Genomic DNA, 72089 nt, shown 5'->3' with positions numbered 1-72089 from the left:
GATACACCTCAAGCTCTGAAATAAAGCACCTAGAATAGAGCGACCTAGAATGTTCTGACCCCATTCTTGGCTTTCTTCACAAGGGTAACTTGGATGGGGCCTGGTTGAGTTTCCAACCCTACCCCAGCAGAATCCCAGCAGCTGAAAAACCCTGGAACACAACTGCAACCATGCCCAAGGCCGCTCTCCACAGGCTTTGATGAGCTTCCCCCATGAGGCAATCTGCAGAAAAACCCAGGTATGTGGGACCCTTGACTGCAATCTCCAAGCTCACTCAGAGCGGGAAAGGGCCTCCTCTCCCAAGTTTCCAGTTTTCTAGTAGCTTGGCAATCACGTCCAGAAACTGCCCCCTGGGTTCCATATAACCTCATTCACAGCCAAGAAGAGGTCTTACCCATGAGTGAATCTGCTCAATAATCATATTCTAAATTTCAGAATTCCTGGAATTCTTATACTCTAGCCCACTGATGTACCAAAAGTAGCACACATTGGTTTGGGTTTAACAAACACTCTTGTAATCTCTCATACAAGGGCTTAAATGGCTCCAGGATGAAATACAACAATCCTCACAGACTTTCCTTTTTTGGTCATGGAAAGGTGCATGGTGGTGGAATTGGTGTTTGAACATTAATTGTAATGAATTATTGTGAACAACTTTATAAAAATTCTAAAAAATCATTTTTTTAAAAAAGGAAAAAATAGATACACCCCAGGGATCACGCTCCTAGTGTCTAAGTGACCATCTGACTTGATAGTTGGTCCCCATCACACAGTGAACTCTGCAGACAGGCCTCATAGGTAGAAACCTGTACCGGGCTATACTCGCAATGGCACCAATTTTCTATCGCCAAGTTCATCCCCACAACGCCAAGCAAGCCTCAGACTATAAGCTGGAGTCCTACAGCTCCTGACGCTGAAACTCCCAGAGAAGCATCACCCCCAGGTTCCATCTCATTATGGGAAGCTCCCACAGGCTTCACCCTGCTACTGCACAGGGTCTCACTCTTCATCCTCGGTCAGATTGTTGGGATCGACTTGTTCTCAGATCTTAGAAAGCTTTTTTTTCTGTATGATTCATGATAATTTATTTCCCAAATGAGGGACTTAAAATGAGCAGAAGGAAGAGATGCACAGGGCAAAGGGTGAGGCAAGACCCAGAGCATCGATGCTCTCCCTGAGCCCCACTCTCCTAGCACCCCAGATATGCCACACTCCAGACTGTTGGGAACATCCTTAAACTGAGGCTCTCTACGGAGACTGTTGCATGTGAGTTTCCAAAGGAAAAACACAAGGGCACACGGGACTCGAGCATTCAGTGGCTGAGAACCATTTCCCCAGTTTATGGTGACAGACAGACGAAGGACTGAAGGAGCAGAGAAACAGGTACTGGGCTCACGTAGTCAGTAGAAAATTTCTTTCTTTCTTCTCCCCAGCATAATCCGATCTCTCCCCTTTCTGCACACAGTCATAGATTTGGTAGTAGTCCCAGCCATCATAGTTTCATCATTCTAGTCTCCTCGTAAACCTCAAGGTCCTCCACTTGGTTGTATCTTCCTCGTCTCATCATAGTTGTAGTCCTCTATCTCCAGTCATCATAGACATGTAGTCTATGTCTTTTTCTTTTCTCTTTCCCCTAAGAGCAGAGTTATATAGAAATCATGAAGGGTGGGGATACACAAAGGTGGGGTTGAACATTGTAATAACAACAAATAGAGGTAAAGTCATTCATTCAGAGGAAGCTCTAGGAAAATCACTCAAGGACAAAATCTCATATGAGGGGTAAGCACTCCAGAATACCAGGAGATCTGCTCAAGGGCGGGATTCCACCCAGGATGTATCATTTTCTCCTTCCCTCAGCTAGTAATACATTTAAACAACCATAGTCAATTTACTTCTTATAATATTTCTAGCAATGTCATTTTTGTATGAACACAGATATATTAAACTTAAAGGATGGATCTTCCTGAGGATATCTCGCTATATATTCCAAACTATAGTCCTACAATGTGGTACCATTGGGAAGGACGAGTACAGAGAGGTTGCTAAAATCTCAGGGCTAGGATGAATGGAGACATTACTGGGACCGCTCAAGAAAATCCATGATCAATGGGATGACAGTGATACAGTGATAGTCCTCAGATCTGGTTACTCTTCCCTAACCCCAGCAGGGTTCTTATTCTTTTTGTGTCTTGACATAATTTGCCCATGACCGTGCTCATAAGTTATTATACTTACGTTGCGTAGCTTGTCTCCTTTTGATGCCAAGGTAGTTTACAGCTTGTCCCGGGTCTATTCAGTCCCTTCGTCAGGAGACTATTTTTGGAGTGCTAGGAACTAAGGACAACTGAGACTTAAGTCAAGTAAATATGGATGTCCAGGAGTAAATATTATTTCGGAGTCAATTAAGTCCCACGTTGCAAAGCATAGCATGAACTCACTTCCTGTGTCTATACAAAAAGGGCATTTATAAACCATGCAAATCACATAAAGGAAAGGGAAAAGCAATAGAGTATTTTTAGTGCTTGATGGTATTGGGTGTGCTTCAGGGATACTGTTGTGGTAGTAGCTCAATAAAACTAAGCTCCCTGCAGATGGAGCAGGACAACCCCATATTATCCAACAGTTGCAGGTATGACTCTTAATGAATTCCTCATTGTGGATCAACCTCAATCCCTGCTCACCCCTCCTGAGACTCTGGAACTTGGGGGGATTAGAATCTAAATCCCTCCCCTCTCTCATATGACTCACCCCATGTGATGACCTCTGAAGAAGCCCTCTATTTTGATGGCATTCCAAGCCTCCTGTTCAACATTGCAAATGTACCGTTAAGTTCTCTTCACCTAGAGAACTGAAAGAATTTCATCAATTCAAAGTCAACATTAAAGAGAAATATTGAAGATATATTTTTATTAAAAATCACATGATCAGGCAAGATACAACACGATGAAATTAGGATAAAATTGGCGGATATCTAATCATTATGAAAAACTCATATTGTCCAAATACAGACAATGAAAGTTTTCCTTGGTTTGGGGACAACAACTGGTAGTACTCCATTTTTACTTCCTGTCCGTGTCCTGGTCCTGCATGTAGAGCTCAGGCATCAGGCTAGTGGGATTGGAAAATGAACTTGGAATTCTCACGTGTAAAGCATGTGCCCACTTCATTGGGCTATGCAAATTTCTGTCAAGAAGAAAATTATAAAAGCATTTCTGGCATGCCAGGAGTATCTAACAATGAGAAAATACAGAAAGAATGGTTTAGAGTTTTTCATGTTCCATTCGTTCCTCTCATTGTTTTTACTCAATTATTAATCATGATCCAGGATTATTCATTTAACCTACATTCATAAGGAATGAAACCCAAATAAAAGGAATCAAGGATTGAAAATAGAAACAAATATTCTTTCATGTGCAGAAAATAGAGCAAAGAATGTTAATAAAATCTGTTCACTCCAGGTCCTTCCTGTGCTCTGGGGTCCAGCCTCCCTGGAAACTGCTGGTTTTGGTGGAGGATGGGGAGGCAGCACAGGTGAGGGCAGGGCTGTGAGGAGTCTTGGGTCCTGGGCCTGCAGCTGTGCAGGAACAGGACACCGGGACAGAGAAACAGTGAGTAGTGTGCTTTGTACACTAGACAGTCTATTAATCATCTTAGTGTTACACCTGTTTTGAGGGGATTGCAGTAATATTGAATAGGCAAAGTACTTCAGGCACATACTGCGCACTATTGGGCCAAACAAGGGTTACAAGATTGTCCCCGAGATCAGGAGCACCCCTGTGTGCCCACTTTTTACCTCTGCACTCTCTCTAACTCCTGGGTGGCCCCTGCACTTTTTGAGAACCACCTGGACTGGCTCCCTACAAGGTACTACTGAGCCATATAAAGGAAATTGGTTCCTCCCATTTAATCATAAGACTGCAAACATACCTTGTTCCCTCACCTCTTGTCAGGATGTGAGACAATGTTTTTTTCAGTACAGACAAGAGTCCATCTGTCTGCTCCTAGTCACACACTGGAATGTAGTTTTGAGGTATAAATCTGACAGGAGTCTTGGGGTCCTTGGTGGAGGTTAGAGGCCCTGCCCCACAGTGCAGGGATGGGAAGATAAGTAACACTTCTTGTCCATCCCTCCTATTTCACTCTGAGGACTCTCACTGAGCTCAGGAGAACTCGGGTGCCACATTAGAGCTACAGTTCACATGAGAGGGAGACTCGCAACCCCCACTGCCCCCACTGCCTGACTTTTGGGAACATCTGTGTTAATTTAGTTGATTTTTAGAAATTTTGGGGGGTACATTGATTATTTTTCACCCTTAATGCTGAATATTTTGCTTTTGTAATTTTTCTGCATTTTATTATTTATTATTATTTTATTTATTGAATCACAGTGAGAACAGTTACAAAACTTTCCAGTTTAAGTCTCTGTCAAAGCTTTCCAGTTTAAGTTTCGGTGATACGATGATCGAACACCCACCACTTCACCAGTACACCTTTTCCATCACCAAGAACCCCAGTATAAACCATCCCACCCATCTCACCCCTCCCCCTGCCTGTTTGGCAGATGACTTCCACTTTACTCTCTCTCCACCTTGATCATATTCAATATTTTGACAGAAGAACCACCATTATTATTTGGAATTTTCCCCAACAATCAGACCTACCAAATAGGCATCATTAGATCATTTTTTTCTATTGATGATTCTGAAGAGCATATGATTATTTTGGATTTCTGATATTTTAGTAATAAGTCTGGAGGGATTTCTGCCAAAAGCCGCTGGGTTCCGAGATTGGTTGGTGTGCCTCTGAGATCATTGTCATTCAGGAGCCGGAGGAGCAGTTCATGGGTGCACCTTGGGCCTCCACTGCTGACTATTTTTAAATTAAATTTTGCACCATATTTCTGTTCCCTTGGATTTATACCAACCCTCTGTTGCTTCCTGAAAATAGGAGGAACAATAAGTGACACAGCCTGTGTCTAGGCTCTTCATTTGGGGGCTGAGTTTGGGCCACACCTGGCAGGGCTCAGGGATTGTGTACTTGTACCCTTGTCGTTATGTGAGTCTGAGCACTAAGACCAGGCTCCCTGCCCAATAGATTGTGTGCTGAGGGTCCTCAATGAATTCTTTCTATGCTCCTGATAGGTTCAGGATTCCTCAGCGATGACCCCAGGACAGGGTCCTGAGGCTCATGCTGGTCTATGGACCCTGAGTTATAGACAGGGGAGAGCAGGATCAGGTGCTGTTACCAGGCCAACCACACCAGGCAGGTCACCTGGCAGAGGCTCTTCCTTGTCCCAGTTAAGCTCATCATCAGTGACAATAATCATTCTCAAAACTACTTTGAATAGTTAGGGATAAATCTGCTTTAGGCGAAGGAATTTTTATCTACAATAAGGGTAAGAAGCAAGTACTGTAAAATTTGATTGACTTTGGGTTGAAACCAACTCTATCATATTTCACTGGAACAATAAACCTTGCAGTTCAAACCATAATTTGGCACAAACAGTGGTAAAACTGGAGCCACCAAACAGGGAAAGAGAGGGCAGGGGCGTGTCTACAGGGTAGAGGCCCTGGGGGGCTGTGTTTGGTCATCAGGGACCTGAGACACAGGGACTCTCCTCCCCAGCTGCTGTTTCCCCCTCAGCAATTCCTGTTTCCTGAGAGCTCCTCAGCAAGTTTCCTGTGCTGGAGGAAGAGACCCGGCTCTGACTGGGCCCCAGGGACAGGCCTGAGTGCTCTGAGCCACAGTCAGCACCTCCTCCCAGGAAGCCACACACCAGCCTCCCTCGAGTCCCCTCCTTTCTCTACAGAGGCTCCCCCATGCAAATCTGCACTCGGGACCCAGGGTTAAAACCACGTTCACACTCACCCCAACTCGGGCTCCTTCTCCCCCTGACACGGTGTCTGAGATCATGGACCTCATGGGCAGGAACGTGCATCAGCTCTGGTTCCTCCTCTTTCTGTTGGCAGCTCCCAGATGTGAGTATCTTCTGGAAAGAAGCTCCAAGGTGGGCATGGGGCCTCTTAGCCCGTTACTCACTGTGGGTCTCTGTCTCCAGGTGTGATGTCCCAAGTACAGCTGCAGGAGTCGGGGCCAGGCCTGGTGACGCCCTCGCATACGCTGTCCCTCACCTGCTCAATCTCTGGATTCTCTATAACCAGCAGCAGCTATGCTGTGCACTGGGTCCGCCAGGCCCCTGGAAAGGGGCTGGATTGGATTGGTGTTATAGCATATAATGGAAATACATACTATAACCCAAGTCTTCAGTCCCGACTCAACATCTCCCGGGATACTGCCAAGAACCAAGTTTACCTAAAATTGAGCAACTCAGTAACTGAGGACACAGCCGTGTATTATTGTACAAGAGAAACACAGTGAGGGCAAGTCCCTGTGAGCCCAGACGCAAACCTGCTGAGAGACAGGGGAGCTGCAGGGCTGCGTGTGACCACCAGGGAGCGCTCTGCTGCCGGCTCCAGGGCAGGTGGAGAAGGGCTGGAAGGGGTCACTGTTTCCACTTTTGTTGAAATATATAAAGAGAATTTTATTATACACGTATATAAGTTTTAGTCATTACTTTCTCTTCTAGTTCAAAATTGTTTATTCTCGGTCTCAGAGTCTATTGGAGACTCTTGTGTTTTTCTGTAAGGTATGTTTGATTTTCCTTCTCAAAAAATACCTTTTAACAAATGAGGGTTTCCTCCATTTATCTTTATTATTTTAAGTGAGGAAATAATCTGAGAATTGATGCTAGTGAATCACAAACTCCCCGCCCTTCCCCCAGCACCAAATCCCCACAGACTCCCACACTCTGCTGTGGCCCCTGGGCTTGGCCTCTTCTTCTCAGTGATCTGAGCCCCCATCCGACTCCTCTCAGGAACCCCAAAGTGTGGTTAGGATGCAGGGGCCATTATCATTGGATCCTGTCCATCCTGATGTTCTCTGTGTACCACAGGTGAATGAGATGTCTGAATTTGTCCTTCTCCCTCTGGCAAATTTCACTTAATCTGATATCCCTAGCTCCATTCATGGTGCAGAAAACGTTGATATTTTGTCTTTTCTTATAATTACACAGTATCCCATTATGTATCACTCTATCACTATCATCCCTTTGTTCATTGATTTGCTTGAGCGGGCACCTGTAATGTCTCTATTGCTCCCAGCCCTGAGATTTTAGCAGCCTCTCCTTACTTGTTTTTTCCAACGATTGGAGCCTCTTTCAGGGTCAGGAGAATGAGTCCTATCGTTACTACTTTTGGCATATATAATGCACCACAGGTAGCTTGCCAGGCTCTGCACGTGCGGGCTGGATACTCCTGGTAGATTGCCATGCTTTCTGAGAGGTATCATCATCATCATCTTCATTATCATCCCGTTGATCGTCAATTTTCTCAAGCGGTCTCAGTATTGTCTCCATTCATCCTAGTCCTAAGATTTTAGAAGCTTCTCTTTTCTTGTCCTTCCCAATGGTGCCGCATTGGAGACTCTTTCAGAGTCACGGGAATGAGACCCATCATTGTTACTGGTTTTGGCATATACGCCATGGAGAGCTTGCCAGGCTCTCGCATGTGGGCAGGAAACTCTTGGTAGCTTGCCAGGTTTCTGAGAGGGAGAACTAGGCTATAAGATGTCTTCCTGTCTTCTGAGAGTTAAATATATATATATATGTATATATAAATATATATGTATGCATATATATTACTCTCCATGATTTGTTGCCTACTCTCTGAACTCCATCACATATGGTATAGTAATTATGGAAAATGGGTAGAAAGTGTCTTATAATGTGTCTGCGATCCTTGGGACTTCATTCATGCGTGAGGCTCCACCAGAGAGTCCAGAAACCGGCCTGGAGTGTGGCAGTGGTTGGGTAGTGGAGGTCGGCTGCTGGGACTGGGTCCTTTGGGGCAGGGAGCGTCCTCACCTGTCAACCTCTGCGGCACTCTGAGTGAAAACAGCCTGGAGCAGAGTCTGATGGCATGGCTATGCGAACCTCATTTAATACTCCCTTCTGGGAGGAGCAGCTGTTGAGCTCTGGAGGGTGGCCAATGAGGAGATTATCTGGTGTTGGCAGGGTGTGGCTTATGAGGGTGATCCCTGGGCCACCGGAGATGGGAGATGGGGAATAGCAGGCAGAGGATCTTTGCTTCCGGGTCCCATTGAGTTCAGGGTCCAAGGTCACAAAATTCCACATTATCCGGGTTCCGTGGTACTTCATTCATGTGTGGGGCTTGGCCGGAGCATCAATTTCTTATCCATGAAACTCATTAAGCATTCGGATTGTTCCCATGTCCTGACTACTATTCTAAAAGCTACAACTGACATATGTTTACATGTATTTTCTCAAATGATTGTCTTCATGCTTATTTGAAGGTCCCCAAAATAGAATCATTTGTAACTTGGAGATTCTATTTTCACTTTTTAGAGAAATCCATAGTGTTTTCCATAGATACGTTCCCACAGACATAGAATGTTTCCTTTGATAACATCCCAACACTGGTTGTTTCCAGTATATTGGATGTAAGTAGTTCTCACTGGGGAAAGATGGCCTTCATTGTCCTTTATATTAATATTTCACTCATACTAAGTGTTGAAAAAACACCTTTTCATATGCCTACAGCTTTAGGATTGATGCTTTAGAAAAAATGTATTTTTCACACAACTTAATGGTGGGTGATTTGCTCTGATGTTGATCTTGGTGAGTGCTTTGAGCATCTTAGATATTAGGTTGGATCTGATGTTCGTGGGTACACCTTTTCTCCCAGTCAGTAGGGTACCATGATTTTAATGTCGTTTACATTGCCATTAAAATGAAAACTTTTAATTGATTTAGTTCCATTTAATATTTTAGTTTTCTTTGTCCTTGCCAATGGAGTGAAACTACAGATGAGCTCTCTAAGATCAGTGTCATGGAGAGACTGGCTGAGGTTATATTCCACATATTTTAAGGATTCTGCTGTCAAAGCCGAATCATAAGTCGACTTTTAATTAAATTCTGTATGTGGTGTGAGATATGGATTCAATTCAATTTTTTATTGTTGCTTTTAAACACTATTTGTTGAAGAGATTTTCCTTGCAACATTCCATAGAACGGAATCTTTCACCAAAGATTCACCGTAAAAGATCTAAGGATTTATTCTGGACTCTCAATTCAATACTATTAGACTGGGAGTTTAAATTCCTGAAATCCATGGGTTAATTTCTATACCTTCATGACATTATTATTTGGGGGGGGTTTCAGAGAAACAAAAGTGAAACTTTATTACTGCCTATTCAAGAAAACAAGTGGTTGGACTGCAGCCACAGTACAGTGTGGACAGGGCACTTACCTTGCACCCAGCCGACCTTGGCTCTGTCCCTATCATCCCAGTATGGTCCCCTGAAAACACCAGATTTGATTCCCTGTGGTCAGAGCCAGTAGTAACTCTGAGAAGTGCCAAATGTGACCCCCAAATTAAAATTAGAATAAAAAAACAGCTTCATGATATTATTTAAAGCCTGTTCCCAGGGGATGTCACAGGTCTCAATGAGGCCCAGTTAGCACCAGAACTGACAGTTATTCCTGCCAACTGACCTCTGGCCCTCCCAGGTACCCTGAAAATACGCCACAGGTTTTGTTACTGCCAGAAGTTACTAGGGTCTCAGCCCTAGCTGAATAGAGTGAGGAACTTCACAAAGTCCATGTCCAGACTACAGGGCTCTTACACACTCAGCTCCCACAGAGCACTGGAAACAATGAAAAAATGATTCTGCTGTTTACTGAATGTGGACTGAATCCAGGTAAGAACATCAGAACATTCGATGATCTGTGGGTGTGTGGAGAGCAACAATCCTCTCAGTGCTCTCTGACCTGAAGAAAACACTGACAGGGAGACTCAGGAATCTCAGTGAGAGAAGGAAGGAAACAATGATCACTGTCCTTCAAAAAGAACTGAAGGAGAGAAAGAACGGACTCCATGGCTGAATGACAAAACACAGACAGAACTGAATCCCGCTGATGTGTGTTGTGTGTGCATGTTGGCTACTGTACTCGGTGGTGCAGTGAATACGACTATGATCATCTCTACTAGTTGATGCTTTTGGGTTTCCAGGAGACACAGAAAGTACCCGAGGCTCATCTTAGTCTGAAGGGAAAGTTCTGAGCCCTGATGACTCTGTCAAGGCAGTGGGGAGTGAGTGCAGAGTCGACTTTGTTTCACCTTGTACTTGTGGAAGGAGGAACCACATCCTAGGACCTAGCTGTGTGCACAAAGGCTGAGTGAGGCCCTCTGCTGCGAAGAAATGTGTGGTGTATCCTGACTCTGAACCTGAATGACCCATCCACATTGATCACAATTCCACCTGAGCACTCACTGACTCTCTCGGCTCTTTGTGCACCCCACATTGAAGGTGACTTTGTGTTGTGATTGTGGTCAACCCGGTCAACCCTTGACAAACGTTCTGTTTTGCCAACAGTTACCTCGGCTGAGTTCAAACACACAGTTCTCTGCATTCCTGTTTAATTTCCCTCCCATAAAGTAATTATTTTGGCATCAACGTGGAGCCAAAGTTTTCACCCATTTCATGCTTCAAGTTGTCAGTCTCACTTTTAAATCACCCAATGTCAATAAAATAATGCCAGAATCAACAGACAACGAATAAACTGAGGAAAGTATCTGCCCACCTCATCTGATATAGGATTAATAAAACATATAAAGCACTTGTAGGACTTAACAAGAAAAATTAAACTCAACTTAAAATGGGGATTTTTAACAGATACATTCTTAAAATAGACTTTGATGCAGAGAACAGTATAAACAAATTCTCCCTGTTACTTATCAGTGAAATGCAAACAAAAATAATTATAAGATATTACCTCATACCAGGGAGAAGGGCACAAATACCAAAGAATCAAAACAATGTGTTGGCAAAGATGTGGGGGAAATTCAATCCTCATTCACTGCTGGTGGGAATATCAACGGGATTGACCTCTGAAAAGAAACTCGGAAACTGACCAATATACAAGGACTTGAGCTTCCATATGACTCAGAAATTCCTTCTTCGCACTGACCCCAAAAGACCCAAAACACTAATTTGGAAATATATTTGCATGCCCACGTTTACTGTGTCACAATATTGTATTCACAATAGCCAACCCGGAAACAACCTGAGTGTCTGAGAACAGATGACTGGATGGAATATAGTACATCTACACAATGGAGTACTATGCGGCCACCAGGAAAAATGAAATCATGATATTCGCTTTTAAATGGAGGGACATGGAGAGTATTAGGCGCAGTGAAATGAGTCAAAAAGAGAGAGACAGATATAGAATAATTGCACTGTTCTGTGGGATTTAAACTTTTATATGAGGTTAACATTCTCTGACAGGAAACATGGGGGCCAGAAGGACTGGTCAATGGTTGGAAGCTTGCTTCAAGTGCGTGTGGGGCGAAGGACAGAGAAGGATCAGTATGATAGGAATAGTTAAATTTGATCACTCAAGTCAAGAACTGAGTGTTGATGGAAGTTAAACAACTCACTATGGAACAATGAGTGGGTCACGGAGGAAATCAAGAAAGAAATTAGGAGATACCGCGAAACAAATGAGAATGAAGACACAAGCTATCAGAACCTATGGGACTCAGCTAAAGCTGTGTTAAGGGGAAAATTTATAGCTCTGCAAGCCTTCCTCAGAAAGGAAGAAAGGGCCTATATAGATAGCTTGACTTCGCAGCTCAAGATCTTAGAAGAGGACCAGAAAAAGGAACCCAAACCAGATCGAAGGAAAGAAATAATAAAACTTAGAGCAGAAATTAACGATATGGAAACCCGAAAAACTATCCATAAGATCAATGAAACAAAGAGCTGGTTCTTCGAGAAAATAAATAAGATTGATAAACCGCTAGCAAGACTCACAAAGAAAGAAAAAGAGAAAACCCTAATAAACCGAATCAGAAATGAAAAGGGGGACATCACAACAGAAACCAAGGAGATTCAAAGGATCATCAGAGACTACTTTGAAAGTCTGTATGCCACGAAGCAAGAGAACCTAAAAGAAATGGACGAATTCCTTGACTCCTACAATCTCCCAAGACTGAGCCAAGAAGACGTGAAATACCTCAATAGGCCCATAAATATCAAGGAAATCGAAACTGTAATCAAAAGTCTCCCCCAAAACAAAAGCCCAGGTCCAGACGGATTCACTGACGAATTCTTCCAAACATTTAAAGAAGACTTGTTGCCAGTTCTCCTCAAGCTTTTCCAGGAAATTGAAAAGACAGGAACCCTTCCGAACAGTTTCTACGAGGCACATATCTCCCTAATACCAAAAGCAAACAAAGACACCACTAACAAAGAAAACTATAGACCAATATCCTTGATGAACACCGATGCGAAGATCCTCAAAAAAATACTAGAAAATAGAATCCAAAAACTCATCAAAAAGATCATACACCATGACCAAGTGGGATTCATCCCGGGGATACAAGGATGGTTTAACATTCGGAAATCAATCAACATAATCCATCACATCAACAAAAGTAAAGATAAAAACCATATGATCATATCAATAGATGCAGAGAAAGCATTTGACAAGATCCAACACCCATTCATCATAAAAACTCTCACCAAAATGAGTTTTGGAGGAACTTTTCTCAAAATAGTCAAAGCCATCTACTATGAACCTAGGGCAAGCATTATCATCAATGGAGAAAAACTAAGGGCTTTTCCTCTAAGATCGGGGACAAGACAAGGATGCCCACTCTCACCACTTCTCTTTAATATAGTATTGGAAGTATTAGCAATAGCCATCAGGCAAGAAAAAGATATTAAGGGGATTCAGATCAGAAAGGAAGAAATCAAGCTCTCACTATTCGCAGACGATATGATGCTATACCTAGAGAAACCTAAAAGCTCTAGTAAGAAACTCTTAGAAACAATTGACCTATACAGTAAAGTCGCAGGCTATAAAATCAATACCCAAAAATCCATGGCCTTCCTATATGCAAACAATGAGACAGAGGAAAGGGACATGAAAAAAGCAATCCCATTCACAATTGTGCCCCATAAAATCAAATATCTTGGAATCAGCTTAACTAAAGAAGTAAAGGACCTCTACAAAGAAAACTATATAACTCTACTCCATGAAATCAAAGAGGACATGAGGTAATGGAAACATATCCCCTGCTCACGGATAGGGAGAATAAACATTGTCAAAATGGCAATACTCCCCAAAGCATTATACAGATTTAACGCGATCCCTATAGGGATACCCATGGCATTCTTCAAAGAAGCGGAGCAAGCAATCCTGAAATTTATATGGACCAATAAACGCCCACGGATAGCTAAAACAATTCTTGGGAAAAATATGATGGGAGGCATCACCCTCCCCAACCTTAAACTCTACTACAAAGCGGTAACAATTAAAACAGCATGGTACTGGAACAAAGGCAGAGCTGCAGACCAATGGAACAGGGTGGAATATCGCCACACACAACCTCAAATGTATGATCATCTAATCTTTGATAAAGGAGCAAGAGATGTGAAGTGGAGCAAGGAAAGTCTCTTTAACAAATGGTGCTGGCACAACTGGACAACCACATGCAAAAAAATGGGCTTAGAACTCGACCTGACACCATGCACAAAAGTCAGATCAAAATGGATTAAAGACCTCAACATCAGACCACAAACCATAAGGTACATTGAAGACAAGGTCGGCAAAACCCTCTATGATATTGAAGATAAAGGTATCTTCAAAGATGACACGGAACTAAACAATCTAGTAAAAATAGAAATCAACAAATGGGACTACATTAAACTAAAAATCTTCTGCACCGCAAAAGATACAGTGACCAGAATACAAAGACTATCCACATAATGGGAAAGGATATTTACACAATACCCATCAGATAAGGGGTTAATATCAATGGTATATAAAGCACTGGTTGAACTCTACAAGAAGAAAACATCCAACCCCATCAAAAAATGGGGCGAAGAAATGAACAGAAACTTTACCAAGGAAGAAGATACGAATGGCCAAAAGGCACATGAAAAAGTGCTCTACATCACTAATCATCAGAGAGATGCAGATCAAAACAACCATGAGATACCACCTCACACCACAGAGACTAGCACACATCCAAAAGAACAAAAGCAACCACTGTTGGAGAGGATGTGGGGATAAAGGGACCCTTCTACACTGCTGGTGGGAATGCCGGCTAGTTCAGCCCTTTTGGCAAACAGTATGGACGATTCTCAGATAACTAGAGGTTGAGCTCCCATTTGACCCAGCAATACCACTGCTGGGAATATATCCCAGAAAAGCCAAAAAGTATAGTCGAAGTGACATATGCACTTATATGTTCACCGCAGCACTGTTTACAATAGCCAGAATCTGGAAAAAACCCGAGTGCCCTAGAACAGATGACTGGTTGAAGAAACTCTGGTACATCTATACAATGGAATACTATACAGCTGTTAGAAAAAATGAGGTCATGACGTTTGCATATAAGTGGATCAACATGGAAAGTATCATGCTAAGTGAAATGAGTCAGAAAGAGAGAGACAGACATAGAAAGATTGCACTCATCTGTGGAATATAGAATAATAGACTATAAGACTAACGCCCAAGAATAGTAGAAATAAGTACCAGGAGATTGTTTCCATGGCTTGGAGGCTGGTCTCTCATTCTGGGTAACTCAGGGAAGGGACCACCAAGTAAAATGTGGTTGGAGGTCATGTGGGGGAAGGGTGATGTAGGCCGAATACAGACTAGAGACTGAACACAATGGCCACTCAACACCTTTATTGCAAACCACAACACCTAATCAGAGAGAGAGAACAAAAGGGAATTCCCTGCCATAGTGGCAGGGTGGGGTGGGTGGAGACGGGACTGAGGAGAGGGGGAGGGATGTTGGGTTTACTGGTGGTGGAGAATGGGCACTGGTGAAGGGATGGGTTATCGAACTTTGTATGGGGGAAACATGAGCACAAAGATGTATGGATCTGTAACTGTACCCTCACGATGACTCTCTAATTAAAAATAAACTAATAATAAAAAAAAAGAACTGAGTGTTGAAAGTAGGAAAAGGGACATACTTAATAAACTTTCAGTGTCTGTATTGCAAGCCATAGACTCAAAAGAGTGAGTGAGTGTGAGAGAGTGAGAGAGAGAGAGAAACCGTATAAGATCCTAGGGATTTATAAAGGAGAAGGATGGCTCATGTGATTGTTGGACACAGAGAGGGGCAGGAGCAACTCCATCATGCCTGGTTCCTGCTTCAGGTTTTGTTTTACTTAAACCTTTTTGCCTTTTTGTTTTTCTTAAAATCCCACTTCTCCCCCCTGGCCATCTGTGAGGGAAGGACAACTGGGCTGGAAACTCTGACTTGACAAATAGTTTCATAGCTGCTAGCCACTATCTATAGAAGCCACCTAGACTCGGGCAGGACAAACAACTGCTAGAGTGGTCTGAAGCATGTCATAGTGATCCATCTGTAACTGTCTGTTTGCACTATTTGACAAGTGACAAGTGACATTTCTGACTTACTTATATTTACCCTACTTGTACAGTTATATAATACACCTGTTGGCAGTTGTGTTAGAATCATGCCTAGTTTTTAAAAACTCTTTATTTATTTCGCTGTCATGTCACTGTCATCCCATTGATCATCTATTTGCTTGAGCAGGCCCAGTAAAGTCTCCATTCATCCTAGCCCTGAGATTTTAGCAACCTCTCTTTATTCGTCCTTCCCAAAGGTGCCACATTAGAGGCTCTTCAGGAGAATGAGACTCATCATTGATACTGTATTTGGCATATGAATATGCCATGGGGAGCTTGCCAGGCTCTCCCGTGCAGGCAGTAGACACTCGGTATCTAGTCAGGTTCTCCGAGAGGGGGTACTAGGCTATACAATGTCAAGCAGCCACGAATGCTTGGTTTTATAGTCTCTGAATGTTGCTGTTGATGGGATTACATGACAGCGCAAGGGGCAGTTTCTGGGTGCGACTGCCTAGCTACTAGAAAATGGGGGATCTGGGTGGAAAATGCCTAGTCCCAATCAGTTGTTCCTTGTGAGTAAACATTTCAGAGAGAAAGGGCTGGCTATGCATTTAATGCTTCCCCTTATCTACCCTTTGCTGTCTACCTGGCTTCAGAGTGACACCCAGAGTGTCCTGTGTCAGGCTAGAGCAGTCCACCAGGGAGAGTGAGTGTGGCCAAGACCCCCTTTATGTTCATTACGGGGCCAGCATGTAGCTCAGGCATTGGACACTTGCCTTGCACACAGCTGAACTAGATTTGATCACCGCAGGGCCCACCTGAAGTGGCCCCTGAACACAAAGATAGAAGTGAGCCCTGGGGACTGCCAGGTGTGGCCCCCAAACCAAAAACAAACAGATAAAAAGAATTGGCTGTGCTTCCAGGCTGGTTGACTGCAGTTGGGGACTGGACCCGTTCTCAGAAACGCACGTGGGCATCGTGGAGTCAGGCTGCTCTCAGCTCGCCCACAGACTCACCCTGCTAATGCTTCCCACAGCCCGCTGCCCCTCGTCCCGCTGCTCCTGGCTGAGCAGAGAACTGGGGAAAATTAATTAAATAAATGAATAAATAAATAAATTATTCAGTACCTGCCATCAGGGCAGGCTCGAATGGAGGTGGGGAAATTTTAAATAATTGTGGTGGGAAGGTGATGGTGTGGGATTGGTGTTGGAATATTGAATGAGCACTGTGTGGTGTGACACTAAAAATAAAAATAAAAATCTAAAGTCTTTTTTATTTTTATTTATTTATTTTTTGCATCACACCCAGCGATGCACAGGGTTTACTTCCGGCTTTGCACTCAGGAATTACTCCTGGCGGTGCTCAGGGGACCATATGTGTTCCTGGGAATCAAACCCGGGTCGGCTGCGTGCAAGGCAAACGCCCTACCCACATTGCACAGCCCCTACAGTCTTTTTTATTCTTTTTAGGTAAATAGTTTTGTTTAAGGAAATCTGAAAGAGAAAAATTAAACTCTTTCCAGCTGGAATATGGGCAACTCCAGTGAGCAATCCTCCGATTTATTTATTTATTTATTTATTTATTTTTAATTTTTTATTGAGTCACCATGTGGAAAGTTACAAAGTTTTAAAGTTTTCAGGTTTAAATCTCAGTTATACAATGCTTGAATAACCATCCCTTCACCAGTGCTCATATTCCACCACCAAGAATCCCAGTATAGATCCACCCCGCCCCCCCACACCCCTAACCCCCCCACGCCCCTAGCCCCCCCACCCTTAGCCCCCCCCCCCCGCCTGTGTAACTAATAAATTTCACTTTACTTTCACTTTGATTGCATACAATATTTCAACAAAACTCACTATTATTGTTTGGAGAGTCTCTCCCCTAAAGTCAGACCTGCTGAAAAGGAAGCATTAGATAATTTGTTTTCCATTGCTGGTCCTCCGATTCATTTAATTTTGCTTTAGTTTGGTCACACTTTTTGGTATGCAGGGTCTATTCCTAGCCCTATGGTCAGGAGTGAACCTTAGTAATATTCCTGAGGCGATTTGTGGTGCCAGGGATTCAAACTGTGGTTTGCGTGATGCAAGGCAAGTGCCTTAGCTCCTGTACTGTTTCTGCCCAGGACTATTTCAGTGCTAGGACAGTTTAATAAATCTACATTGGTTTGAGGAAGAAGGGGTTCGAGAATAAAGCTCAGAGGCACCTTTGAATCAAACCGATCTGGACTTAGAAAAAAAAAGATGCCCCAGCCTCCATTTCTTTTAAATAAGTATCTCTGGAAGCATTACATGCAAATTTCAGAGATCCTGTTTGCTACACTGATGTCCTCTTTGACATTGTTGTTGTTGCGTAGTCTTACTCTCCAGCTCACTTCCATCACACCTTCACTCTTCTTTCAGACGCACCTTCCAAATTACTCTCTGCAACTGTTGCGTGAATGTTCTGCAATCGGAGGCGCTGAGATAGGAACGCGGAAGAAATTCACTGATTGGAGGACTAAGGCTCGCTCTGGCTCTTAGCAAAGGCAGAGGGCCTCGTGGACCTCCTTTTATTGATCATGGTACCTCTAAAGGGCGCAATATAGTGACGTCACCAAAGGCATCAAAAAATGTTACAGGGAGAACATTGAGAAAATGGAAACATTGTTTCCTTGTATGGGTAGGCCTATAGCTTGGGGAAAAGAATACAGAACTCAGAAGGGAAAGATACAAAACCGAAACTGAAACCTTCTACAGGCACCTGGATTTACATCCCAAAGACAAAGCTGGGCCTGCACCTGAAATCTACAATTTAAAATATCAAAGGTCAGGCCTGGCTAACACCATCTGCATGTCAAAGACCAGCCAGGCTTCTGTGAGAGAAGGAAAAACTGCTCTTTTCAGTATTCTGAAATTATTTTTCTGAAGGCAGCTTGAAGGGGGAAAATGTTCAGCTTCATCCAAACCAGTCAGGACACACGAGAAGTCTCGCCCATTTTCATGGGTCCCTATGTTCCTGTCCGTAGTACGGTACAGTATACATGGGCTCGCCCTGATAGCTCAGTCCAGCCCCAACATTCAACAAAGTCGTTGTCTCAGAATTTTATGAGATAGGTACTCTAGGTTTTTTAATTGACTTTTAATATGTCAATCCACACCATTTTCTCTTCTATCTACTGCCCTCAATTATTATTCATGGACAGTTTATATGGCTAGACAGACGCACAAATGCTTAAATCAGTAGTTCATAATTTTTGCGGGCTAGAAATTATTTTATTCATCCTTTATTTCCTATGTAGAACTTTCCTATTGCACAGTAGGTAAGTTCAATTAATGTTTGCACAGTGAGTGAATTATTCCATGGTTTTCACCAATGGCTTTTAATTCCACTAATAATAAGCTCTGGTATATTTTTATTGTGAACAATTTTACAAATTTTTAAAAAAAATTTTAAGGAAATCACTTTATTAAAAATTTAATATATTTTATATTACAGATTTAAAGACTTAAATCCTCTTTTAATTTGATGTTTTACTTTTTTTGAGAGAATTAATTATTATATTACTTTTACATTATCTCAGAGAGAACTCTCAGTATCACCTTTTAATTTTTATATATATAACTACTTGATTTGCCAATGTAGGATACACCTACCTAGTGTTTCCTGAACACAGATTCAGGAATAAGCCCTCAGAACTGCTGGGTGTGGATGTAAAACCAAATAAAAATTCCCATAAAAGAATATGACTCCTGAACAAGACTTCTGAAGTGAAGTCTCAGGATTCAGTCCTGTCTTAGAGATGCCAAGAGGTTAAAGCCCCTGAGAACCCAGAGGCTCTCCCTGCAGGGTGGGGACCGGGCTGCAGGGGGCGCCAAGTCCCAAGAGCATGCAGATACCAGCTAAAAAGGGTGTAGAGATGGGAGAAAAATGTGCAGAGAGGCAGAAATTTCCTCAGAATGGATTTCCTTCTTCAATAAAACTAATTTTTTCTTTCTCAAGAAAACCAACATTAAAATAAGTACAGGACACAAAAGGTAAAATTGAGCACACTTATCACTTAGAGAGGAATACTTATTATTTGATAAGCCGTAAAACCTGTGTGCAGAGGGTGTTTCTGGACTTCTTAATATCTACAATTGAAACCACTGGGGCATTAGGATGGTTCTGTAGTTCTCATTGTAGTATTCCTTAATGGGTTACAGGATCCCAGAAATAACCTCAGAGCCCAGGTGTGTCCAGATGTGCCCAGGCCATACAAATGTTGGGGGTCTCTAGGGGAAGGTCCTTAAAATGCTTGGTCCTCAGGAGAGGGAGCTCTGTGTGCAAAGAATCTTGGGACAGGGCAGGTCTCATCTCCTCAAACAAGGATCAGAACATAGACCTCTTCCCTCCCCTTGAGGATGGACCAGACGACTTCCACCAGCCCCTTCTCAGGTTGGACCAGGTCTTCAGCAATGAATTCTATCTCCTCATGAATATGCAAATTACACCAGGGACACTTAGTTAAATACAGACGTGTCTGTGTCCTGAAAACCTCACACATTTGGCACGCCCACAACTTTAGGAGACCCTGAGTGAGAGTCCCCACCATGGACTGGACCTGGAGAATTCTCTTCCTGGTGTCAGTGGCTGCAGGTAAGCGTCCCCATTCCTTGCACTGAGGGAACGAAGCCCATCAATGGGAGTCCACCCACTCCTGTCTGCTGTCCACAGGTGTGAATTCCCAGGTACAGCTGGTGCAGTCAGGGGCTGAGGTGGCAAAACCTGGGACATCAGTAAAGATCTCCTGCAAGGCGTCTGGATACACGTTCATCGACCACCATATGCACTGGGTGCAGCAGGCCCCGGGACAAGGGCTCGAGTGGATGGGATTGATACACCCTGGAAATAGTGGCACAAACTACGCACAGAAGTTCAAGGGAAGAGTCACCATCACTGCAGACAAGTCCAAGAACACAGCCTACATGGAACTGAGCAGGCTGAGCACGGAGGACACAGCCATGTATTACTGTATTAGTTACACAGTGTAACAACCACATCCTGAGTTTATCAGAAACCTGAGAGGAGGCAGATGTGTGAGATGAGGAGATGACAGGGACGCTGATCCTCCTGACTTCCTCCTCAGAGAGTCAGGGTCTGAGACACAGAATGGGGCTTCCAGGGCCAGGCTCAGGATTTGAGGGAAAGGCTCAGGATCTCTCTTTGTCATGAACAGCCAAGGGGAACACGGCCTCTCTATAGAACACCTGGTGTCACTCATCTTTTCTGCTAGGATTTTGCTGGAGTGCCCCAGATGGTACAGGAAGAACCTCATGGAAGTTTGGGTTGGTGTCATTGTAGGTTTCTGAACTGAAGATTTACCCATGGCAGACTCCCAATGTTTCACATTTGGTTTGAAATTCTGTATCTGCAAGAAATCCTTTTCTCTGAGACAAAATGCTGGTGTTGGCCAGACCCCTTTCTGGAGTTTCTGTGGAGCCCAGCCCCTCTAAGCAGTTTTGTATCTCCATAGTCCTGAGCTGGAATCCTGCTATTATTCAAGGGACAGTGGAGAGAGGACCCTCTATGAAAGGGACAATCACATTTGTCCTATCATGTGGTGGTAAGAAAATGATCAGGGTTAGGTTCTGTGAAGTCCTGATGTTGGGGGCATCTCAGCCCAGCTCAGGGGAAGGTCGTTATCCAAGCACAGACACATGGTCTGGAATGTGCCCAGGAGGGCTGGCAGTAGCATGGACCACCAGACAGGATCTAGAGTGAGGCCTCAGGTGCTGCTCCCTCCACCCCAGGGTCATGCATCCCAGCTGAGTTTACCTGGGGTCTAATCAAACCAACTGTCCAATATTCCTGGGAAATGTGTGGTATTGAGTGAGACATTAACTTTGTCCATGCCTTGTAATATGGGAATAAATAGTCACAATTTATCACTTGCTCTCAATTGCTATCGAGGACATATATCCACACACAAATGCATAAGTCTCACACAGTCCACCAGCAACATCTGTCCCCAGACTCCCTGCCCACCCACAGTACCAGGGTAGAATTGATCTCAGACCCCTATTGGAACCTTTTTCAGACCTTGCTCCCCTGCCGATCACTGTCCAATCACATGGGAAAGCCAGAGGAACCACCTCAGCACATGGCACCCCAACACTTCCCTCCTTGAAACCCCAAACTTCCTCAATCTAGGGCTTGAGAGAAGCCATGTCCACCCAGAGGCTATCTTGAAATCAGGCATCTGGTACCAACTTACATCAGACCTGGGGCTCGAGTCCCTATACTGGGCTACACAAAAGCCCCCACCACCACTCCAGGGGTGCAGAGCCCCAACTCATGGAGTTACATGGCCCAGCAAAGCTTGTACACACCTGTCAAAGTCTTAGAAACACGGTTTCCCAGTGTTGTTAGTCACCCTACAGAGATTTCTGACAAAACTGGGAAACAAAGAGTTAAGGCCTATGGGTGCCTTCTAGGATGTAAGATGGTAAATATGTTGCTGAAGAGGGGGTGTGGTCTGTGGGCAAGTTCCTATAAATGTTTTATGCTCCTTCTCCCAGAAGAAATACCCCTGAGACAAACCCACTTTAGAGACGTTGCCCCTCAGCCCTGCAGTGCAGAGACCCTTTGACAGGGACCAGCTTCCCTGGGCAGGTTAGCAGGTGGATGTCTGTAGTAGCCGCCCCTGCACTTCTGATGACCGTTGGTGTAGAGCAGTGAGAAGGGGCGAGTCAGGACTCTCAGTCCACGAGCCTGTGAGCCCCCGGCCCCGTGCTTCTCTTGAGCATGTCTGTCTTGTTTCCTTAGTCCTGGCGGTGACCCTGCTTCAGCTCCGTTCCCCTGGGACCAGTCCCAGCAGGTGTGTGCTGACCCTCTGGGGGGCCTGCTGACCACGTCTCATTCTTGCCCGCCATTGAGATGCAGCTCAGTTCCTCACTGAAGTTGCCTGTCCTGCTCCAGACCTTCCACGGGACCCTCTCCTGTCCTAGGACCTGACCCCACTGTCCCTACACACGGTTACATGTACCCTGAAGGACAGGAACAAGATTCTTTACTTAGAGGCAGAGGAAGGGAGGGATGACACGCCCCGGTCTGGGGTCTGTATTGTGACTCCGTAGCTGGGATATCAGCTCATCATTCCTTGACACCACCTGTGTCCCTGAGTCCCCTTGGCCCCTGCCTCTGTACTCCCCATCTATCTCCTATCCTCTCCCCTTCAAACTCTGGGACCAATCCTTTAAATGCACCCTTTAAATCATTGCATTTCCTCATCCAGTTGACAGAAACACTACATAAAAAATGTCCCCATGTGTTCATCGTTCTCCTGGCTTACTTCATTTAACATGATATCTTATGGTTCCACCCATGTTGCAGCAAACTGCATACTTTCTTCATTCCTTAAAATAATTTTAAAGTCTTTCTGTTTTGTGACAGTGTCTAATAATGAGAAAAATCAAAATGAGTGATCTTGACTTTCATTTCTAATGTTTCTTTCAGTATGTGTAAGATATTACCAATTAAAATCTATAATATTTTACTTACAATATAAATATTATAAACAAAATATTTTATTTATAATAGTTATAAATTATAAATATTTATAATATTTATGACTATGTCTGAAGGCATAATTCACCAATGAAATGAATCAAGAATGAGAAAAATATCTATGTAATGTAATGACATGAAAATAAAGCAAAGAGCTTAATAAAATCTTCAGTTAAAGTTGGTGCTTGGAACCACGTTTTCACAGAGTTAAGAAGCATACCATTGGTTTGTTGGTGTAGCTCTAGGAAAGGGTCCTGTTCTTGTGCTCTCATACAAGAAAGGTATTGGGTGGGAATTGTCCTTGGTCTTGGCCTGACCTCACCCTTCCACGTGGACCTCATCTATAAAATACTGTGAGTTAGGAAATCACAATCCATCAGTGTAAGGACTCTGCTCCCAGCACTTTTGTAGGAGAAGGTGGGGTCACGAGATCAGAGGTTTAACACAACTATTTTCAATACTCGTGACACAGGGACTTTCATAATTGAAGATCCAGCAGACCTTGAGAGCAAAGATACACCTCAGGGATCATCCCCTCGTAACTGATTGAATCTCTGACTTCCTAGTTGTTCCCCATCACACATTAAACTCTGCAAGCCATGTACCAGTTTATAACCATCATGGGCACCTATTCCTCTGCAGAATTTTCCACAAACCACCAAGCGATCCTCACACTAACCTGGTGCTGTAGAAATTCTCCTTGACTCTGAGACTTTCCCTGGATGCAACATCACACCCACTGGTTCCATCTCAGTGTGGGAAGATCCCACAGGCTTCTCCTGGGCTTCTGACCAAGGCCTACCGTAATGGGGCTCACGACTTCATCTTCAGTGAGATTACTCTGATCAACTTGGTCACAGAATTTAGAAAGTGATTTTTGTTTGAGAAATGCTAATTTATTTCCCTAATGTTGAACTGAAGGTGAGCAGAAGGAAGAGATGCACAGGACACTCTAGAGGAAGGCCGCAGAGTCAGTCTCTCTCTGGCACCCCGCTCTCCTGAACTTCACCAACCCATGATCTGCTTGAACTCCTTATACTGAGTTTAATAGAGATCATTGCAGAAAGGATTCTTAATGCGTTTGTTATTGTCGACTAACCTCTCTCTCCACTCAACTTTATCAAGAACATGAAATTTGAGGATTAGAATCTAAATTCCATCCTCCCCTCACATGGTGACCCCATTGAGAAGCAGCTCTCCTGTTTCTGGTGACCTTCCAAAGTGCCTGTTAGACATTCAAAATGCGCCCGTAAGTCTTTCTTTCTTTTTTTTTCCTTTTTCTTTTTGGGTCACACCCGGTGATGCACAGGGATTACTCCTGGCTCTGCACTCAGGAATTACCCCTGGCGGTGCTCAGGGGACCATATGAGATGCTGGCAATTGAACCAGGGTTGGCCGCGTGAAAGGCAAACGCCCTAACCGCTGTGCTATCGCTCCAGCCCTAGGGTCCAGATTGCCTGTGGGAACAGCAGCAGCAAAACGCTCTGATGACAGGTCAGCAGGATTGTGTGCCCCAGTGTGGGTTTCTGTCTAATGCCCGAGACACTGTGAGAACTGACCTACTCAGGGCAGACAGAACAATATTGATGACAGTTTTGGGCGTCAGGACCCTCACTGCCTGGACAGTGGACAGCTGCATGTGCGTGAGAGTGGACCCAAATTGTCCCTTCTGTCCACACCCCGGCCCTGCAGACTGTTGGAATATAGCTCTAAATATGTTAGGCCTGACTTTGGTTCGTCCTTGCTCCCCTTGCCCAAGGAGCTTAGGTTTATCAGTCACACCCATCAAAGTGCTCCCGAGTCACTCCCATTCTTTTGTTTATCTGTAACCACTTCTACCAGTTTATCTGCTCTTCCCTTAATCTGACTCTGCTAATTTGTAAGGTCAGAACTTCCTAGGACACTGAATATTATAACATTGCCTTTCTCTCCTCTTTATGCCTTTTGAATAATTTACTTTAAAGCTATGTCTTTTTTGTATAGACACAAGAAGACAATATTATGTTTTTGTAACTTGGGACTTAATTGGCCTCGAATATTATTCCCTCCCGGGCATCTGCTTTCTCCACTTAAGCCTCAGTTGCCCTCAGTTCCTAGCACCCCAAAAGCAGGGTCCCGACTAGTGACAGGAAGGATCCAGGGCAAGCGGTGAGTTATGTGCTACCCTGGCATCGAGATGGGTCTGGCCAAAGTGCCTAATTCTTAACTATAAGTTAAGAGCTTGATTATAGACAAATGCTGTCATGATCCAAAAGTAATGATGAGACTAGGACCCTGCTAGGGATAGGAAAGACTATTCTGGCCTGAACACTGTAGTCTGAGATTGAGATGGCCCCAGGAGAGCAATTCTATAAGCTTTAATGCATCTCTCATTGTGTCCATACAAAATGATTAATATTATGAATTCTTATATGTTTGCTGGCTGAGGAGAAGAGAAACACATTCATGGGACTCCGCCCTTGGGTGGATCCTCCTGCTAAAAGAGAATTAAGTCCTAGGAGAAGCATCCCCTGAGGGAAAGGAACCTTACCTTATTGCTGACCACACCTATGTGTATGCCCCAACCCCCTCATGCTGTGGGGATTTAATAGGCTGTAAGAGTGGGTTGGGGGGCCAGATCCACACATCGAGAGAGAGACTGAGAGCCGGGAGAGAAGCAGGGAGAGAGAATGAAATAAACTGATCGAGCAACCAGTTTGGCCTTCTTCCTTCCATCGCCGCCCTTGACCGATGGCACACACAGCGGTTCCGGGGTACCGAACGTGGGCGGTGAGACAGAGCCGCCCAGAGAGCCCGCGAGTGCTCGCACGCCCCCTCGGCGAGCTTTAGTTTTTTATAGCAGACAGGACAAGAGGACACACAGGGCAGTCAGCCGCCGCCCCCCCCCAAGCCCAGGTATTTGCTGTCCAGGGCTGTCTCCCACCACACTGACCCCTCCTGTGGCCTGTCCTCAGGTGAGGTGGAACCCACCCCACACAACCTCTGCCCCACTCTAAGTTCTCCCCCACTCTGTGCTGACCCTGAGGCACAGGGGCTGGACTCCTGCTCTCTCTCCCTGCTGAGTCTCAATTCGTCTCTAAGGTCCATCTATGGCTTCTGCCCCTATGGACCCGCAGACATTGTGACTCTCACGTGGGCTGGTGGGGCCTCACCCCTGCTCACCCACATGCCCTGCACACAGGGAATCAGGGTCAGGGAGGCCACCCACAGCTGCTCAGCCAGGAGACCTCAACAACTCACACCTTGTGGTACTGGGAGAATTGAGGGGGCGCCCCATGGTGTCCATGGAGAGGCACAGTCAGGGACAGGGGACTGGTCACTCACACCCCCTCTCAGCATGCTGACTCCCCCATCTGTATCCAGTCTCTCTAAGGGGTAGGACAGGAACCCTGCAGGTCTCTCCTGGTTGCTGTGGAATCCCTGTTCACTGAAGTGAGAAATCAGTGCTGGTGACTCGGAGAGCAGGTAGAGGACCCTGTACAGTGTGAGTCTGTGCATTGAGTCCAGAACCCGAGCTAATAGACTGAGAGCTGAGGACCCTCCACTAGCTCTGCCCTGAGTCCCTGCAGTGTCGGGATCCCTCAGCGATCACCCCATGAAGAGGGTCCTGGGGCTCAAGGCGACCGGCTGGACTCTGAGCTGTCTGTGCAATTGAGTAGAATTAGATGCCTTTGACCAGGCCACCCACAGCAGGATCCATGGCACACAGGCAGAAGTATCGTCCTTATCTTAATAATGAGTTGCTGGAGGGGTTCCCCAGGTCACAACTGTGAAATGGAGGAGGAGAGAGACAGCAACATCGCAGGAAGGAGGAAGATCCACCGCATTCCTGTGCACCTCTGTGACCTGGGAGAGAATTATTCTTCGCAGGAAGGAAAAACACTCCTAGATCTTCCCCGAGCTCTGGGTGCGTCTCTTTCTCACAATGAAGAATTTTAGTAGGAGTAAGGCAATGAAATAATATGTGTTTAATTTAGCAAATCTGAGGAAAGAGAGGGAGAGATAGGAGAGACAGAGAGATTAAAGAGAGAGATACAGAGATACAGAATCAGAGAGAGAGGGAGAGAAAGAGAGAGTGTCACAGGCATGAGAGTTTTAGGCTTCTGGAGAGGCAGAGAGAACTGAGGGTCACACCTCATTAGGGGAGACGTGGGCGGCTTGTATGCGGGCAGCATGGGCTGGCTCCATGCCCGCTCTCTTCCCTGTCCCATGTAGTCTATATCCACATCTCCCTACCTGCCCCACGTGGAACTTTCACCCAGGGATGAGACCAGTTGCTTGTCATTGTCAAGAAGGCAAGGCTGAGACTTTCCTGATCGTCCTTTGATACTTTTTGCCTGGCTTGTGTTCACTCTGGGACGTCTCTCTGTAGGGTTTCTGCTTGCACTTTCAAAGTCTTATGAGGTCTCTGGTGGGTTTTAAGTGCTTTTGGATTATGTCCCAAGAATTCATTGCCAGGGGGGTTCCTTCAATACTTGCCTGAATGTCTGCTTCAGCACCATCAGTGACAATGAAAAGATCCACCCTTAAAACTATTTTTAAATTTCAGAGTTTCACTCACAATGTAAGTGAGTGAACATATACTGAAAAACTTGAATAATATTGTACTGGTCCTGCCCTGTGGGAATTTCACTGGGACAATGACACTGTGTGTTAAATCCTAGGACTTCCATTCACAGTGGGAGAACAGGAGCCACCACACAGGGACACCAAGGGGCAGGGGCCTATCTACAGGGCAGAGTCCCTGGGGGGCTGGGTTTGGTCATCAGGGACCTGAGACATGGGGACTCTCCTCCCCAGCTGCCGTTTCCACCTCAGCAATTCCTGTTTCCTGAGAGCTCCTCAGCACGTTTCCTGTGCTGGAGGAAGAGGCCCGGCTCTGACAGGGCCTCAGGAACAGGCCTGAGTGCTTTGAGCCACAGTCAGCACCTCCTCCCACGAGCCTACACACCAGCTTCTCCCAGGTCCCCTCCTGTCTCTACAGAGGCTCCCCCATGCAAATCTGCACTCGGGACCCAGGGTTAAAACCACGTTCACACTCACCCCAACTCGGGCTCCCTCTCCCCCTGACACGGTGTCTGAGATCATGGACCTCATGGGCAGGAACGTGCATCAGCTCTGGTTCCTCCTCTTTCTGGTGGCAGCTCCCGGATGTGAGTATCCCCTGGACAGAGGCTCCAAGGTGGGCATGGGGTCTCTGAGCTCGTGACTCACTGTGGGTCTCTGTCCCCAGTTGTCCTGTCCCAGGTACAGCAGGAGTCAGGACCAATCCAGGTGACGCCCTCACAGACGCTGTCCCTCACCTGCTCGGTCTCTGGATTCTCTCTAACGGACAGGAGATATGCTGTGCACTGGGTCCGCCAGGCCCCTGGATAGGGGCTGGATTGGATTGGTGGTATAGTATATAATGGAAATTCATTTTATAACCCAAGTTTTCAGTCGCGATTCAGCATCTCCAGGGACACCTCCAAGAGCCAAGTTTACCTAAAACTGAGCAACTCAGTAACTGAGGACACAGCCGTGTATTACTGTGCAAGACACATAGTGAGGGAAAGTCCCTGAGAGCCCAGACACAAACCTACTGAGGGAGAGAGGGTAGCTGCAGGGTTGCGTGTGACCACCAGGGGGCGCTCTGTTCCCAGCCTACAGGCTGTGCCTAGGTGCAGTGTGAGAGGGGCTATGTATGGGTCGCTTTCTTTTCTTTATTCTTCATTATGTTCACTACGCTTTTTCCCTCCTTTGGGGGAAAAATCATTTTCTTTTTTCTTCAATTTTTATTAGAGAATCACTGTGATGTACAGTTACAAACTTATGAAGTTTTTCTTTTAATATGTAAGCCAGATTTTGAAAAACAAGTACAAACTTTTTATTTGTTATTTCCTCTTCTAGTACAAATTTATTTATTCCTCTTCTAGTCCCACAGTGCACTAGAGACTGTTCTATTCCTTTAGTTAATATGTGGTTGATTTTTCACAAAAAGCAGTGATTTCCCCCATTATGTTCATTATTGTACTGAAGAAATACAATGACAATAGTCTGAGTGTTGGACCTTGTGGGTCATAAACTCCCTGCACTTCTCCCAGTACCAAATCCTCACAGATCCCCTGTGCTCGGCCTCTTCTTCCCAGTGATCTCAGACCCCACCCGACTCCTCTCCGGAACCCCAGAGTGTGGTTAGGATGCAGGAGCCATTATCATTGGATCCTGTCCATCCTGATGCTCTGTTCTCTGTGTACCACAGATGAATGCAATTGTTTGTATTTGTCCTTTTCCCTCTGACAAACTTCTTTTAATCTGATATTCTCTGGTTACATTCATGGTCCAGAAAGTGTTAATATTTTGTTTTGTCTTTTATATAACTGCACAGTATCCCATTGTGTATATACACTGCCACTTCTCCATGAAACTCTCATTAAGCATTAGTTTTGTTCCCATGCCCTTACAACCATAGTAAATGCTGCAATGAACATATGTTGACATATGTTTTCTCAAATGACTGGTTTCATGGTTAGATGAATGTACCAAAAATAGAATCACTAGTAACTTGGATCTTCCACAAGCTGTACTACAGATTCATCAAAAGGATCTCAGCATTCTACAAGGAAGAGATTATTGACATAAAGAGAGGGTTTATGCAGGGCAATATCATTTCACCGAAACTTTTCAGTGCCACCCTCGAGAACATTGTGCAACGACTGGCATTGGAAGGAATGGGAATGAAAATAGATGATCTTCAACTACATTACCTCAGCTTCGCTGATGACATCATTGTCATAACACCAAACATTAGCCAAGTAGCACAAATGTGGGCCAATTTCGACCCACGGGTGTGGAAAAGTCGGACTGCCTGCAGCTGAATCGAAAGAAAATGATGTCCATGAAAAACAAATTAGTCCTTGACATTCCATTTGCTTTCAATGGAACTAATATCTCCAAATGCAGCTGCTATATGTACCAGGGTCAAAAACTCAACATGAGGAACGACTTGGCATCAGAACTGCGCAGGAGGAAGAGAGCAGCGTGGAACACCTTCAAGAGCATCGAAGAAGTGGTTAAGTGGATGAAGAACTTTTAGCTCCGGGCATATTTTTTTTGATTCCACAGTTCTTCCTACACTTACATACGCCTCAGAGACCTTAGTCCTAGGCAAACAGGATGAGAACGCTATTCAGGTATTCCCAAGAGGAATCGGAAGAGCTATGCTAGGAGTATCATGATTCACTCAAGTGAGAGAAGGAATCTGGAGTTCCGACCTTTGTAGACATTCAAGTATCAGGGACGCTGCCTCTTTTGCCAAGGCGTCAAAAATCAGATGGGCCAGACATGTAATTTGATTCAGAGATGACTGCTGGACTAGAGCTGTTATGACTGGATTTCACGCAACATCAAAAGACCACACCTATGAGATGGTCAGACTTCTTCATCAAAACCCTGAATGAACGATTTGAGGTTCTTTCTGTTCCTGGAGCGAGCAGATATCATTGGGCTATAGTAGCACGTGACAGGGACAAATGGAGACATTACTGGTGCCTGTTTGATCAAACCGAAGATCAATAGGATGACAAGTGATACAAGTGATACAAGTAACTTGGAAATTTTATTTTTTTAATGGAAATCTCATAGTGTTTTCCATAGATATGTTCACACAAACAGAAAGTGTTTCCTTTGACACAATGTCCCAACACTGGTTGTTTCCAGTATTTTTGATGTAAGCCACTCTCACTGGGGAGAGATGATCTTCATTGTCCTTTATATTGACTTTTTATTCATAGTAATGTTGAACAAACAACTTTTCATATGCCTATAGCGCTAGGAATGTTGCTTTAGAATAATATCTGTTTTTTTTTAATCCCCCAAAACCACATTATGATGGGTGATTTGTTCTGATGTTGATCTTGGTGAGTGCTATGTATATCTTAGATATTAGGTTTAAGATAGATATTAGACTTCTCCCAGTCAGTACCATACCCTAATTTTAATGTCATTTGCATTGTCATGATGTAAATGACTTCACATCATGGAGTGATAGCACAGTGGGTAGGGCGTTTGCTTGCACGTGGCCATCCCGAAATTGATTCCTCCATCCCTCTCAGAGAGCCCAGCAAGCTAATGAGAGTATCCCGCCCGCACGGCAGAGTCTGGCAACCAACCCGGGTCATATCCATTATGCAAAAAACAGTAACAACAAGTCTCACAATGGAGACGTTACCGGTGCCGCTTGAGCAAATCGATGAACAACAGGACGACAGTGCTACAGTGAGACAATGTTTATATTGCCATTAAAATCTTTTAATTGATTTAGTTCAATTTATTTGTTTTAGTTTATCTCATCTCTAACAATGGAGTGAAACTATAGATGAGCCCTTTAAGATCAGTAACATGGAGATACTGGCCAAGATTTTTCTCTGTGTATTTTAAGGATTCTGCTATCAAAGTTGAATCATAAGTCCACTTCTCATTAATTTCTGTATCTGGTGTGAGATATTGATTCCTATTTATTTTTTATAATTGTTTTGTTGTGGTGCTGTTTTTGCAACACCATTTGTTGAAGAGATTTTTCTTGCTTCATTCCATAGAATGGGATCCTTTCTGAAAGATTCACTGAAAAAAGGTCTAAAGATTTATTCTGGACTCTCAACTCGATACAGTAAGACTGAGTCTTTCTATTCCTGAAACTCACGGGTTATTTTTTAGCTTTATTCATAATATGATTTAGAACCTGTTTCCCAGGAGATGTCACAGATCTCAGTGAGGCCCCGTATGCACCACAACCCACAGTTATTCCTGCCAACCAATCTCTGGCACTCCAGGTCCCACTGAGAAAACACCACAGGCTTTGTGGCTGCCAGAAGTTACTAGAGTCTCAGCCCTAGTTGAACAGAGTGAGGAACTTGACTCAATCCATGCAGACCACCGGGCACTTACACGCTCAGCTGCCACAGAGCCCAGGAACAATGATAACTTAATTCTATTATTTTAATGAATATAGACTGAATCTAGGTCAGAACATCAGAACATCCAACGTTCTGTGCGTCTTCGGACAGCAACAATCCTCTCAGTGCTCTCTGACCTGAAGAAAATACTGACAGGGAGAATCTGGAATCTCAGTGAGAGAAGGAAGAAAACAATGATCACTGTCCTTCAAACAGAACTGAAGGAGAGAAAAAAAAGGGACTCTATGGCTGAATGAGGAAACACAGACAGAACTAAACGCTGCGGCTGTGTGTTGTGTGTGCATCCTGCCTACTATACTTAGTGCATTACGGTAGTGCAGTACTTGGTGCTGCCCTGAACACGCTTATGATCATCTTCACTATTGATGCTTTGGAGTTTCCAGGAGACACAGAAAGTACCTGAGGCTCATCTTAGTCTGAAGGGGAAGTGCTGAGCCCTGGTGTCTCTCTGAGAAGGCAGTGAGGACTGAGTCCAGAGTTGATTTTGTTTCACTTTGTGCTTGTGGAAGGAGGAACCACATCCTAGGACCTTGCTGTGTGCACAGAGGCTGAGTGAGGCCCTGAGCTGTGAAGACACGTGAGGTATGTCCCGACTCTGAACCTGCAATGATCCACCCACATTGATCACAATTACACCTGAGGCCTCAGCGACTCTCTTGGCTATTTGTGCACCCAACATTGAATGTGAATTTGTGTTTGTGATTGTGGTCAACCCGTGACAAACGTTTTGTGTTGCCACGAAACAGTTTTACTTGGCTAAGTTCAAATGCATGGGTCTCTGTCTTCTCATTTCATTTCCCTTCTGTAACCTAATTAATTATTTTAGAATCAATGTGAAGCCAAAGTTTTCACCCATTTCATGCTTTTAGCTTTCAGTCTATCTGTTTTAAATGCCTCAGTCAATGTAAATAAAATAATGACCAGCATCAAAACGCAACCAAAAAAACTGAGGAAAATACTGCCCTCCTCATCTGATGTAGGATTAATGAAACTTATATTAAGTGCTTGTAGAACTTAACAAGGAAAAAAAAAACCCACATTTAAGATGAGGATTTTGCTTCCTGCACGGAAAGTGGCGGGCTGGCGGCACCCATGTGGCAGGCGCCATCTTCTGTGACTCCAAACCCACAGGGATTCGGAATTCGGGTTTTGCTTTTGGGGCTCCCAGGAACTCATGGGAAGGGGGCGTAACTGGCACGGCCTCGGCCCAGATAAATCCGGAGCCGCTGAGCGCGAATCCGACCCTCTGCGCCTAAAGACTTTGAACTCAGAGACTTCTTACAGCAATGCACTGGGACTGTGAGCTGGGCTATGTAATTTCTGGCAGAATTTTCCCTGGACTTTATACAGAAATCCAAAACCGACTTAGCATCTATAATTGTCAGCAATGTGAAACGGTTTCATTTGAACAGGTCTGACTTGGGGGGGGAAACTCCAAATAATAACAGTAAGTTTTTGTTGAAATATTGAAGGTTTTTAATGTAGCAGCCACCTCTGGGCTGTGAAGTAAGCAAAAGCCCCACGCTGGCCGACGCGGCGTGGCGTACACCATACTATGAGGCGCAAGAAGGGGGATGAGGGGGAAAAAGAAAAAAAAAAGGGAAAAGGAAAAAGGGAAAAAAAAGAGAGAGATAGAGAGTTATGTACTTGTAGCAGTGGGGCTACATATCTCTTCATTTCCAGCAATGAAAAACTAATTATCAAATGTAGTAGGTCTGTCTCTCTTGGTTGGAAACTCCAACAACTATAGTGAGTTTTGTGTTGAATTATGGAATGTAATCAAGGTAAAGAAAAAATGAAGTGAAATTCATTAGTTATACAGTAGGGGGTAGGGGGTGTAAATTAGATGTAAATGCAGAGAACTGTATAAATAAATTATCCCTGTCATTTATCAGAAAAATGCAAATTAAAACAATTGTGAGTTATCACCTCATAACAGCAAGAAGGGCAAAAATCTCAAAGAATCAAGACATTCTATGTCAGCATAGATGTGCAGGAAATGCAATCCTCATTCTGATGCTGGGAATAGCGACAGGATTGATCCTTGAAAATAACTCGGATACTGCCTATTATACTATGAATTGAGTTTCCATATGCCCCAGAAATTCCTTCTTGGTATTTACCCCAAGGAACCCAAAACATTAATTTGGAAATATATTTTCAGGCCTATCTTTATGCATCACAATGTTTTATAAATAATAGCCAAATCTGAACCAACATGGATAACTTAGAATAGTTAACTCGATGAAATAGAGTACATCTACACAATGTATACTATGCCACTACCAGGAAAAGCAAATCGTGAAATTCGCTTATAAATGGAGGAATATGGAGAGTATCAGGCTGAAGAAAATGAGTCAGAAGGAAAGGGACAGATATAGAATAATTGCACTCTTCATTAGGATTTAAACTTTTGTATGAGATTAATATTCTGTGCCAGGAAACACAGGGCCAGTAGAACTGGTCAATGGTTGTAAGCTTGTTGCTTCAAGCATGTGTGGGGCAAAGGACAGCGAAGGACCAGTATGACAGGAGTAGTTAGATATGATCACTCTGGACAAGAACTGAGTGTTGAAACTAGGAAAACGGATATACATAATAACCTTTCAGTGTCTGTATTGCAATCCATAGGCCCCAGAGGTGAGAGAGAAGGAGTGAGAGGAGAGAGAGAGAGAGAGAGAGAGAGAGAGAGAGAGAGAAAACCCATATAGTTACCTAGGGATAAATAAAGAGGAGGATGGCTCACATGATGAAGACAACATTCTGTATGGGGTTGTCTTTGTCTGTCAATCCTGTGCCATCTCTCTCTCCCTCTCCCTCTTCCCCTCCCTCTCTCTCTCTCTCTCTCTCACTCCCCCTCTCCTTACATTTTTGTAAGTAAATTTCTTTAGATAATACTATTTCACTTCTCTCTCCATCTACATTTTCCTAATATTTACAGACAGGCAGAAAATGTATCTCTGACTTTCAACTGTCCAGGTGTTCACGTGTGCTGGGTGGGAAGACGTTTCCAGACTTCTAACATGTCTGACGGGAAATCAAAGCTCAAGGATTTTTCCCATTGGAGAAGCCCATGTGTGTCATGAACATGGCTCTCTCTTTCTCTTCCCTTGCATTTCTCTAAGTAAATTTCTTTAAGTAATTCTATTGTGTGTGACTGAAAAAGTCAGAGTTCAAGTCATATGTGGCATAAAACTTTATTAATTTTATCCTACTAATTTCTTATTTATTTATATTAATCCTACTGCAAGAGTTATATAACAAACTGTTAGCATTTGTGTTAGACTCATGCCTGTTTTTTGAAGAAGTCTTTATTAATTTAACACATTTAATGTATTTTTGTTTATATTAAAGTCTATTGAAAGACTTAAATACTCCTTTAGTTTGATGCGTTTTACTATTTTTATTTGAGTGACTTATTTACTGTTTAGCTTTTAAACAAACTCAAAAAGAATACTCAGTGTCACCTTTTAATTTATATATATATATATAACTACTTGATTTGCCAATATTTTTCTAGGATGCATAGACCTGAATTATTCCTGGATACAGAGCGAAGAATAAGCCCTAAAAACTGCCAGGTGTGGCTCAAAAGCAAATCAAAAGTCTCATACATGAATATGACTCCTGAACAAGGCTTCTGAAGTGAAGTGCCAGGATTTAATCCTGTGCTAGAGACACCCAGAGTCTCTCCCTCCTGGATGGGGACAGGACTGAAGGAGGTGCCAAATCCCAAGAGCATTAAGTTGCAGGCTAGAAGGGTGCAGAGATAGGAGAAATGGGTGCAGAGATACAGAAATCTCCTCAGAATGGATTTTCTTCTCCAATAAAACTAAATGTTTCTTTCTCAATAAAACCAAAATTAAAATCAGTATAACACAGAAGGTTAATTTGTGCATACTTATAATTTGGAAAGAACATTTATCATATTGATAAGGCAGTAAAACCTGTGTGCATGTGGTGTTTCTGGACTACTTAAAATCTCCAATGTAAACCACTGGGGCACTAGGATGGTTTTGAGCTTCATTGTAGTATACCTTGGGGAGTTTACAGGATCCCAAAAATAACCTCAGATCTCAGGTGTGTCCAGATGTGTCCAGGCCAGACATATGTGGGGAGCCCTGAAGTGAAGATCCTGAAAGGGCTTGGCCTTCCGGAGGGGGAGCTCTATGTGCACAGAGTCCTGGTGTTGGCCAGACCCCCTTCTGGAGTTTCTGAGGAGCCCTGCCCCTTTGTACATCTTTGTATCTCTATATGGCTTAGGTAGAATCCTGCCACTGGACAAGGGACATTGGAGGAGATGACCCTCTATGAAAGAGACTGTTGTCACCAGTTCCTATAACGAGGTGGTAAGAAATGTTCAGGGTCAGGGGCTGTGAAGTCCTGGTGTTGGGGGCATCTCAGCCCAGCTCAGGGGAAGGTCGTTACCCAAGCATAGAGGCATGGTCTGGGGTGTGCCCAGAAGGACTGGCAGTAGCATGGACTAGCAGACAGGATCTAGAGCGAGGCCTCAGGTGCTGCTCCCTCCACCCCAGGGTCATGCATCCCAGGTGAGTTTACTTCGGTCTGATTTGACCAATTGACAATATTCCTGGGAAATGTATGGCATTCAGTACGTAAATTTTCTGCATGCCTTAAAATCTGGGAATGAATGATCACAATTTATGATTTTATCTCAATTGGTATCGAAGACATATGTCCATGCACAAATGTATAGACTAGATGAGTGGAAAAATGTAATATATACTTCTATGTATATGTGTATCTATACATATAAATATATGACTCATATTAGTGTCCACTGGGAAGCCACAGATAGCATGACTAAATGATGGGCTAACAGTCACGCAGATCACAGTATTACTGGGCATATTTGTGCTTCCGTAGTTGGACTATGAGTTTTACTTCTTAGGCTGAAACCAAGATTCATACCAACACTTTGAAAACTGTTACCAAATTTATCAAAATTTTCAATGTACAAAAAGTGAGCAAAACCCTTCCCAATGACAGGAAAAATGCTCATATCTGTTATGAGAGTTTTTTTTCCCTTTCCTAGATGAAAATTTAACAAATATAAATCAAAATGGCCCTTCAATTCTCGAAGTCACAATAGGCATTTGTAGGCAAAAGTTCCAATCGAGGTCAATGCAGAGCAGAGAAGCAGGGGCCCGACCTGAAGGCCAGCCTGGATTGTCAATGTGGTAGAGTATAAAGGCAAAGACAGATTCCTGGGACAGGGCAGCCCAGAAATCAAACCTTGAGGATGGTTCTCAATGCTCCCTTCCTGCCTCTGCACAGAGCAGGCACCTAGATGGGGCTCCTTGGTGACTGAACTGCTAACTACAGTTCTAGAGTGTCAGACTGTTCTCAGTCTCCCCACTGTCCTCTGTGTGTAGTGACAACTCCAAGTGACACTGGGAATGCCACATTCTCAAATCACCAACCGCCCTCGTAGTCCTACACACTTCAAACTGAATCCAGAAAGTCTGGGGAATTGCCCTGAAGATATTTTACTCATAAATTTCACATACATCAGGAACACTGGAAAGAGTCCTAATCCTGTCTACCCTCTGTGGGCCTTTCCATGTTAACTAAGTTGAAAATTACTCAACTTCCTGCAATACAGAAAAAAACTAGAGGATATCATGCTGAGTGAATCAGTCAGCAGGAAAGGGAGAGATACAGATGATCTGTCTAATAATATGGGGCTTAAAGGATACACAGTGTGGTAGCAACAAGGGCTAAGAGCAGCGCAATAGGAGAACTGATCCGCACAGTTGAGTGTTTTGGGGCAAGTGGCTTTAACCCTGACTTCAATCTCTGAATCCTCACAGCATTCTATTCCCTGAACTCCAAAATTGAACCCTCATCTTACCTTTGAAATGACAGGAAGAGAGGAAATGTTTTGGCTGACCCCGGGACCATGTTTTCTGCCCTTTCTAGTTCTCAAGAAAATCCTCTCCTCTCAAAGGTGTTGAGTTAAAAATCCCAGATAGTTCAATCCATACCCTGTCCTCCCTGATGAGGTTTCAGCATGAAGTGAGGAGCATCACTGTGGGACTGGGGAAACATTCCCCTTGCAGAGACCATTGATCAAATGGTTGGACCCCCATCTCCCTGCATGTAGTGATCTCATAACCACAAAGACTCTGGGAACAAGGAGATGGTCCCTCTGTCTTGGACAGTAGATAATCAAAGATTTATGAGTGCGGTATGACCAAGACGTAGTCACTCAGATGTGCCCTAGACCCTTAGTCATGTGACAGAGTTTATTACGAGGGCAATGGTCCATAGAGGCTGAGGAGAATGCCTGTGTGTACTAAGGAGTAGGTGGCAGAGAGAATGAAGAAGCCGCTGGAGCACTGGCCTTGATGCTCTAAGGCAGAGGCAAGGTTGAAGTTTTGCTGATGTCAAAGTTGTCTGTTTCCCAAGTCTTGAGCCATTGGGCACCAGCACATCAAGGCCAGTTAATCTACATTATTAGAAATGTCATGAGTTGGGGCTTGGGGAACTCTCTACAGGTCCAATGTCCTCTAGTGGCCAAGGGTTTGTGCCAGGGAGAACTTCAACACCTCCAGGCATCCAGTGGGACACTCTCCCCTTAATAATGAGCCTAAAGGTGTGGTCCCCTGAGTATCCTGGGACTACCTAAGGGGATTCTACACCAGGCAAGATTTGAAAACCCTCAGGGCTGTGCTCTAGGCAAGAATAGAGTAGGAAATTACCATCCCTCTGTCATGCTTTAAATGTGATTGCTGGTTGTGTGATCACCTTAAGGCCACAGCTGTGTGAATATCCCAGTCCTGCTCTTAAGGGATGGAACTCTCCTAAGTGTTTGTTGGATATTAACCCAAAGTGTTTTAGGCTTCATCTGTGAATTGCCCCTTTCCTCCTCCTTGAGAAGCTTGCTAGTATTTCTAATTTAGTTAAAGTTTACCTTTAATCTTTCCTTTGTATTTTACCTCTCATTGTCTCAGTTCCCCAAGTTACTTTTGATTACTTATGAGGCAAAGCTTTCTGGTAATTCTGAACACTGTGCATAGAGCAATGTTCTTTGGTTAAACACAGAAAGACCATTAATACTATGCTCCTAATATTTTGGAGTTGATGGAATCTGAAATATATCTACTTCTGGGCATAATTACTTGACTCAGTCTTTAGTTGTTGTATTTCCTAACACCAACCTTGGGACTGGGATGGACCCAGGGCAAGTGGAAAAACTACCCTGGCATCAAAACAGGACATTCTAGAAAGCATAAATGCATGGTCTTGATGCAAGCTTATACAACTTAAGAGACAGGACCCCCATTGGGAAGGACAAGCTAAACTGGCCTGAGGAATTAGTCTGAGATTTATGTAAAAGACTTGCTTACTGTCAGGACCTAGAGAACTAAGTGTTGGAATGTTCTCTTAAGTGTTTATCCAAACAACTGCAAGGATTGATGACTTATACAACTAGAGAGAAAGATAAGGTGGTGGAATATGTCCACTGGTGAAGGCATGGGTGTTCGAGCATTGTGTAATTGAGACTTAAGCCTTAAAACTTTGTAACTTTATACATGGTGATTCAATAAAAAATAAACAAATAAAATAAAATAAATTTAAAAAAAAAGCAATGTAGATGTCCCAGGGAGACAGAGTGTCTCCTTGAATTAATCTCCCCAAGAGAATTTCCTCTGTCAAATGTTTATCTATGTAAATGACCAATCACACCTGTCCTTACCTCAACGCCCCTTCAGATGTTCTATAACTATGCTAGCAGCTCTGCATTAAAGGGGCCATTTTCACCGTCAGGCTGTGCCCCTCCACCCCCCTGTGGGGAGGTCTAGGGAGGTGGAGAGGTGGCTCTGGGCTAGGCCACCAAATGCACAGGCACACAGCAGCAGGCCTCACCTTATATTCCAAACTGGGGCCAGATAGACGGTACAGTGGGCAGGGCCTAGCTTTGCATTTGCCCTGATCAAGCTAGAGATGACTTCTGTCACACACACCCTCTCCTCCCCCCACACAAACATGGGCCCCACAAGAATGATTCTCTGAGCATAGCATCAGGAATAAGCCCTGAGCATCACCAATATGGTCCATATTTTTTTTTATTTTTAAAATTTTTATTATATCACCCTGTGGAAAGTTACAAAGTTTTTAGGTTTATGTCTCAGTTATACAATATTCAAACACCATCCCTTCACCAGTGCCCATATTCCAATTATGGTCCATATTTTAAAAAAATCAATTAAAAACCTTTCCAGGCTATTTCCTTTGTCAAGGCTGTTGAAGCTAGCTTGCAACCAGGACATGCCACAGTCTGTTTTACCTTTTGAGACTGACTGTGAAGGACAGAGGACAAAGACACCAAAGCCTTTAGCTTTATAGTGGTACATTAAAACAGCATCTGAGCTTTCACATGTGTACTTTGACTTTGGCACCATGATTTCAGTTCTCTGAGAAGTGAGAGATACTGCTTCCTTCTCTGCTTCCTAACTCTCTTCTGTTCTGTTTTTTTCGTACTGTATCCACATGTCTTCTCTTCTCAAATCTACAAAATGAGCTGATTTTCTTTATGACTAGGAAGACACTGAGTCAATTCCAGATGTACATCAGTGTGTGGAGAAACAAGCTCACTATGTTGGTACAGTGGATCCCTCCTCAGCAATAAATCAGGGTCTCTCTGATGATCCAACCTACATGCATGATCTGGTGGCATGTGGGAGGCTGGGTTGGGTGGGAACGAGGAATTACAGGGACACCAGAAAGCACGTGGAGTGAGTGATCAGTACAGTGTTCTGTGGCAGTGGTTGTACAGTGCCAGTGCTGTGAACAGGATCTATGTGCAGACTTTATGGCATTTCTAACAAAATTTTAAGTTAGATATAACACAAGTGATAGAGTTAAAAAAGTGACAAAGTTTATGGGATCAGTATACAGAGTTGCTGGACACCGTGGTTACCAAGTGTCTGTTACCCTGCAAGCTCGACCCTATGTGATTGACGTGGATTGGATCCAGTCAACTGAGAATTCACTGGGAAAATGGCACATTCTGATGGGCCCAGGATTTGCACACACAGTGGGAGAACAGGAGCCACCACACAGCGACACGGAAGAGCAGGGGCCTGTCTACAGGGTAGAGGCCCTTGGGGTGCTGGGTTTTGTCATCAGGTACTTGAGACACGGGAACTCTCTTCCCCACCTTCCGTTTCCCCCTCAGTAATTCCTATTTCCTGAGAGCTCCTCAGCATGTTTCCTGTGCTGGAGGTAGAGGCCCGGCTCTGACAGGGCCCCAGGGACAGGCCTGAGTGCTCTGAGCACAGAAAGCACCTCCTCCCAGGGAGCCCACACACCAGTCTCCCCCGGGTCCCCTCCTTTCTCTACAGAGGCTCCCCCATGCAAATCTGCACTCGGAACCCAGGATTAAAACCACGTTCACACCCACCCCAACTTGGGCTCCCTCTCCCCCTGACATGGTGTATGAGATCATGGACCTCGTGGGTAGGAATGTGCATCAGCGCTGGTTCTTTCTGGTGGCAACTCCCGGATGTGAGTATCCCCTGGACAGAGGCTCCAAGGTGGGCATGGGGCCTCTGAGCCCGTGACTCACTGTGGATCTCTGTTCCCAGGTGCGCTGTCCCAGATACAGCTGCAGGAGTCGGGATCAAGTCTAGTGACACCATCTCAGATGCTGTCCCTCACCTGCTCAGACTCTGGATTCTCTCTAACCCAGCGATGGTGTGCACTGGGCCTGCCAGGCCTCTGGAAAGGGGCTGGATTGGATTGTTTATATAGCATCTAATGGAAATACATACTATAACCCAAGTCTTCAGTCCCGAGTCAGCATCTCCAGGGACACCTCCAAGAATCATGTTTACCTAAAACTGAGCAACTCAGTAATTGAGGACACAGCCGTGTATTACTGTGCAAGAGACACAGTGAGGGCAAGTCCCTGTGAGCCCAGACACAAACCTGCTGAGGGAGACAGGGAGTCGCAAGGGTGCGTGTAACCACCAGGGGACGATCTGCTACAGGCAATCCAGGGCAGGAGGAGAGGGACTAGAAGGGCTCACTTACTCCTCTTTTGTTGAAATATATGAAGAAAATTTCATTATACACGTATATAAGTTTTAGTTATTACTTTCTCTTCTAGTTCAAAATTGTTTTTCTCTCAGTCTACTGGAGACTCTTCTGTTTTTATGTAAATTATGTTTGATTTTCGTTCTCAAAAAAATACCTTTAAACAAAAGAGGGTTTCCCCGTGTTATCTTTGTTATTTTTTTTCTGGTTCCCCTGATTTATTTTGAAAAATGACATCTGTTCGAGTCAAGTGCATAATTTGGCACTCATCAGTGGATTTCTGTAGGCCACTGGTGCTGGAGGTGTTTGTCTCAGTTTCCCAGGTGCATTGTGTGTCTTCCTTGTGTGAACCATTTCCCATTGGCCTTGTTGGTCAGATCCACAGAGGCAAATGCAAGTGTTCGTCCTTGCTTCAGAATATGTGCTGTAATCACTACACTTTCTCCAATTTTAGCAGGAGACATGTGCGTTATTTTCATATCCACACACTCCAGGCAATCCCTGGTCTGTGCAGAGCAGACCAGAGTTGATATGTTGTCCACTAAGGTGACTGTCAAACCACCATGGAGAGTCCCCATTTTATTGGCATGCTCCTCTTCTCTATTTCCGTTCACAAACCACCTTCCCAGGAGCAGCAGGATCAAGAGTCATCTTTTCCAAAAGGTGGTCAAAGCCGAAGGCCACCTTCAGGGCCTTGATCACCTCCAGCAGGTTCTGCACCACTGCGCTCATTGTGGCCCCTTCGCTAGCGTGCGGACCCTGCATACAAGGCGCCTAGATTGAGGGTCGCCTCTTGGGAACCTATCTTTGTTATTTTAACTGAGGAAATAATCTGAGAATTGATTCTGGTGGATCACAGACTCCCTGCGCTTCTCCAGCACAAAATCCCCACAGACCCCCACACTCTGCTGTGGCCCCTGTGCTTGGCCTCTTCTTCCCAGTGATCTGAGCCCCCACCCGCCTCCTCTCAGGAACCCCAGAGTGTGGTTAGGATGCAGGGGCCGTTATCACTGGATCCTGTCCATCCTGACGCTCTGTTCTCTGTGTACCAAGATGAATGTGTTTGTCTGAATTTATCCTTCGCCCTGGACTTACTTCATTTAATCTGGCATTTTTCAATTCCATCCATGTTGCAGCAAACAGTGATATTCTGTTTTTCTAGCTGAACAGTACCCATTGTGTCAATACATACCAACTTCCTCTCCATGAAACTGTCATTAACTGTTTGGATTGATTTTATGTCCTTATCAGTATATCAAATGTTGCAATGAAATTATGTTCGCATATGTCTCTTCAAATTGATGTTTTTGCATTTGGGTGATCTGGCAAAACTGGGATCATGATGTATGCAGAATCTCTATTTTAATGCTTTTATGGAAATCTAGTGTTTTGCGTAGATATTAAATTTGGAAAATTCCAAAAAGTTAGAAACGTAAGCAGGTAGCCTATCCCAGTTAACTAGGGAGTCAGCCCCAGGTGAGAGCTCTGAGAGGCCCGTCTAATATCTGGGCAGGGATGTGTAGGTAATAAATCATAGAGCTGACCAGAAAGACCAGAAGGTCACAAAGAACCCGTACCTAGCTGGGAAGGGAAACAGGGTAACGGAACAGTTGGGAGATTACAAAAATTGGTAGAATAATACATTTCTCTACTGGACTAGAACAGAATGTGTTCCCAGGAGATTCCAAACAAAAAGGCCCTGTAAGTCCCATGTAGCCCACACTTTCCGTCCACAGCTGCCGTCCACAGCTGCTCCCTGCAGAGCCGACATCCCGCTGCTGCATCCACTCATACCAGGGCACACAGCGTCCCCAGAGTCTGGCAAAGGCTCACACAGTCTACCAGCAGCATCTGTCCCCACACTCCCTGCCCACTGCAGTGCCAGGGTGGAATTGACCTCAGACCCCCTCTGGAGCCTTATCTAGCCCTTGCTCCCCTGCCAGATCACTGCCCCATCACCTGGGAAGGCCAGGAGAACCACCTCAGCACATGGCACCCCAACACTTCCTCCTTGCCACCCCAAAGAGCCTCAACTTAGGGCTTGAGAGAAGCCGGGTCGACTCAGAGGCCACCTTGACAAGAGGCATCTGATAGCAGCTTCCATCAGACCTGGGCTCAGTGTCCCCACACTGGGCTGCACACAAGCCTCCCCCACCACGCCAGGGTGCAGAGCCCCAAGGCATGGACTCACAGAGCCCAGCATAGCTTGTAGCCACCTGTCACAGTCTTGGAGTCATGGTTTCCCAGTGTTGTTAGTCACCCCAGGGAGATGTGGGTCTGTGTGGGGAACAAAGGCTTAAGTCAGGAGGACTAAGGACAAGGGCAAGATGGGGCTGATCTGTACTTTCTAGGAGGTGAGCCAGCGCCAATGCAGAAAGCTGCTTAGGAGGGTGGGGGGTCCTGTAGAGGCTTTTTCTCTCCTCTTTCCCAGAGGAAACACCCCTGAGATAAACCCACTGCAGAGACGTTGCCCTTTAGTCCTGCAGTGCGAAGACCCTTTGACAGGGACCAGCTTCCCTGGGCAGGTTAGCAGGTGAATGTCTGTAGTAGCCGCCCCTGCGCTTCTGATGACCGTTGGTGTAGAGCGGTGAGAAGGGGCGAGTCAGGACTCTCAGTCCACGGGCCTGTGAGCCCCAGGCCCTGTGCTTCTCTCGGACCTTCCACGGGACCCTCTCCTGTCCTGGGACCTGATCCCACTGTCCCTCCACGCAGTTCCGTGTACTCTGAAGGACAGAAACAAGATTCTTTGCTCAGGAGCAGAGCAGGGGAGGGACGACACGTCCAGTTCTGGGTTTGTGTTGTGACTCTGTGACTTGGATATCAGCTCATCGTTCCTTGACACCATCTGTGTCCCCGAATCCCCTTGGCCCCTGCCTCTGCTGCTTCTCATGTGTCTCCTCTCCCCTCTCCCTTGACTCTGTTCCTTTCCTTCTCCTCCCTAAACACTGTGTCAAGGGTGATCTAGGGTGTCCACCATTTACACCGTGGCATTTCCTTATCCAGTTGCTATAAATGCCTTATATGTAATATCACTCTATGTCAGTAATTCTTCTGACTAACATCCTTTTATTTATTTTTTTTTTTGCTTTTTGGTCACACCTGGCGATGCACAGGGGTTACTGCTAGCTCATCCACTCAGGAATTATTCCTGACAGTGTAACGGGTACCATATGGGATGTTGGGAATTGATCCCCGGTAGGCCATATGTAAGACCCCGGGGACAGGGGCCAAGGCGAGTGAGAGGCTCAATATCAGGAAATATATTACCCCTGTCAGAGCCACCTAGTGGGAAAGGGGGCAACGGTTGGGCCTTGCCCTGCATGCAGCCCACCCAGATTGACACCCAGCACCCAGGGTGGCCCCTGAGCCCCCAGGAGGGTCCTGGGGGCAGAGCCTGGAGTGACCCTGAGCCCTGCCGGGTGACCCTGAACTAAGAGGAGTCCAGGAAAGCCAGAATTCTGTGTAGACAGGCCGTGCAGTCTCAGGAGAACTGGGGAGGGAAACTGAGTCACACCCAGACCTGATCCCAGCCGGGGTCCCTGAGGGACACTCGGGGGAGAGACACGTCGCTTGGCCGCGGGCGCCTGGAGAGCAGCCGGGTCTGTCAGAGGCGGACACGGTGGACAAGGATGTGCTGACCAGGGGCTCCTGCCCTTGGAGGGACGGTCTGGCCTTGAGTGACCCGCACGGAGGCCCAGGTCGGCGACCCCCGAGGGTCCGGCCTGTTCCCAGAGAACCTCAAGCCCTTCCGGCCCCTCCCGAGACCCTTGACCCAGCAGCGGCGGTCAGAAGCAGCTGCCCACAGGCCGGATACGACCCTGAGGGGTCTCCGTGGGGCGTCGGCCCAGTCCCTGGGAGTGGGGAGAAGGAGAGAGAGACAGAGAGAGGGAGAGAGTGAGGGAGAGAGAGAGGGAGAAAAGGAGACAGAAAGAGGGAGGGAGAGAGAGAAAGAGAGATAAGGGAAGAAAGGGAGGGAGAGAGACAGGCCCCATACAGGATCCTAGGGATCAACAAAGAAGAAGGATGACTCACTTGATGATGACCAGTTTCTGAGTTTGGACTGTCCTTCCTGTCATGACCGTCTTCCCTCTCTTTTTCTTTCTCCCTCTGTTGCTCTCTCTCCCTCTCTCTCTCCCTGTCTCTCCCTGTCTCTCTCTCTCTTTTTTTGCATCCTTAAGTAAATTTCTTTAGATAATACTACTTTGCTTCCCTCTCCTTCTCCCTTTTCCTAGTATTCACAGAGAGACAGAAAGTGAATCTCTGAGTTTCACTTGCTCAGGTTCTCAAGTGTGCCAGGTAGGAAGATGTTTCCAGACTTCTAACATGTCTGACCAGAAATCAGAACTCAAGGATTTTCCCATTTGGAGAAGCCCATATGCTCTCCTGAACACGGCTCTCTCTTTCTCTCCCTTGTATTTCTCTAAGTATATTTCTTTATACTATTGTGTATCACTGAAAAAGTCAGAGTACAAGACTGAATTAGAATTATTAAAGCAAGCAAGATTCTCTAGAACTGTAGACAGCACATAATGGGGAAAATGATACAAAGGTCTATTATCATGGCATGGATTAATTAGCTCAGAGGAATCAAAGTATCATTAATCAGCAAAATGGAGGCATCTAGGGGGATCTCGTAAGAGGGGCTCATACACAACCAGTACCCTTGAGCAAATCCACTCTGAGTAGTATTAAGCAACTGATAGGAGAACTCCAAAAGTTTAAGCAAAAGGGTAAAGGTCCAAGAATGTGTTGGATCCGGCTGCTGAATAAGCGAGTGGAAGATTTGAGAGACATTGACAATCTTTTCAAGGATAATCTCGGTAGGGGAGGCGGTAGGCCTTGGGACCCATATTTTCTGTATCTTAATTAGCCCATAGGGGTCTGTCCCCCATCCTTTCAAAGCTTTGCGAAAGAGGTGGTCACAGACCCCTTAGGCGGGAGGCGCTTCCATGCCTTGAGACCAGCACGCTGAATTTGGACAAGGAGAACAGGGGCAAAAGGGCCTGGTGAGAATTGCAGTCATATGGACTGCGGCCCAAAAGTTTATCTCTAGTCCAGTTTTTAGAGGCTGCATTTTCCAGATTTCGTTGGACGGGTTCTCTGCAATTCTCAACGAACTCAGTCCTCCACAAGACACAGTCACTTCCAGACAAGGTGGCTCGCGCCAAAAAATACCAATCATTAGGCGTCAGCCTGCGGTCACTAAGATTATCAAGGAGTGCCAGAGTAAAGGGAGCTATGGGCCCATACCCGGTCACTGCCGCTCTCAGGTCTTTAAGATGTTTAATGCTAAGGCAGCGATACTTCTGGTCAGGGACCTCGTCCGAGTCGGATTGGTCTGGGTGATCAGAAGTTTCCTCATTATCAGAACCCGAGTTTCCTGAACCACCATCCTCATGAGAGTCTGCCTCCTGAGCTCCAGAGCCATGTTCCTCACTAACAGGTTCGGGTCTCCGAGAGGTGCCAGCCTGAGCGGGAACAGCCTCTGAGGGGGTCTTACTACGGGTGACTGGGAAGGCAAGGGCAGAAGGCTTAGGCCTTTTGGGATGCTTTGATTGGGCTTCCTTAGGGAGGGAAAGCCTCACTATTTCTTCATCTAATGCACGGAGTTCTTTGATCAGGCGGATGTGTTCCTACGTGTGCTGGAGAACAGCCCGGAGGGAAGCCGACTCTCTACACAATTGGTTTTTAACCCTATACAGGCCACTGGAAACTAAATCAAAATCAAGAACCAGAGCACCAAGAGGAGGGCCTTTAGGCTCACAGGGGAGTGCAGGGGCTGAAATAGGCTCAAGATTAGGATAGTATGGGGGTGAGGCAGGAAAGGCTCCTAGAGGGGGAAGAGGCTCACCATTATAACGAGTGGCCTCCTTCTCCAGGGTTGTAACATCAGTGGGGGATAATTCCTCAGGAGGACTCTTTAGGGAGGGGTAAAGGGCCTTGGTCTGAGGCGAATCTCTGGATTGTGTTTTATCAGCAGGAGGGCTGTCACTATTGGGAGTAGGAATAACAACCGAAGTGCAGGTTGAGGGGGGTCCTGACAATGTTCTTAAGAAATCTCTCCCTTGTTGGACAAGCTTCCTTACTTCAGGGGAGTGATTATAAATTTTAAGAATATCATTAATAAGATTCCAATAGGAAAAGGCTTGGACGGGAACTTTCTCAGGCCCAAAGGTTTCATAATAATCTTTAAAGCAATCTCCTACTCTCCCCCAACGTTTTTCATCAATAGTACCTTCCTGGGGGAACCAGGGACAAACCTCACCGATGTAAGTTAGGAATTTCTGCAGGTCCTTTTTCTTAACCCTAGCACCCTTTGTCCTAAGGGACTCCTTAAGCCCCTTGAGGAACATATCGTGTTTACTCAATGACTGTCCCATAATCAAAAGCAAGAAAGGATAGACAGAGAAAAGATCGCCAATAATTTCAAAATAAGAGTGACCAGTGGAATGCTTGGTAACGAGTGCCTACTTGATGCACAGTTTTTCTTCTTCGGGGGACGCGAATTTATCTGGGATTCGCGGCTGTGACCCCCTAATTCTGTCACTGGAAGTCTTCTAGGGGCAGAGCGCCCTAATGACATTTGTGTGCCCAACCCGTGCCCACTGGGGAATAGATTATTGGCTTAGGAAAAACAGCACTCAAACAGACAAATAACAACAAAAGTCACAACAATTAAAAAGAAGATAATAGTAATGGGTACTCTGTATAGGTGAGTGAAGATAAAGGCAACAAAAGAAAGACAAGCCATGAACCTAAGAAAATTCCCCAATTCCCAATCGGTCAGTTCCTCGACCACCCAGTTTGCTGGACTTGGGTTGAAAATAGATATACACCAAAACCTAACATTAAAAGAAAATTCCCTGATTGGTCAGTTCCTTGACCACCCATTCTGCTGGACTTGGGTTGAAAACAAATATTCACTGCTTACCTTTTCCGAAGTTTTTGCAACTTCTATGATCGTGGCCACTTTCCAGCGGTGCTCCTCGCAGTGATCTCTCGTGCCTGTCGCACACGTTGGGCGCCACCTGTCCTGTCCCGCGGGACTTGGTCAGCGTGGGTAGCCCGGAGAGGGTGCGAGAGTGAAAAGGAGACAGACACAAGAAGAAAGAGACAGACACAGACAGACACAAGAATGGGAGCAAGCTCCAACTTTATTTCTCCTAAGCTAGTCTTTTATAATTGATTATATGAGGAAGTTGGCAGAATGGGAGAATATCAAAGAATGCAAACGTTTAACGAAATTGGATGTGGGCCCTGATGGCAGTTTCCCTGGGAATTGTTCTGCAACCTTTCCCAAGTAGTGATTGTTCCTAGTTACAGGTCAGTTTGTACTGACATATTGGTTCCCAGGCATTGGTTTCTGGTCATTTCCAGGCATTGGTTCCTGGCAGTTCTTCATGGATCTGTACTCAGGAATTACTCATAAGGGTTCTTGTGGGACCACATGGAATATAGTGGATTGAACCTGGGTCGGACGTCTGCAAGGCAAATACCCTACCACTATACTATTTCTCAGTCATTGATTTGGTTGTGTTATTTGTACCATTCTTGGTATACTCTTGACTCTGTGTTCAGGGGTCACCACTTGTGGGGTCATGGGAAACCATGTGAAGGGCAGGGGATCAATCTGATTGTCCACATGCAGGGAAGGAACCGTCCCTTCTACTGCCTCTGCATCTCTAGCTACTGGGGACCAATCCTGGTGAATAAGGACCAAACATGGGATGCTGTATTAACAGACAGACAGACTGAAGAGAAAAAGGGTGTTGCCCTCACACCACAGAGGCTAGCACACATCCAAAAGAACAAAAGCAACCGCTGTTGGAGAGGATGTGGGGAGAAAGGGACCCTTCTACACTGCTGGTGGGAATGCCGGCTAGTTCAGCCCTTTTGGAAAACAGTATGGACAATTCTCAAAAAACTTGAGGTTGAGCTCCCATTTGACCCAGCAATACCACTGCTGGGAATATATCCCAGAAAAGCCAAAAAGTATAGTCGAAGTGACATATGCACTTATATGTTCACCGCAGCACTGTTTACAATAGGCAGAATCTGGAAAAAACCCGAGTGCCCTAGAACAGATGACTGGTTGAAGAAACTCTGGTACATATATACAATGGAATACTATGCAGCTGTTAGAAAAAATGAGGTCATGACGTTTGCATATAAGTGGATCTACATGGAAAGTATCATGCTAAGTGAAATGAGTCAGAAAGAGAGAGACAGACATAGAAAGATTGCACTCATCTGTGGAATATAGAATAATAGACTATAAGACGAACACCCAAGAATAGTAGAAATAAGTACCAGGAGGTTGTCACCATGGCTTGGAGGCTGTTCTCTCATCCTGGGCAACTCAGAGAAGGGAACAGCAAGTAAAATGTGGTTGTTGGTCATGTGGGGGAAAGATGATGCGGGCCAAATATAGACTAGAGACTGAACGCAATGGCCACTCAACACCTTTATTGCAAACCACAACACCTAATCAGAGAGAGAGAACAAAAGGGAATACCCTGCCATAGTGGCAGTGTGGGGTGGGGGGAGACGGGACTGGGAAGGGGGGGTGGGATGTTGGGTTTACTGGTGGTGGAGAATGGGCACTGGTGAAGGGATGGGTTATCAAACTTTGTAAGGGAGAAACATGAGCACAAAAATGTATAAATCTGTAACTGTACCCTCACGTTGACTCACTAATTAAAAATAAACTATAAAAAAAAAAAAAAGAAAAAGGGTGTTGCTCAGGGGACTAACACCCTAGTGGACTGAGAGCTCCAAAAGCCCTACACATTGAGAGTTGTTGCTTAGAACCAGGAATCGTCAGGAGAATGACATCCTCAGGTCAATTTTCTAACTTAGTCTGTCTGAGTTTAGCTCTTACACATCCAAGGGCCTTAGGTAATCAGGACAAATACCTTTGACCCCAGAGATGTTTCCTCTGGGAGAAAGAACAAAGACAGCTGAGACAAGGGCTTGCTTCAGTGGATTTCCAGACTCGAGGGTTCTGTTATCTGGTCATTCTGACTTTGTCCTGATTCAATTTTAACACTTGCTTTCCAAAACATTGGCAATAGTGAATGGCTCAGTGGATTCTTTTCTGTAGATAGTGGGACTAATTCTTAAAATGTATTTAAGTATATTGTAAAAACCATTTAACCTTTAATGTGTCATATTATATCATGAAATAGAAGTAATACTATATACATTACTGGATTTATATAAAAATAAATATTAAAAACATCAATTAAATTGGTTATCACATAATACTTGCATACTGGAATAGCAGAGTTTCTGAAACTTTTCCTGGTCATACGCACCCTCAGAACCCCACACCTGCTCTGGAGTCCTCCTTCACTCTGCAAGTTCAAAGAGAACTTTTTATAGAGAAGGAGGACATGCAAATAAGACTCTTCACAGAGATAAAAACAACCCAGCCCAGCCTCAGCTTCAGGAGAGGAGTCAGTTCAGGGGTTCCCAGGGGCTCCATCCTGACTCACACAGAACCAACATGGTGTGTGGGCTGAGCTGGCTTCTCCTGGTGGCTGTGTTAGGAGGTAACTCATGGGCGACAGAGACATGGAACATGGGAGTGAGGGGATGGGCAGATCCTCTGTGTTAGGAGAGTTTCCTGACCAGGATGTCTTTGTGTTTGCAGGGGTCCAGTGTGAGGTGCAGCTGGTGGAGTCTGGGGGAGGCTTGGTGCAGCCTGGGGGGGGGCCCTGAGACTCTCCTGTGCAGCCTCTGGATTCAATTTTGGAAGCTATACAATGGGCTGGGTCCGCCAGGCTCCAGGGAAGGGCCTAGAGTGGGTCTCAAGCATCAGTAATGGTGGTGTTAGCACATACTACGCCGACTCCATGAAGGGCCGATTCACCATCTCCAGAGACAACAGCAAGAACACACTCTCTCTGCAAATGAGCAGCCTGAGAGAGAGGAGGACACAGCCCTGTACTACTGTGCGAAACACACAGTGAGAGGAAGGCCCTGTGGGCCCAGACACAAACCACCTGCAGGAGGAAGCAGGGTGAGTTCAGGGGCGCAGGAGACTCTGAGGACTCCCCTGAGGAAACGTTGCTCATGACCAGATGAATCATCTTTCTGTGGAGATCAGGACTGACCTATGCCTCAGCTCTCAGATGGCACCAACCCTTCTTATGGGTTGTGGCTGAGTCCTCCATCCCCACTGTGGGCAGTAACCACTTTATCACACTCTCTCTTCCCTGATGAAAGGTTTTCATGATCCTTGACTTCCCTGGGGCCTGAGGGGCACATAATTCCTTGTAGAAATTAACATGACCCTGTAGGGATTATCATGGTCTCCTGGTAAGAGTCACTTGGTCAGAAAGAGGAATCCTGCCATCCACTCTGCTGTGTGCTGGCTCCTTCCTTCTGTTCTCAGATAAACACTCTGTGCCCACTGACTTCTACCTTCTGACCTGCACCCAGGTAACCTCTACCTGGTCACCCTACACCTGGGAGTCCTGCTCTGGGATGGGCTGACCTCTCATCCCCATCCACTCACAAAGTGGACGTTCAGGTTTTCCTATCCCCTGTCCACCCCTCAGCCCTTGTAGAGGAGAGACCAGGTCCTGTGACACAGGCAGCACTGACCCCCCCCAAGTGAGACAAGAGGCAGGACCCAGAGCATTGATGCTCTCGCTGAGCCCCCACTCTCCCAGCACCTCCAGATATGCCACACCTCAGTGCCCAGAGACCCTCCTTACACTGAGAATCCATATGGAGACCATTGCAGATATGACTCTGAATGATTTTCTCATTGTGGTTCCACTCAATTTCTGGTCTGCCCTCCCAAGACAGAAACTTGGGGATTAGAATCCATGTTCCTCTTTCCCCTCACATGCTGACCCCCCTGAAGCAGTTCTCCTGGTCTGCGCCCTTCCAAAGTCACCTCTTTGAAATCACAAGTGCACCATTAATTCTTTACTTAGGGAACTTGAAGTTCCTTATAAATCATAATTATAAGTTAATTATGAACCATATTTTTTTTGCTCTTTTTTTGGTCACACCAAGAAATGCACAGGGATTCCTCCTGGTTCTGCACTGAGGAGTTACTCCTGGCAGTGCTCATGGGACAATATGGGATGCTGCGAACCGAACCTGGGTTGGTTGAGTGCAAGGCAAACACCCTACCCACTGCACTATCACTTAAACCCTGAAACTCATAATATTCCAATTGTCCTACATCTGAAAGAGTGAAATAGCCACAACATGCGTCAAGAACGTTAGGGAAAAAAACATGTTTAATTTAATTAGGTGAAAATAAAACAAAAATTGTTAATCTAGAGTCAATATTGGTGTGTAAAACTTTCATAAGTTTGGTGTGTGATATATTCATAATATTGGTGTGTGAACATATTTGATAAACTTAATTAAGTGTCCTGTTGGTCTTGGTGAAGCAGCTTTAGGAAATATTCCCAACATTCCCCAGGCACTCCATCATCCTTCCTGAGGTCTGGGGGCCCAGCTCCCCTGGAAACTGCTGACTGTGGAGAGTACAGAGACGATGCAGGTGGGTCCGATCTGTGAGGATTCACTGTCCCGGCCTGCAGAAGCTCTGGGACAGGACACCTGGGGACAGACAGAATGAGTCACGTGCTTATACATGAGAGTGCTTATGAATCCTATAGCCACCTGGTACCTGAGGTGTGATGTCATCAATCTTATTCCTCACCTTGTCTGAGTTGGTGTTTGTGTGTCTTTGTGTCTAACCTAGCAGAATGTTGTAGACCCTGCTGAGTGTGTAGACTACGTGTGCCACTTAATGTTGACTTTTTAAACATCAAATTTAGAGCATATTTTCAGGCCACTTAGATTTAACTCAACCTCAGGTGCTCCATGGAATTAGGAGGTACACATATGTTACACAGTGTGTCTAGGTTCCACACATTTGGGAGGGAGTGGAGAGCCGTGCCTGCCGCTATTCAGGGCCAACACACTTGTGCCTCTATAAAATGTGTGAGTTTGAGACTAAGACAAGTTTCAGGCACAACAGTTTGTGGGTTGAGGACTTTCCACGAGCTCCTTTTAGGAACCTGATGGATCTTGGATTCCTAAGTGATGACCCCAATAGGATGATGATGAGGTTCACAGTCATCTTCTGGGTGCTGAGTTACATAAAGGATGGAGCTATTTGAGGTGCTCCTGGCCATCCAACCACACAAAGATAGTGACTAGGTGAGGCATCTTCCTTGTCCCTAAATAGATTCAGCACCAGTGAGAAAGAACAAATCCACCCAAAGAACTGCCTTGAATATTTCAGAGTTAAGCTGCATGAGGAAAAGAGATTTTCATTAAAGGAAAATGACTGAAAAAACACTGTGAAATCTGATTGACATGGATTGGATTCAGCCAATTCAGAATTCACAGGGACAATAACATTGTCTGCTGGGCCCCAGGATTTGCATTCACAGTGGGAGAACAGGAGTCACCACACAAGGAGAGGGACAGGGGCCTGTCTACAGGGTAAAGGCCCTGGGGGGTACTGGGTTTAGTCATCAGGTACCTGAGACACAGGGACTCTCCTCCCCAGCTGCCATTTCCCCTCAGCAACTCCTGTTTCCTGAGAGCTACTCAGCACATTTCCTGTGCTAGAGGAAGAGGCCAGGCTCTGGCAGAGCCCCAGGGACAGGCCTGAGTGCTCTGAGCACAGAAAGCACCTCCTCCCAGGGAGCCCACACACCAGCCTCCCCCGGGTCCCCTCCTTTCTTTACAGAGGCTCCGCCATGCAAATCTGTACTCAGGACCCAGGGTTAAAACCACGTTCACACTCACCCCAACTCGGGCTCCCTCTCCCCCTGACATGGTGTCTGAGATCATGGACCTCGTGGGCAGGAACGTGCATCAGCGCTGGTTCCTCCTCTTTCTGGTGGCAGCTCCCGGATGTGAGTATCCCCTGGAGAGGCTCCAAGGTGGGCATGGGGTCTCTGAGCCCGTGACTCACTGTGGGTCTCTGTCCCCAGGTGTCCTGTTCCAGGTACAGCTGCAGGAGACGGGACCAAGCCTGGTGACACCCTCGCAGATGCTGTCTCTCACCTGCTCGGTCTCTGGATTCTCTCTAACCAACTACTATATGCACTGGGTCCGACAGGCCACTGGAAAGGGGCTGGAATGTATTGGAATTATATGGAGTGGTGGAAGCACAGACTATAACCCAAGTCTTCAGTCCCGAGTCAGCATCTCCAGGGACACTTCCAAGAACCAAATTTACCTAAAATTGAGCAACTCAGTAACTGAGGACACAGCCGTTTATTATTGTGCAAGACACACAGTGAGAGCAAGTCCCTGTGAGCCCAGACACAAACCTGCTGAGGGAGTCAGGGGAGCCGCAGGGGTACATGTGACCACCAGGGGGAGTTCTGCTACTGGTACTTGCTGCAGGAGGAGAGCTGCTTTATTATTTTTTTCTTTCTTGTTTTTTATTTATATATTTTTAATTTTATCACCATGTGGAAAGTTACAGAGTTCTCAGGTTTATGTCTCAGTTATACCGTATTCAAACACCATCCCTTCACCAGTGCCCATATTCCACCACCAAAATCCCCGGTATACCCCCCGCCACCCACCCCAACTGTATAACTGATGAATTTCACTTCATTTTCTCTTCACCTTGATTATGTTCCATATTTCAACACAAAACTCACTATTGTTGTGGGAGTTATACCCCCAAACAAGATAACACTAATAAGGAAGCATTTGATAATTAGTTTTCCATTAAAAAATTGTATGTTTTCAGGTTTTTGAAAAGGTCGCGCGGCCACGTTAGGAGGTGGCAAGATGGTGCCGAGGGTGGGTCGAGGGCGTGACTTCCGGCGGCCGCGGCTGGGACCCCTTGGAGTTTTGGGCTGGCGCCGCCCCACTCCAGTGCCCCCCCCCCCCCGCAGCTCGGATGGAGAGCTGCTTTAAGGGCTCACTTTTTCCTGTTTTGTTTAAATATATAATGAATATTACATTATCCACATATATAAGTTTTAGTCATTACACTCTCTTCTAGGTCAAAATTGTTTATTCTCTGTCTCATTTTCTACTGGAGACCCATGTGTTGTTATGTAAGATTTTTGATTTTTCTTATTTTTTTGAAAGAACGTTTTTTTATTTTATTTTATTTTTTATTTTTTTATTAATTCACCCTTAGATACAGTAACAAAAATTTCATGTTTGCACTTAGATCATACGGTTATTCAATACCCAACCCTTCACCAGTGCACATTTCCCACCACCAAATTCCAATTATTCCCCACCCCTCCCTTCCATATGTCCACATGCTTGTGTGGCAGACAATTTGCAAGGTATCCTTTCTCTACTTTAGTTCCCTTCGATATTTTGGGACCAGCCCTACTTGCTCTTATATCTGCCGAAAATGCTAGACAATGTGTTTTTTATTGCTTGTTATAGATATAATATAATGTCACTGGGCCACTATTGCTTTAAGAATTCCAAGATTTTAATAAATTAGGTCTGAATAAATTGCTGCCACAGGTTGCTCGTGTCTGAGATTCCTGTGTGTGTCTCTCGATTGTGGCCACGTGGGAGCTGGTGCTTCTTGTCAGTTTCTAGAAAATGGGAACCGCTGGGGCTCTTAGAGGGCAGGTGGTGGGAACGCACCTGCCCCCTTCTGGAGTGGCCCAGCGGAGAAGGCCTATTGCAAAGTCCCGGGCCATCCCTGCCACAAGTTACTCGGGTCCGAGATTTCTTTGTGTGTCCTGATTTTCCTTCTAAAATACTTTTAAACAAATGAGAGTTTTCTGCTTTCATTTTTGTTATTTTAACTGAGAAAATCGTCTGAGAATTGATGCTTGTGGGCCCCAAAGTCCCTGCGCTTCTCCCAGCACCAAATCCCCAAAGACCCCCACACTCTGCTGTGGCCCCTGTGCTCGGCCTCTTCTTCCCAGTGATCTGAGCCCCCATCCAACTCCTCTCAGGAAACTCAGAGTGTGGCTAGGATGCAGGGGCCGTTATCATTGGATCCTGTCCATCCTGACGCTCTGTTCTCTGTGTACCACAGATGAATGAGAATATCCGCATTTATCCCTGTATTTACTTCATTTAATCTGGTGTTTTGCAATTTAATCCATGCTGCAGCAATCTGTGACATTGTGCTTTCCTGGAACTGTACAGTACACACTGTGGATATACACCATAACTTATCCATGAACCTGATTAAGCATCAGGATTATTCTTATGTCCAGGCCAGTATATCAAATGTTGCACTGAAATTATATTTACTTATATCTTCTCAAATTGATGGTTCAGATTTGGGCAGTGTTGCCAAAAGTGGAATCACTGGGTTATATGGAAATTCTATTTTCACTTTTTTTATAGAAATGTACTAGGGTTTTGCATAGACATTAAATGAGACAACAATCCACAAGTTAGAACCATAGCAGGGAGCCTATTATGAAGAATTTGGATAGTTTTCATGTCTCTGCCATTAATGTAAGCACTTTTTTTTTTGAGAAATCACCTTACTATTTTTCATGATTAGAACCCAACATTGGCATTCCAAACCAACATTGAAACCACATTCCTCCTGTGTTGCAAGTTATAATGCCCAAAATTAGAGAGAGAATATAGGGAATATTGTTTGCCATAGAGGTGGGGGGGTGGGAAGGGGGGTATACCCGGGATATTGGTGGTGGGGAATGTGCACTGGTGGAGAGATGAGTGTTTCATCATTGTGAGTTTGTAACCCAAACATGAAAGCTTGTAACTATCTCACGGCGATTCAATAAAATTTAAAAAATTAAAAAACAAAAGAAGAAACTGTGTTCCTTGTTGGGGACTGCCCACCGCACACTGGTTGTTTCCAGTCTCGATATCGGCCATTCTCACTGGGCTGAGAGGATCCACCACTGTCCTTCTGATTGACTTTTCCCTCACAGTCAGTGCTGATAAACACTTTCTATGCCTAGAGCCCCTGGGGATGTTGCCTCTAGGACAGTCTCTGTCCATGTCCCCAAGCATGTTTGTGAGTGCCATCAGTATCTCAGATACTAGGGTCTTAACTATGATGTGTGATGGATAAACGTTTCCTCCCTTTTCATCTCTTATCTTCTAGTGTAGTTTGCCTTGCCATGTAAAATCTTTAAAACTGACTGGGTTTTTGGTTGTTTGTTTGTTTGATTGAACTTTTAGATGTGATTTCCAAATAGAGTCAAACTATTAACTATACCTCTCTGATCAGTATGGAGAGTTCTGCCTACATTTTCCTCAATGTTCATAAAGACTTTGGCCAATCTCCAGCAATTATTGAACCTTCAGTAAAATTCTGTAGATGATGTGAATCAACGATCCAGTTGCTTTTTATTCTTTATTAGTGCGCTTTCCTTGCTCTGCTTGACCATTCAAGCAACCACTTGCCAACAATTACTGTGGAAATTCTAAGGATTTATCTCTGGGCTCCAGATGTCATTCCAGTGTTTGACCATTTATGTATGTTCCGATAACAAACACGTAGTTTACTACTGAGGCCCTGACCAGCACCAGAACCCAAACCTGCTCATTCCAACCTAGCTCAAGCCCAACAATCCACACTGGGATTACATCACAGTCACAAAGTTCTAGAATCTTAGCACTGGTCAGATACTGGGAGCAGGATATGGACTCGCTGTCCCTGGGTGGGGAACAGGCATTGCCCGAGACAATGTTGAAGGAGCGTCTCAGCTTCCTACTGTGGTGCTCACGGACCCCAGATACCTGCTGGAACTAGCAGCAGCATCTCAATTCCTACATGTCTGTGTGTGAACATATGTGCATGCATGTAAGGGAAGGTTCTCCATAAAAGTGCATACCTTCATTAATTTAGCTAGCCTGAAAAAAGTCTAATATTAAACAGAAAACAGAAGTACTAGGTAGAAAGCTAAAATATCTATTATTTGATCCGAATTAATAACTCACATACTTATAGTTAATCATTCCCATAGTGAACAGTGAACATAGCAGCAGGATTCCCACGATCCACATTTTCTTAACTTATTTTCCTCCATTCCTATGACTTCCCAGCTCCTGACACAGGCTTCCAGCCCCCACAGAGAGACGTCCTGAGCCATGGGACCAGCCGCCTCTCTTCAGGAAGTCTGAATCTCTCAGGACTGGGTTCCTCACACCGTGTCTCCCACAGTCATGCACGGCCTTTGCCGGGATCAGCTCTGGGTGTACAGGACTAAAGCAAGGATGCTGTGAGGGTTAAGAGAAGAGAAATAAAAGAGAAAAATCATGAGTACCAGGAACTAACTGCCTCCTGGTGTGAGAGCCCTGACTGTCCTACACATTCAGTGTTTATTGTCTATAAGCAGAAATCACCAAAGCAGGAAGAACATCTTTGGGTCAGGTGCCTAAATACTTCAATCTATCTGGGTTGGATTTTATTAATATTCCAGGGTGTTTTCACCGGATCAACAGTTTGTAAAGGGCTTTCTCCAGGGGACATTCTCCCAGGAGAGAGCACAATAGAACAGATACAGGACCTCCACAGGGCGTGTTCAGCCTCTGGGGCCTGTGCTCTGGATTGAAAGGTCCCATGGACTACACATCCAGTCCGTCTCCTTTATCCATATCCACAGAAGGCCGTGAGCTCAGACCTCAGACTGCTCAGTGCTCTGTAGACTGTGCTCAGAGGGGACATCCTGGTGCTTCTCAGGGTCACAGTCAGTCTCAGACACTGGTAGAATCTCACACCCAACCATGGGGTCTCTGTCCCCTGTTCTTTGCCATGATCAGGGCCCTGTAGCACATCGATAGATTCTAGAGTCTTACAGAACCTTCTCACAGCCTGAGTTTTCTCTCTCAGCCCCACATTGAACCAGGTGGAACTTGGAGTGGAAGCTGCAGAGGGGCAGGAGTGGGGATTGTCTGTGGTCGTGTCCTGTCCTCATTCTCAACCATGGACCCTCCCCTATGCCATAGTTGTGAGGAAGGATTCTCAAGTCCTGTCTATGAGAGGACTGTGCTCCCAGCATTTTTGTAGAAGAAGGTGGGGCCATCAGGTCTAAGTGCACTGACCAGTTGGTGTTCAACCCAACTCACACAATAATTTTCAATATTCTTGATGAAGGCAATTTCATAGCTTAAGACCTGTTTGTTGTTGAAAGCAAATACACAAGTCAGCGATCATTCTCCTAGGAATTAAGTGTCCATTTGACTTGATAGTTGGTCTCCATCAAACATGAACTCTACAGGCAGGTGTCCAAGGTAGAACTACGTACCAGGTTATAATCACAATGGGCACCAATTCCCATACTGAGGGTCTGAGGGTCCACACCATCCTTAAACACGACCTGGTGCTGGACAAATTCAATTCTATTCTGAGACTTTCCATGGACACAGCCTCACACCCACAGGTTCCATCTCAGTGAACGAAGATCACACAGGCACCTCCTGGGCTTCTGACCAACACCTACTGGAGTGGGTCTCATGACTTCATCATTAGTGAGATTACTGTGATCGACTTGGTCACAGAATTTAGAAAATGATTTTGTTTGAGTAATGCTAATTTATTTTCCTAACGTTGAACTGATGAGCAAAAGATGAGCAGAAGAAAGTGATGCACAGTGCAGGTGAGTGGAAGGACCCAGAGTCAGTCTCTTTCTGGCACCCCGCTCTTGTGAACTTCACGTGAACTTAACCAACTTAATGTCTTTATAATGATTTCATTGGAGACCATTGCAGATACTTAATACATTTGTCATTATCGACTAACATCGCTCTACACTCAACCTTCCGCAAAACATGAAGTTTGGACATAAGAATCTCAATTCCACCCTTCCCCTCGCATGGTGACCCGATTGAGGAGCTCTCCTGTATTGGTGACATTCCACAGTGCCTGTTTAATAACAAATGCACCGCTGAGTCTTTCTAAATAAGTAGAAAGAGATTTGGTGATTCCATATCAATGACAAAGATGGAAACTGTGTTTCTTACTGTGAATCTTTTTCTCACCCAGGGACCAAATGACTAAGTGAGGATAAAATTGGGGAAACTTTGACAAACTGGGACTGTGGCTTCTCCAGGACTGCCCTGCAGGGAGCGCTCACACCCACGCAGAAGAGTTGCAGCCCAGAAGCAGGAGCACAGGGCAGGGAGGGTTTCTCAACCAGGATCCTGGTTTCCTGTTGGAACAGCAACAGCAGAAACGCTCTGATGCCAGGTCAGCTGGATTGTGTGCCCCAGTACGGGTGTCTAACACCCGAGTCACTCTGAGAACTGACCTACTCAGGGCAGCAAAGACAGTATTAATGATGGCTTCTGGGCATCAGGACCCTTGGCCGCTGGACAGTGCACAGCTGCATGTGCGTGTGAGAGGACCCAAATTGGCCCTCCTGTCCACACACCGACCCTGCTGCAAACAGAACTGAGGACACAAGGGCCGGTCAGCTCCCCAAATTCTGCTGCCCAGGGTTGTCTCCCACCACACTGTCCCATCCCGTGACCTGTCCCTCATGTGAAGTGGAACCCACCCCACACGAACTCTGCCCTCTTCTAAATTCTCCCCCACTCTGTGCTGACCCTGAGGCACAGGGGCTGGACTCCTGCTCACTCTCCCTGCTGAGTCTCAGTTCGTCTCTAATGTCGATCTCTGGTGTCTCCCCCATGGACCCACAGACATGTGACTCTCACGTGGGCTGGTGAGGCCTCACCCCTGCTCACCCACAGGCCCTGCAACAGGAACTCGAGGTCAGGGAGGCCACCCAAGTATGCTGAGGCAAGAGCCCTCAACAACCCACACCTCGTGGTACAGGGAGAGTTGAGGGGGCCACGGCATGGTGTCCAGGGACGGGGGGCTGGTCACTCACACACCCTCTGCATGCTGACTCCCCCCATCTGCATCCAGTCTCTCTGAGGGACAGGACAGGAACCGTGCAGGTCTCTCCAGGGTGCTGTGGAAACCCTGTTCACTGAAGTGAGAAATCAGTGCTGGCGACCTGGAGAGCAGGTAAAGGCCCTGTACAGTGTGAGTCTGTGCATTGAGTCCAGATGCTGACCTAATAGACTGAGAGCGGAGGACCCTCCACTAGCTCTGCCCTAAGTTCCTGCAGGGTCAGGATCTCTCATGTTCACTCCATGAAGAGGGTCCTGAGGCTTAAGTCAACCGGCTGGACTCTGAACTGTCTGCAGAATTGAGCAGAATTATGTGCCTTTGACAAGGCCACCCACAGCAGGAACCATTCACAGAGGCAGAAGCGTCTACCTTGTCCCAAAAATGAGTTGCTGGAGGGGGTGCCCAGGTCACAATTGTGAAGTGGAGCAAGAGCTAGACAGCACCGCAGCTGGGAGGAAGATCCACCGCATTCCTGTCCATCTCTGTGACCTGGAGAGAATTACTCTTCGCAGGAAGGAAAACTAGTCCTAGACCTTCCCCGAGCTTTATGGGTTTGTGTCTTTCTTTCTCAAAATGAAGAATTTCAGTAGGAGAAAAGCAGTGAAGCAAATTGTCTTTTATTTAGTAAATCTGAGGAAGGGGAGGGAGAGACAGGAGAGAGACAAAGAGAGAGAGAGAGAGAAAGACAAAGACAGAGACATAGATAGAGACAGAGATAGAAATAGAGAGAGACAAACAGTCAGAGACAGAGAGAGAGAAAGAGAGAGAGTCACACACATGAGAGAATCGGGATTCTGGAGAGGCAGAGAGAGCTGAGGCTCGTGTCTCAAGAGGGGAGACGTGAGCGCCTTGTGTGCAGGCAGAATGGGCTGGCTCCATGCCCGCTCTCTTTCCTGTCCCATCTAGCCTATATACCTCCCTACCTGCCCCATGTGGAACTTTCACCCAGGGATGATACCGTTGCTTGTCATTGTCAAGAAGGCGAGACTGAGATTTTCCTGGTCGTCCTTTGATACTCTTTGCCTGGCTTGTGTTCACTCTGGGACTTCTCTCTGTAGGGTTTCTGCTGGCGCTTATCAAAGTCTTTTCAGGCCTCAGGTGGGTTTTAAGAGCTTTTGAGTTATGTCCAAGAACTCATTACCAGGGAGTTCTTTCAATATTTGCTGTAAAACTGCTTCAGCACCATCAGTGACAATGAACAGATCCACACTTATAACTATCTTTAAATTTCAGAGTTTGATTCATAAGGTAAGTGACTCAAAAAATACCGAGAAAGTTGATTAATCTTGGATTGGTCCAGTTCTGTGCCAATTTCACTGGGACAATGACACTGTGTGTTAGATCCCAGGATTTGCATTCAAATTCCACCACAGGAGCCACCAGACAGGGATATGGAGGGGCAGGGGCCTGTCTAGAGGGTACAGGCTATTGGGGGCTGGAATTGGTCATCAGGATCCTGAGACACTGGGACTCTCCTCCACAGTTGCTATTTCCCCTTCAGCAATTCCTGTTTCCTGAGAGCTCCTCAGCACATTTCCTGTGCTGGAGGAAGAGGCCCGGCTATGACAGGCCCCAGGGACAGGCCTGAGTGCTCTAAGCACAGTCAGCACCTCCTCCCAGGGAGCCCACACACCAGCCTCCCCCGGGTCCCGTCCTTTCTCTACAGAGGCTCCCCCATGCAAATATGCACTCAGGACCCAGGATTAAAACCACGTTCACACTCTGAGCCCGTGACTCACTGTGGGTCTCTGTCCACAGGTGTAGCTTCAGAAGTCAGGACCAAGCCTGGTGAAACCCTCGCAGACGGTGTCTCTCACCTGCTCGGTCTCTGGATTATCTCTAACTAGCTATGATGTAAACTGGGTTCTCCAGGCCCCTGGAAAGGGGCTGGATTGGATTGGTACTATGTGGTCTAATGGAAACACATACTATAACCCAAGTCTTCAGTCCCGACTCAGCATCTCCAGGGACACCGCCAAGAACCAAGTTTACCTAAAACTGAGCAACTCGGTGACTGAGGACACAGCCGTGTATTATTGTGCAAGATACACACAAGTCCAAGTCCCTGAGAGCCCAGACACAAACCTGCTGAGGGAGACAGGGGAGCTGCAGGGGTGCATGTGACCACTAGGGGGCGTGCTGCTACTGGCACTCTGGGCAGGGGGAAAGGGTTGTAAGGGTTCACTTCTTCCTCTTTTGTTGAAATATATAAAGAAAATTCCATTATCCAATATATAAGCTTCAGTCGTTACTTTCTCTTCTATTTCAAAATTGTGTATTCATTGTCTCAGGGTATACTGGAGATAACGTGTGTTTTTATGTAATGTATGTTTGCATTTCATTCTTTATATAATACGTTTAAACAAATGAGGTTTTCCCCTTTTGTTTTTGTTATTTTAGCTGAGGTAATCGTCTGAGAACTGATGCTTGTGGGTCCCAAACTCCCTGCGCTTCTCTCAACACCAAATCCCCACAGACCCCTACACTCTGCTGTGGCCCCTGTGCTCGGCCTATTCTTCCCAGTTATCTAAGCCCCCACCCGACTCCTCTTGGGAACCCCAGAGTGTGGTTAGGATGCAGGGGCCGTTATCACTGGATCCTGTCCATCCTGACACTCTGTTCTTTGTGTACCACAGGCGAATTAGATTATTCGTATTTATCCTTCTCCCTGGACTTACTTCATTGAATCTGATATTTTTCACTTTTGTCCATGTTTTATCGGACTGTAAAAATTTTTCACCTTTTTTTTAGCTGTCTAGTGTCTCATTGTGTATTTTCACCACAACTTTTTCTCAAATAAACTGTCATTAGGAATTAGGATAGTTTCCATGTCCTTGCCACTACACTAAACACTGCAAAAAGTATATGTTTACATATGTCTTCTCAAATTAATATTTTCTGGATTGGGTGTAGTCTGGATGGAATCACTTGGACACATCAAGATTGATTTTGGTGCCTTTGTGCCGCCATGTGAGATCGACCCCGGAGGCAACTGAACCACTTTGGACACGAGCGGCGCCCCCAAAATGCCTCCAAACTGTGTGCTCGGAGCTACTGGCCCAGGCATGGCCAGCGGTGTATGGTCCTTTCTCTCTCAACTCTTTCTTTTTGAACGCAGCGAGGCAACAGCTGGTTTTTAGACTATGCAGGAAGCCTGGGAAAGCCGATGGGGCGGGACTTCCGGATCCGCCCTGTGCCAATGATATTTAAGCACAGAGCCATGTGGGGATGCTCCTTAGTGCCGCCACGCGAGATCGACCCCGGAGGCAACTGAACCACTTTGGACAAGAGTGGCACCCCCAAAATGCCTCCAAACTGTGTGCTCGGAGCTACTGGCCCAGGCGCGGCCAGCAGGGTATGGTCCTTTCTCTCTCAACTCTTTCTTTTTGAATGCAGCGAGGCAACAGCCGGTTTTTAGACTATGCAGGAAGCCCGGGAAAGCCGATGGGGCAGGACTTCCGGATCCGCCCTGTGCCGAGGATATTTTATTTTTTTTTATTAGTTTATTTTTAATTAGAGAGTCATCGTGAGGGTACAGTTACAGATCCATGCATCTTTGTGCTCATGTTTCCCCCATACAAAGTTTGAGAACCCATCCCTTCACCAGTGCCCATTCTCCACCACCAGTAAACCCAACATCCCTCCCCCCCTCCCCAGACCCGTCTCCCCCCACCCCACCCTGCCACTATGGCAGGGAATTCCCTTTTGTTCTCTCTCTCTGATTAGGTGTTGTGGTTTGCAATAAAGGTGTTGAGTGGCCATTGTGTTCAGTCTCTAGTCTGTATTCGGCCCGCATCACCCTTCCCCCACATGACCTCCAACCACATTTTGCTTGGTGGTCCCTTCCCTGAGTTACCCAGAATGAGATACCAGCCTCCAAGCCATGTAAACAATCTCCTGGTACTTATTTCTACTATTCTTGGGCGTTAGTCTTATAGTCTATTATTCTATATTCCACAGATGAGTGCAATCTTTCTATGTCTGTCTCTCTCTTTCTGACTCATTTCACTTAGCATGATACTTTCCATGTTGATCCACTTATATGCAAACGTCATGACCTCATTTTTTCTAACAGCTGCATAGTATTCCATTGTATAGATGTACCAGAGTTTCTTCAACCAGTCATCTGTTCTAGGGCACTCGGGTTTTTTCCAGATTCTGTGTGCCGAGGATATTTAAGCACAGAGCCATGTGGCTCCTTTGTGCCGCCACGTGAGATTGACCCCGGAGGCAACTGAACCGCCAGCGAGTGATGCAATTACCAAAAGAATTTTCCCTGGACTTCATATAGAAATCCAAAACCACGCGGCTGCGATAGCAGCCGCGCGACCTAATATCTCTTGATTGTCAGCAATGTGTAAATGTTTCTTTTTGGCAGGGCTTACCATGGGGGGAAACTCCAAACAATAGTACTGAGTTTTTTGTTAAAGGGTAAAAGATTGTAGCGATAGAATTTTAGGCAGAATTTTCCCTGGACTTTATATAGAAACCCAAAACCGCGCGGCCGCGACAGCCTAATGTCATCTAATCATCAGCAATATGAAATGGTTCCTTTGTAACGGGTTGGACTTTGGGGGGACCATAATAGGGTTAAAGTTTGTAGTGAGGTGTAATTTCTGGCTATACTTTCCCTGGACTTTATACAGAAATTCAAAGCTGCGAGGCCGCTGCCATGGCCGTGCGACCTAATGTCATTTAATCATAACCAATATGAAATGGTTCCTTCTTAACTGGTTGGACTTTGGAGGGAAATTCTAACAAGAATAGTAAGTCTCTTGCTGAAATATTGAAGGCAATCAAAGTGGTAGCCATCTCTATAGACTGAACTAAGCCATATCCCCACGTCGGCTGAGAAGAAATATCCTTCTTTCTCGGGAAGAAACGCAGCGTGGCGTTAACCATAGTATGATGTCCATTAAGCTGACACGGACCTGGTGGCGTGGGAATGGAATACAAAGGAATAAATTATTATGTACTTGGAACAGCGGGACGCTGGTGGAACCTCGAGCTGGGGCCGATACCAGCGTATTACTTTTGGTTCCAGAAACTGCTGGCAGACATTCTTCCAGACTATCAACTAAGCCAGAGCCCCACGCTGGCTGATGACGGGAAATAACCATCTTTTTCGTTTTTTTTTCCCTTTGTCAGGCAGCATGGTGATTACTAAACAGGCGTGAACTCGTGGTGCGGGACAAGGGGGGAAAAATAGAAAAGTTATGTAACAAACAGCGGGACTTAATATCTCTACATTCTCAGCAATGGAGAGCTATCAAATGCTTCCTTGACAGTAGGACTGTCTTTTCTTTTTGGGGGGGAAACCCTAGCAACAATAGTGAGTTATGTGTTGAAACATGGAATGTAACCAAGATAAAGCGTAAACAAAGTGAAATTTATCACTTTCAAGGGCGGGGACTGGGGAGGCGGGACGGGGCGGGAGGTATAATGGGGTGGTTGGTGACGGAATATGGGCACTGGCGAAGGGAAGGGTGTTTGAGTATTGTATAACTGACATAATCCTGAGAAAACTATGTAACCCTCCACATGGTGATTCAATAAAATTTATAAAAAAAAGATTGATTTTGGTGGTTTTATTAAAATAGTTTTATAAAAACTTTTATTTTATCCTCATTGTGTCACTGTATCACTATCATTCCATTGCTCATCGATTTGCTCAAGTGGGCATCAGTAATGTCTTTATCATGAAACTTGTTACTGTCTTTGGCATACCTAATATGCCACGGGTACCTTTCCAGACTCTGCTGTGTTGGCGAGATAGTCTCTTTAGCTTGCCAGGCTCTTTAAGAGGGGCAGAGGAGTCAAACCTTGGTCGGACAAGTGCAAGGCAAATGCCCTACCCGCTGTGCTATCGCTTCAGCTAATCACAAAATTACAAAGCTATTCTTGATTGTTGAAATTTTATTTTCACTTCTTTTTTTTTTAAATTTACTTTATTGAATCACCGTGAAAAAAGTTACAAAGCTCAGGTTTCAGTCTCAGTCATATAGTGATCAAACCCCCATCTTTTCACCAGTGCACATATTCCACCACCAAGAACCCCAATATACCCCCTCCCACACCCATCCCCCCCACCTGAGTGGCTAATGATCCTCACTTTATTCTCTCTATACTTTGAATACATTCAATATTTCAACAGAGAACTCACTATTATTATTTGGAAATTTCCCCCCAAAATTCAGGCCTGCTGAAAAGGCATCATTTGATAATTTGTTTTCCATTGCTGAGAATGAAGATTATATGAGGCCGCGACAGCAGGGGAGATGGCAGCGACCATGCGGTTTTTGGATTTCTGATATTTTAGCTCAGTTCACAGTCTAGATTCATTTCTATAAGAAGCCACTGGGTGCCAAAATGGGTTAGTAGACCTCCCAGATCATAGTCTTTAAGGAGCAGAGGGGCCATTTCGCGAGCGGCTGCCCTGGATTTCATCTGGGCAGAAGATGTTAGTCTTTAACAATTCTTTTTAATCTAGTAAAATCGAGTAATTTTTGGATTAAAAACTGGATTGTGGGGCTGGAGCAATAGCACAGCGGGTAGGGCGTTTGCCTTGCATGCGGCTGACCCGGGTTCGATTCCCAGCATCCCATATGTTCCCTTGAGCACTGCCAGGGGTAATTTCTGAGTGCAAAAGCCAGGAATAGCCCCTGTGCATCGCCAGGTGTGACCCCCCCAAAAAAGTAAAAAAAAACAAACTGGATTGTCACTGTCACTGTCACTGTCATCCCATTGCTCTTCGATTTGTTCAAGCGGGCACCAGTAACATCTCCATAGTGAGACTTGTTGTTACTGTTTTTGGCATATCGACTATGCCACGGGTAGCTTGCCAGGCTCTGCCATGTGGGCGGGATACTCTCAGTAGCTTGCCGGGCTCTTTTTTTATAATAAATTTATTTATTTTTAATTAATGAATCACCATGAGGGTACAGTTACGAATTTATACACATTTGTGCTTATGCTTCCCTCATACAAAGTTAGGGAACCCATCCCTTCACCAGTGCCCATACTCCACCACCAGTAAAACCAGCATCCCTCCCATCCTCCCCAATCCCATCTCCCCCCACCCCACTCTGTCACTGTGGCAGGGCATTCCCTTTGGTTCTCTCCCTCTAATTAGCTGTTGTGGTTTGCAATAAAGGTGTTGAGTGGCCACTGTGCTCAGTCTCTAGCCCTCATTCAGCCCACAACTCCCTTCTCCCACATGGCCTTCGACTACATTATAGTTGGTGATCCCTTCTCTGAGTTGCCCTTTCCCCAGAATGTGAGGCCAGCCTCCAAGCCATGGAGTCAACCTCCTGGTAGTTGTTTCTACAATTCTTGGGTGTTAGTCTCCCACTCTGTTATTCTATATGCCATAGATGAGTGCAATCTTTCTATATCTGTCTCCCTCTTTCTGACTCATTTCACTTAGCATGAAACTTTTCATGCCGATCCACTTAAATAAAAAATTCGTGACCTCCTTTTTTCTAACAGCTGAATAGTATTCCATTGTATAGATGTACCAAAGTTTCCTCAACCAGTCATCCGTTCTAGGGCATTCGGGTTTTTTCCAGATTCTGGCTATTGCAAACAGTGCTGCGATGAACATACATGTGCAGATGCCATTTCGATTATACTTTTTTGCCTCTCTGGGATATATTCCCAGCAGTGGTATTGCTGGGTCAAATGGAAGCTCAATTTCTAATTTTTTGAGAATCGTCCATATTGTTTTCCAGAAGGGCTGAACCAGTCGGCATTCCCACCAGCAGTGTAGAAGGGTCCCTTTCTCCCCACATCCTCTCCAGCAGCGGTTGCTTTTGTTCTTTTGGATGTGTGCTAGTCTCTGTGGTGTGAGGTGGTATCTCAAAGTTGTTTTGATCTGCATCTCTCTGATGATTAGTGATGTAGAGCACTTTTTCATGTGCCATTTGGCCATTCGTATTTCTTCCTTGGTAAAGTTTCTGTTCATTTCTTCGCCCCATTTTTTGATGGGGTTGGATGTTTTCTTCTTGTAGAGTTCAACCAGTGCTTTATATACCATTGATATCAACCCCTTATCTGATGGGTATTGTGTGAATATAATTTCCCATTCTGTGGATAGTCTTTGGATTCTGGTCACTGTATCTTTTGCGGTGCAGAAGCTTTTTAGTTTAATGTAGTCCCATTTGTTGATCTCTGTTTTTACTAGATTGCTTAGTTCCGTGTCACCTTTGAAGATACCTTTATCTTCAATATCGTGGAGGGTTTTGCCGACCTTGTCTTCAATGTACCTTATGGTTTCTGGTCTAATGTTGAAGTCTTTAATCCATTTTGATCTGACTTTTGTGCATGGTGTCAGGTCAAGCTCTACGCCCATTTTTTTGCATGTGGTTGTCCAGTTGTGCCAGCACCATTTGTAAAAGAGGCTTTCCTTGCTCCACTTCATATCTCTTGCTCCCTTATCAAAGATTAGATGATCATACATTTGGGGTTGTGTGTAAGTATATTCCACCCTGTTTCATTGGTCTATGGCTCTGCCTTTGTTCCAGTACCATACTGTTTTATTTGTTACTGCTTTGTAGTAAAGTTTGAGGTTGGGGAGGGTGATGCCTCCCATCGTCTTTTTCCCAAGAATTGTTTTAGCTATCCTTGGACGTTTGTTGTTCCATATGAATTTTAAGATTGCTTGATCCATTTCTTTGAAGAATGCCATTGGTATTCTTATAGGGATCGCGTTGAATCTCTCTATAATGCTTTGGGGAATATTGCCATTTTGACAACATTGATTCTCCCTATCCACGAGCAGGGTATATGTTTCCATTTACTCATGTCCTCTTTGATTTCATGGAGTAGCGTTTTGTAGTTTTCTTTGTAGAGGTCTATTACTTCCTTGGTCAAGCTGATTCCGAGGTACTTGATTTTCTGGGGCACGATTGTGAATGGGATTGCTTTTTTCATGTCCCTTTCCTCTGCCTCATTGTTTGCATATATGAAGGCCATGGATTTTTGGGTATTGATTTTGTAGCCTGCAACTTTACTGTATAAGTCTATTGTTTCTAAGAGTTTCTTAGTAGAGATTTTAGGCTTCTCTAGATATAGTATCATATCGTCTGCAAATAGTGAGAGTTTGATTTCTTCCTTTCCTATCTGGATGCCCTTAATCTCTTTTTCTTGTCTAATAGCTATCGCAAGTAATTCCAGTACTATATTGAAGAGGACTGGTGAGAGTGGGCATCCTTGTCTTGTGCCTGATCTCAGAGGAAAGGCCCTTAGTTTTTCCCCATTGAGGATAATGCTTGCCGTAGGCTTGTGATAGATGGTTTCGACTATCTTGAGGAAAGTTCCTCCAAACCCCATTTTGGCGAGGGTTTTCATCATGAAAGGATGTTGAATCTTGTCAAATGCTTTCTCTGCATCTATTGATATGATCATATGGTTTTTATCTTTGCTTTTATTGATATGGTGGATTATGTTGACTGATTTCCGAATGTTAAACCATCCTTGCATCCCCGGGATGAATCCCACTTGGTCGTGATGTATGATCTTTTTGATGAGTTGTTGGATCCTATTTGCCAGTATTTTGTTGAGGATATTCGCATCGGTGTTCATCAGGGATATTGGTCTGTAATTTTCTTTCTTAGTGGTGTCTTTGTTTGCTTTTGGTATTAGGGAGATGTGTGCTTCATAGAAACTGTTTGGGAGAGTTCCTGTTTTTTCAATTTCCTGGAAAAGTTTGAGGAAAACAGGCAGCAGGTCTTCTTTAAATGTTTGGAAGAATTCGCCAGTGAAACCATCTGGGCCTGGGCTTTTGTTTTTGGGGAGATTTTTGATTACAGTTTCAATTTCCTTAACATTGATGGGTCTATTCAGGTATTCCAAGTCTTCTTTGTTCAGTCTTGGGAGATTGTAGGAATCGAGGAATCCATCCATTTCTTTTAGGTTCTCTTGTTTTGTGAAGTATAGACCTTCAAAGTAGTCTCTAATGATCTTTTGAATCTCACTGGTTTCTGTTTTGATGCCCCCCTTTTCATTTCTGATTCGATTTATTAGGGTTCTTTCTCTTTCTTTCTTTGTGAGTCTTGCTAGCGGTTTATCAATCTTGTTTATTTTCTCGAAGAACCAACTCTTTGTTTCATTGATCTTTCGGATTGTCTTTTTGGTTTCCATGTCATTAATTTCTGCTCTAATTTTTATTATTTCTTTCCTTCGATCTGGTTTGGGTTCCTTTTTCTGGTCCTTTTCTAAGGTCTTGAGTCGT

At 45.2% G+C, this 72089-nt stretch overlaps 2 pseudogenes and 3 gene segments (V, D, J or C); 4 read left to right on the top strand and 1 right to left on the bottom strand.

The window, feature by feature from the left end:
• Positions 1-5911: 5911 nt before the first annotated feature.
• LOC129399831 (immunoglobulin heavy variable 4-39-like) lies at positions 5912-8258 on the top strand. The segment is given in 3 exon segments: positions 5912-5978; positions 6059-6366; positions 8187-8258. Coding segments are annotated over 3 exon segments (447 nt in total).
• An 11791-nt stretch (positions 8259-20049) lies between these two features.
• Positions 20050-20490, top strand: LOC101556946 (immunoglobulin heavy variable 1-2-like). The segment is given in 2 exon segments: positions 20050-20095; positions 20174-20490. Coding segments are annotated over 2 exon segments (363 nt in total).
• A 21845-nt stretch (positions 20491-42335) lies between these two features.
• On the bottom strand, positions 42336-42756 carry LOC129400125 (acyl-coenzyme A thioesterase 13-like; annotated as a pseudogene).
• Positions 42757-51532: 8776 nt separating this feature from the next.
• LOC129398766 (immunoglobulin heavy variable 3-23-like) lies at positions 51533-53821 on the top strand (annotated as a pseudogene).
• Positions 53822-53880: 59 nt separating this feature from the next.
• Positions 53881-64267, top strand: LOC129399830 (Ig heavy chain V region MC101-like). The segment is given in 6 exon segments: positions 53881-53893; positions 55005-55312; positions 57426-57454; positions 61192-61198; positions 63662-63898; positions 64259-64267. Coding segments are annotated over 6 exon segments (603 nt in total).
• Positions 64268-72089: the final 7822 nt, after the last annotated feature.

Source organism: Sorex araneus, chromosome X, assembly GCF_027595985.1.
Source record: "Sorex araneus isolate mSorAra2 chromosome X, mSorAra2.pri, whole genome shotgun sequence".
Lineage (NCBI taxonomy): Eukaryota > Metazoa > Chordata > Mammalia > Eulipotyphla > Soricidae > Sorex > Sorex araneus.
The sequence above is the reverse complement of the archived record's forward strand: the minus strand, read 5'-3'. Positions and strand labels throughout refer to the sequence as shown.